Source organism: Camellia sinensis, chromosome 1 (genome assembly GCF_055761805.1).
Source record: "Camellia sinensis isolate YWXY chromosome 1, ASM5576180v1, whole genome shotgun sequence".
Classification (NCBI taxonomy): Eukaryota; Viridiplantae; Streptophyta; class Magnoliopsida; order Ericales; family Theaceae; genus Camellia; species Camellia sinensis.
This window is the reverse complement of record NC_138961.1, coordinates 226,967,993-227,040,081: the sequence shown is the minus strand read 5'-3', so window position 1 is coordinate 227,040,081 and position 72,089 is coordinate 226,967,993. Positions and strand designations below refer to the sequence as shown.

The 72,089-nt window shown below is 36.8% G+C and overlaps 1 long non-coding RNA gene and 1 pseudogene across 3 annotated transcripts; both read right to left on the bottom strand.

Annotated features, from left to right (window-relative positions):
• Positions 1–37,329: 37,329 nt before the first annotated feature.
• LOC114277509 (putative disease resistance protein RGA3 pseudogene) lies at positions 37,330–53,417 on the bottom strand (annotated as a pseudogene). Of its 2 annotated transcripts, XR_014345553.1 has the most exons (3): positions 49,913–53,400; positions 37,703–37,759; positions 37,330–37,595 (listed from the first exon to the last, which is right to left on the bottom strand). The product of XR_014345553.1 is annotated as a putative disease resistance protein RGA3 pseudogene, transcript variant X2 (transcript). The 2 variants fall into 2 exon arrangements; XR_014345552.1 differs by having other exon boundaries at positions 37,330–37,759; positions 49,913–53,417.
• A 10,028-nt stretch (positions 53,418–63,445) lies between these two features.
• Positions 63,446–66,951, bottom strand: LOC114300501 (uncharacterized). Its single transcript, XR_014345555.1, has 2 exons — positions 66,346–66,951; positions 63,446–64,115 (listed from the first exon to the last, which is right to left on the bottom strand). It is a non-coding gene; the product is annotated as an uncharacterized LOC114300501 (long non-coding RNA).
• Between the last annotated feature and the right edge of the window lie 5,138 nt (positions 66,952–72,089).

Here is a 72,089-nt window from a genome sequence, read left to right as displayed (position 1 = left end):
TCAACTTTTTCCGTCGTCTCCCTAACCAACTCCGGACCCAACAAAGGTGCATCACCCACCTCGGCCCAACACACTGGAGACCTACACGGTCGGCCATACAAGGCCTCAAACGGTGCCATACCGATGCTAGACTGAAAACTGTTGTTGTAGGCAAACTCTACCAATGGCAAGTGCCTCTCCCACGTCCCACTGAAGTCCAGGACACAACCCCGAAGCATATCCTCGAGGATCTGAATAGTACGCTCGGACTGCCCGTCAGTCTGAGGATGATAAGCCGTACTAAAGGTCAACTTAGTGCCCAAGGCACTCTGCAAACTCTGCCACAACCTAGCAGTAAAACGAGGATCTCTATCTGAGACGATCGTCACTGGGACCCCGTGCAATCTCACTACGTCCCGAATATACAGGTCGGCAAGATGATCTACCGAATCTCTCACGCGCATAGGAATAAAGTGCGCCGACTTAGTCAACCGGTCTACAACCACCCAAATAGCATCACTACCCCGCTGAGTCCTCGGAAGACCCACAACGAAGTCCATAGTGACATGCTCCCACTTCCACTCGGCAATAGGCAAGGGTTGCAACAAACCCGCTGGCCTCTGATGCTCGGCCTTCACTTGCTGGCAAGTAAGGCACTTCGATACGAAAACAGCCACATCTCTCTTCATACCCCGCCACCAAAACTGGCGACCCAAATCCTGATACATCTTAGTACCTCCCGAATGCACCGCAAGGCGCGAATGATGAAACTCTCAGAGTACTTCCTCTCGGCAAGACTCCTGTACAAACAAACGGTTTCGGTATCTCACACTCAGGTCGGGATACACCGTCAAACCCTTCTCAACTTTCCCACTGGAGATCTTCTCTCGGAGGGATTCTACCTCAAGGTCACCTCTTTGTGCCTCTAACACTCTAATCACAAGTGTAGGCTGCGCAACAACAGAAAACAAGGCCGCAGCCTCGACAGATTCGCCCAGTAGCAAATCAAACTCGCCAAGTGCTCCCAACATCTCCCATTCCCGGATGGCTATACAAGCTACATCACTAATGGTTTTCCTACTAAGGGCATCGGCCACAACATTGGCCTTTCCCGGATGATAATGTAACTCAAAATCATAATCCTCGATGAACTCCATCCATCTCCTCTGCCTCAGATTCAAGTCTCTCTGTGTAAACAGATACTTCAAACTCTTATGATCCGAGAATACCTCGAACTTCTCACCATAAAGGTAGTGCCTCCAGATTTTCAAGGCAAAGATCACAGCTGCTAACTCTAGGTCGTGTGTGGGGTAATTCTTCTCGTGTATTTTCAACTGACGTGAGCCATAAGCTACCACTTTCCCCTCTTGCATCAACACACAACCCAAACCCTCTCGTGAGGCATCACAATAAACCGCATAACCCAACCCTCTCTCCGGAATAATCAACACCGGAGCGGTGGTCAATCTAACTTTCAGCTCTTGGAACGACTTTTCACAAGTCTCACTCCACACAAACTTGACTCCCTTCCGAGTCAGCCTAGTCAACGGTGACGCTAACCTGGAGAAATCTTTCACAAACCGACGGTAATACCCAGCTAATCCCAGAAAACTACGGATCTCAAACACATTCTTAGGCTGTGCCCAATCTTGCACTGCCTCAACCTTGGATGTATCAACAGACACCCCTTCCCCGGATACCACGTGGCCTAAGAATTTGACTTCCCTCAGCCAGAACTCACACTTCCCAAACTTGGCATACAGCCTATGGACTCTAAGTAACTCAAGCACCACTCTCAAGTGTGCCTCGTGCTCCTCCTCAGAAGGCGAATAGATAAGAATGTCGTCCACGAAGACGACCACAAATCGGTCTAAGAACTCCCGGAAAATCCGGTTCATCAAGTCCATAAAGACTGCCGGTGCATTGGTAAGCCCAAATGGCATCACCAGAAACTCATAATGGCCATACCGCGTACGGAATGCCGTCTTAGGAATATCTTCCTCCCTGACCCTCAACTGATGGTAACCCGATCTCAAGTCTATCTTAGAGAAACAACGGGAACCCTTCAACTGGTCAAACAAATCATCTATACGGGGCATAGGATACTTATTCTTAATCGTAGCCCGATTCAACTTCCGGTAGTCTATACACAATCTCAAGGCACCATCTTTCTTTTTAACAAAGAGGGCCGGTGCTCCCCACGGTGAAACACTAGGGCGAACAAAGCCCTTATCTAGCAATTCCTGGAGCTGAACTTTCAACTCAACCAACTCTGCTGGAGCAAAACGGTAAGGTGCCATAGAAATCGGCGCCGTACCAGGCACTAAATCAATAGAGAACTCTATCTCTCGGTGAGGTGGCAAACTAACAAGATCTTCGGGAAAAACATCCGAATACTCACAAACCACCCTCGGCAATACATGCTGGGTCTCACCACTCTCACCACTCTCAAAGCTAGCAAGTAGACTACTAAGCTCACTTCGCCCTCGCGAATCATACCCCGGTGGCAAAACACTACCAACCCGGTCTCCCAAGAAATGGAACCACTCCTCGCTCAAGGTACACAATGTAACCCTCTGGCGGTAGCAATCAATAACAGCCCGGTATGACGATAACCAGTCCATACCCAAAATAACATCAAAACCCTTCATGGGCATGACAACAAACGGAAAAGGAAGCCTATAGTCGGCGACCTCTATATCACATCCTCTAACACCCTGTTTCAGAATCAACTCACCACCCAAAGGCGATACCACACAAATAGGAGATGCTAACTGTGCTAACTCCAATTCCAAAACAGATGCAAATGCAGCAGATACAAAAGAATGAGATGCACCCGTGTCTATCAACACATTAGCAACTGAGTTGCAAAACAGAAAAGTACCTCTCACTACTGATGGAGCCGGTACTAAATCCTACGCGGTAACAGCATACACGCGCCCCGTAGGCCCCTGGTCTACCTGCTCACCTCTCGGAGCAAAAGACTGCTGCACAGACTGGGATGACGAAACTCCCGGATTGGCCCTCGAGGCCTGCACAGACTGAGCTGGCTGAAAACCCTGTGTCTGCCTAGAACCAGACGCTCCCGAAGTGGTACTCAACTGTGGGCAAAACCTCTTCATGTGCCCAGGTTGTCCACACTGATAACAAGTCAAGAGCTGCCCCCTGCCCAAACTCTGACTCTGCGGTCTAGCTGAAGAAGAAGCAGCTTTCTGACCCCCACCCTTCTGCGGGCAAACAGATACCTTGTGACCCAGCTGGCCACACTTGTAACAGGTGAAATCCCCCTGACCACCTCTCCCGGAGCCTGCACTCGGCACTGGGAAGGTCGATCTAGCAACACCACCCTGCGACTGCTGAGGGTTATAACCCTTCTGTCTCCTGCCATCACTCTGACTATCCTGGCTCCTCTTGGAGCCTCTCTGACCCTCATCCTCCTCCTGCATCATAAGCTCCATATGAGCTGCAGCGTCCACTAGGTGTCTATACTCTCGAATATAAGACCCACCTATTCTCAACTTGAGACCCCGCCTCAACTTCCGCTCAAACTCATAGCAACGGCGTTCCTCAGACGCCACCAGTTCAGGTGCAAACCTAGACAGACTGGTAAAAGTAGCCTCAAACTCGGCCACTGACAAGCCCTGCTGATTAAGCCGGCTAAACTGATCCCTCAGCTTCTCCCTAGCTGCTGCTGATAAAAACCCCTCCTAAAAAGCATTTACAAACGCCTCCCAAGTACCACCAACACGAGCTTTCTCGTACTTCCACCATTGACCCGCATCTCCCTTCAGTTGGAAGGATGCCAAGGTCACTTTCAGTGCTCTGTCCTCGATGCCAAGCATCTCAAACGTCTTCGTTGTCTGTTCGAGTCATTCATCAGCCTTAAGCGGCTCTTTAGGATCCCCGATAAACTCGTCCGGATTACACCGGAAGAACTCCCTCTTCAAGAAGGAAGGCCCTGTCTCAGCTGCCTGATTCCCAGCTCTAAGAATACCCGAAGCTCCTGCTATCTCTCTGGCCAAGGCACCCATAGCCTGCTGACCCACTGGCTCGGCCACATTGGCCTGCCCAACTCCCTCCTGCACTGTCGGAATCTCACCCGGTAACGGTACTTCCTGCCTCGCAGGTCTACCACGCCTAGCACCTCCTCCTCGTCCTGACATCCTAATAAAGGCAACACAGAACGTTAGCACATTCATAAATGTGCCGAAACTAAACACTCACGTCCTAATGCATGGACAACTGTAATTCACTCCACATAAGCACATAAACACATAAGCACTTACGAATTTCATTTCCGGATAATAATAGTCCCGAGGCGTTACTAGAGTTCCGGTTAGAAACAGCATTGATCAAGTGCTTTTCCAACAAGACTCACAGAAACTCAAGGATCCAATCAATATCCTAGAAATTAAATCCCATACCCACATAGTCACATAAGCATGTTATCAAATAAACACATAGCATATGGTACTACATCTACGTCTCTATCAAGCGAGACAAACCCATTGTGATCCTAATCACTTCCCACGTACCCAAAGTATTCGAACCCGGTACGCTCTGATACCAAGTTGTAACGCCCTCAAATATTAACATTAAATCCATCAAATAAGACATGCATTTACATTTAAACTAACCGCATACCTTTATTCAATCGAATTCCATTACAAAAGTATTACATGTTAACAGCATAACAAAATGCCCTACAGGCTTACAGCTTTCCAAGTTAACACTTGGTTACAACAAAGAGTTCTAACTCGTTTACACATTAAGTCCTTGGCTTGAAGTTACATGTAATTCATCAAAAGTAAAACGACAAAACTATGCCGCCACTAGCCTCCCAGCTATGTCCTTGGAGGTGGCATGTTTCCTGCACCTGAAAATGATATTCCCATATAGGGTGAGCCACAGCCCAGTAGAAATACACTAAACCAACCATGGACAATGACTAAAACATTAGCAATTGATAGTTGGTCAACACTGATACAATCACATAAATTACATATTTATGTCAACGACTTACAAGTCCCAATTACTTTTCATTTTCCCTTTTTCAACAGATAAGCATGCTAGCTCTATCATCATTTCCACAGTTATGTATAAAAACTATATCTCACATTCAGATAAGCATAAAAGCTATATCCACATTCTCAACAGATATGTATATCAACAATATCCACAGATAAGCATACAAGCTGTATCCACACTCTATATCAGATATGTATATCAACAATATCCACAGATAAGCATACAAGCTGTATCCACACTCTATATCAGATATGTATATCAACAATATCCACAGATAAGCATACAAGCTGTATCCACACTCTATATCAGATATGTATATCAACAATATCCACAGATAAGCATACAAGCTGTATCCACACTTCACAAAGATAAGCATATGAGCTCTATCTTCACTTCTCTAGACAAGCATATGAGCTCTGTCTACGGAGTTCATCCCCTATCTCCTCCCAATACCTATCCGGTTTAGAGGTACATCCCCTATCTTCCCCTAAACCGCGGAGTACATCCCCTATCTCCTCCTCTACACATAACGTATATAAACACATTGGTTCTATATACAATCACACAATACACACAATTAATGTATTCTATCAACCGTCAAGTTCCATGACACATTCCATTGATTAGTTTCCGTTTACCTAATCATCATGCATTGTCTACAACAATCTCGACTATCCTCCACCGATAGCCCGAAGCAGTTATTTCTAAAACAGAAAATAAATGCACAAATGGATATTCAATCAACATTTTATTTCCTCATTTCTCACCAATTAATTATCCCAATTAATTAAACAATGTAATTAGGCCATTTTCCATAATTACTATTTCAACCCTTAGGTCCCATTTTCATCAATGATTCAACAATCATTCCATTTTCTATGCCAAACATGCATCTAGGTTTATTATGAATAAAACCCCAACTTTTGTAAAATTACACAAAAGCCCCAAACTTTCACAAAATTACCAAACCAAGCCCAACATCTCAAAATACCAAAATTTAAAGACAAAACCCATAGAGAGGAGTAGGTTATCCCTACCTCAAGTTCGGAGCTCCAAGGGAGAAGAAGACAAAACTCAACGTGCTCCAAAACCCGAGATTTTCAGATTAAAATGAAGCCCTCGACGATCAACAACTTTTTTGTAAAGGCCAAAGGTGAGCAAATCACTCCTACTAGATCAAAACCTAGAGAGAAGGTAGAGTCTAGAGTGAGAGGCTCAACAATGGTGATTTTGGAAAAGTAAGAGAGAGAAGAGAAAGTGAAAAAGTGATTTAAAGAGTCACAAATTCGGAACTTTAACCCAGGTCTCCGCTCGAGCGTAAAACACCCCGCTCGAGCGGCCACTCACAGACTTCCGCTAGAGCGGCCAACCTCCCGCTCGAGCGCAGAATGCACTCGCCCAGCACTTTTGCAGAACCAGGCCTCCGCTCGAGCTCCCAACCCTACGCTCGAGCGTACAACACTGCACAACAATTACTGAATGGGTGTAATCTACGCTCGAGCGCCAACACCTCCGCTCGAGCTTACAGGCCAAAAATCTGGGCAACTAGTTTTGGTTTCTAAACTCAACCAACCTGAAACAAATCCGCCCAACACATCCTATAACTCGATATACAAGGTACAAAGGATGCAAACACGATAATAAACAACAACCAACATCCACGGACACATGTCCGGATCACTGTACAACAAGGGTAAACCCGAGATCGCTATAATTATTAGTATCAGAGCCAAGTTGGTATCAGAGCCAAATTGTTAGTATATTGAGTTTCTTATTGAGTTATCTTTTCTGTTTATATTTTTCTCATTTCCACTCTATTTAAATTAACTCCAGTTTCCCTATTCTTGTTTACTAGTAGCCACCCACTTTTCGTCCTAATCCAGTGTAAGTCCTTAGGTTTAGGCAGTCGAAGGATATAGGGGTTCCCGGAAAGGGTATGAGCAAATACACTGTACGTGAAAACATGATAAGTTACAAAACGAGTTTTAGAAAATTTGATTTAATTTTATAGAATTAAAATGAGTCGATTATTCAGAAGTAACTCTTCAATTAGCTCTAAATCTACAACTCTAACTCTTATCCGTAGTACGGATATACTAATTAATGAAGAAGAACATGAATATCAAGATGTTAAAATTGATTTAAGCTGGAATATTCCTAAAGTAAAAACTAAGGAAATTTATAAAACTAGTTTTTTACAATCTACCTTTAATGTTGATTTGCAAGTCAAAACAGTTGAACAAGCTTATGCTTTAAGTAAACCACGGGAAACTTGCCAATTATTATTTAAAGAGTCAATCAGAAAACATCTCAAAGCTGGTCATAATTTTATCCATTTGGGATTAATCCAAGTAGGAATAAACCCATTAACTCAACAAGGTAAAAATACTTATGTCTTTTTATGTTTAAGAGATGCTCATTTTAACTATCATGCTAGTGTAATGGGAATGATGAAATCTGGTCTTCATAAAGGTTCAGTACATTTTAATTGTTTTCTTGATTTTACTTTAAGTTTACGGGATCCCCATATATTAAAGGCTTTAACATTAAATATACAATTATCTGGTGAATATACCAATATGTTAGAAAGTGTTTATAATATTGCATTAATTTATCAAATTTATTACAAATGCATAAAAACTAATTTAAATGTTCAAACTTTAACTAAAAGTTCCAAAGATAAAACCTTATTAATCCAAGGTAACACTAATGAACCTAATATTTCAGCTCCAAAAATGATTTGTTGGAAAGATATAAATCTTCTGGATGATTGGGTTACAGTAAATGAAAATTATTCCCAAAATCAACAAGCTTCGACTAGTCATGATATTCAGAATATTCAACAATTTAATGATGGTTCTGTTCATATTAGATTTAATAGACCTTCTAGTCAATCTTCTTGACATAGTACCTCCAGTTTACTTACTGAAGCTGATGAAGATGAAATCTTCAATATCCCATTATTCACTAGAAAAGAAAGAAAACTTCATAGTTGCGAACCTTCCTCGCAAACCCAACATATACATAGTAAATTAAAAGGAATTGATTATTTATCTACTTCTCAAATTAGTAAACCAGTTTATTCCGCTCACACACATCTTCAAGAAGAAGATACTATATCTCAAGATTCACTTACTCAAACTGATTTTGAAGTTATCCCTCCTGTCAATCCACAATTGTTAACTTTAAGTAAACCTTTTACTCCATACCTTAATAAACTTCATGCTGAATTCCAATCTACTGCAAATAAGTCAAAAAGACACACATATCGACATAGTTGTAATACAAAACAACAATCTAAAATTACCAAGAGATGGTATAAATTTATGACAGAAATCAATACTGAAGTTAATTTCTTTGATTATTTAGAAAATTATTATCAAAAAGTAAATGTTATCACCAAAACAAAATGGAAAACTTCCCCTACCACTTCTGTTTCATCTAGTCACCCTCCTTTAGAAACCATTTTGATTGAACATAAAGGCACCATTGTTCATGCTTCTCCTTTTAAACTCCCTAGTGACGAATCTGAAATTAAAAAAGTCATTGAACAAAATAATTATACTAATCAATGTTTAAAAACTATTGGTAAACAACTAGATAAACTCGAAACTACTTTTGAGGATTACTCTACTAGTCATACTTCTACAAGTAAACCTTTAGATAAACCTCTTATTAATCTTCCTAGTACTAGAAAACGATTAAGCTTAGCTACTCAAGATAATACTACAGTTGAAGCCATTGAAAAATTATTTACTAAAATGTCTACAAGCAAAGGAATTACTGTCCTAACACAACAACCTCCTCTAGAATTTCCTAGTCATTCTGATACATCTACCGATAATGAAATCACTCAGTTAGCACAAGAATTTCAACATTCTCATCTTAATAGAATCACACACCCTAAAGTTAATCCTACCACTCTTACCAAAAATTGGTACACTAAACCTACACCTCCCGATCTCCAATTTGAAGAAACCAATATTAGCAAACAATTTTCTATTTCTGCTAAAAAATTATATGAATGGAATATAGATAGTCATAGTGAACATCAAACTTTCCAAAAACTCAATCATTTATCCATGGTTGCGACTAGTTACCTTACTAATTATCCTGATTATACTCAACCTGAAATTGTTATTTTAATTACTACCGGATTTACTGGTATGCTCAAATCTTGGTGGGACAAACATCTCACTTCTGATCAACGAGAATCTATTCAACATGCTATCAAAATGGATGATAATGGTTTTCCTATCTTTGATGAAGAAATAGGTTCTAGTATACCTAATGGTATTAAACCTTAATATATACCATAGTCAAACATTTTACAGGAACACCGACTAATATTCATTCTCGTATCCATGATCAACTCAGTAATTTAACTTGCCCTACTCTAAGTGATTTTAGATGGTATAAAGATGTTTTTACTTCTAGAGTCATGCTTTGAGATGATTGTACTAAGTCATTTTGAAAAGAAAAATTTATTAATGGATTACCCATAAAATTCGCGCTGCTCTTAGTCAATCCACTGGTATTATAGAATATGATCACTTAACCTATGGTGATATAATTAGCACAATTCAAAAGGAAGGACTAAAAATGTGCATCAATCTGAAACTTGTCAAAAAGCTGCTAAAGACAAACATAAAGCTAAATATGAATTAAGTAACTTCTGTGAACAATATGGCTTACCTCCCGTAGCACCTTCTTGAAATAAAAATAATAAAAAGAAATCTTCTTATAAATGCTCCACTAAGTAGAAAAAGAAATATTACCCTTCTAAATCAACTGATAAATATTATACTAAACCAAAAAAAAAAGAAATTATCATAAGAAATCTAATCGATCTCAAAAGTCAAAACCTAAACCGGATGTTACTTGTTATAATTGTGGAAAAAAAGGTCATTATTCCAATAAATGCAAAGTAAAAGAAAAACTTAAAGCTAAACTTAACCAATTACAGATTACTGATGAAAATCAACAACAAATACTTGACATATTTAAATTAGCCACTACTCCAAATCAAACTCCAGTACCGTCTAGTCATTCATCTAGCGATGATATTCCCTCCAGTGATACTTCTTCCTATTATTCTCCCACTGACAGTACTGACAATGAAATTGAATTAGGATGTAATGATACTTGTTAAAAAACAGTCAATGTTCTTAGTAAATCTCAACAAGAAGAAACTGCTCTCATTGAATTAATTAGTAGATTAGAAAATCCTGAATTAAAAATACAATATACTAATAAGTTGAAATCCTTATTGACCAATAAAAATAAAAAAACCTAAACATGATAAACCAATCATTAGTTTAACTAAAACTTTAGACCGATTTAAAAAAGAAAAACATAAAGAAGTCACCTTACAAGATCTACAAAATGGAATTCATCATATTAAACTAACTATTCAAGAATTAAAAGCTAGAGACAAGACCTTAAAAGAAAACATTGCTCTATTAAAAACCAACAAAAGTCTTAATGATTTCCGATAATCTAATAAATCATCATTTGAATTAGAATCTGAATCTAGTTCTGAACCCGATCCAAAAAAAGTCATCTTTGATAATAGAACTACTCCACATAATAGTGATCACGACAGTAATCACCTTAATCTAATTAATCGAATTAATATTCAGAAATGACATTCAAAAGTCAAATTAGTTATTAATGATTTTGAAATAGAAGTCATCGCATTAATTGATACTAGTGCTAATTTAAATTGTTAAGAAGATTAATTCCTACCAAATATTATCATAAGTTTACTGAACAATTAAGTTCTGCTAATGGAAGTCAAATGCATATCAAATATAAATTACCAAAGGTACAAATTTGTCAAAATAATGTTTGTTTCAAAACATCTTTTGTGTTAGTTCGAAACTAACTGATAAGGTCATTTTAGGTACACCAGTTATCTTTTTATTATATCCTTTCACTACTACTCCTAAAGGCATAACTACATAAGTTTTTGGTAATTCGAATCTGTCTTAAAATTATTGGAACAATTTTCTATGTAAATAAAATAAACTGAAACTAAATCAAACAAAATAAAATAAAAACTTATTGAATTTATTTTGCTGAACCAAATGGAAAATAAAAGACCAAGTCAAATGTGTGACACTCTGTCCTTAAGACAGATTCGCCCCGCTACGGTGCTTATGGTTATGTGGCGTCTATCTCCCAGGATACAATTGATATTACAGTTACGATACAACAGGCTCCGGAGGGAATGGGTCGGACTGGTCCACGCTTCTCCAACCGATATCTGAGTGGCCAAGCCCACCTGAGAACCTGCACAGGAGTTCAACGAGGAACGGGGAGTCCCCCAGCAAACCCTCCGACGAGCAAGTTAGAGAGAGAGAAGTGGAATGTAGAGGTATGAATTGGAGATAGAAAACTTAACATTCTTCTTGTCTTCAACGTCTACTTATATCCTTTGGTAATCATTTCGTCGTCCCTTCCGACCTGCCACCTTGGCCGAAAGTCTATGTTGTAGCTTATCTTGTTCAGGGTGAGGGGGTGTTGTTCTGACAGAGAGGTGTTTTCGTAATAAATGTTGTGATGGACTGCATTAATGGCGACGTGCAGTGGCAATAACTTTGCAGATCTTTGTCTGCTGATGTGGCTTGTCCTTTACCTGCCACATGTCTGAATATCATTGGTTCTTCGTGCCATGTTGGCTTCCAGCTGTTCAGGATCTCATCAGTTGGGTTATGTGTTGGGCTCTAAGTGATGGGCTTGGATTGTTCATAGTGGGCTATGACCTTTGTGGGCCTAGCCACATCAGTAGTCCCCCATTCCCAAGTGCAGCTTTAGCCCAACGAAGGGAATACTAATGGAGAAGATGAGGATGACCGACCGCGAAGGGTGGCCGAGTGGGAGGGTCGACCATGAGGAGGACCAACCGTGAAGGTTGAGGTGGGGGGCGCGGAGCTCAAGAGGCGGCGTGTCACGTGATGGCTTGAAGTGGAAAAGACAAGGTAAGGGGAGGTGGCAGTAAATCGTGATCGTACACGTGGCAGCATCTCGTGGGGAGGGAGATTAGGCGTTGGGCCAGAAATGAAACGATAGGTCATGATAGGTGTTGAAAAGACACTTTTGGCGGATGTTTTGAAAAGTTTTCAAACTGGCGAAAATTAATTGTGACCCTTGGAATATGGGCAAGCCTTGGGCTTTTGGTATTATTCGATTTACCTACTTCTTTGCAAAAAATCAAAACATTCCAAGTGTTAACTCCTTTGTTACTGACGATACACCTCTGCAACACTTCTTGAATTTTCTTACACCCGCTTCCGAAGCTATTCGTAGGTACACCATAGAGATGGCTCAAGAAGAAGCTGGAACCGCCAGGGTTGATCCGTTTGGGGATGACGACACACAGTGGGGTTGGCGGAGCAGTACCGGATGGAGAGACAAGTGGAGAGGGTAAGGGATCCGGTGGTACAATTTCATTCTTCTACCATGATAGCGGCTCCAAGGCCAATCAGCCAGGCAGAACCAAATCACTGGCATACGAAGGCTGACAAATCAACGGTTACTGCAGCGGACTTGGAGGTTATGCGTGAAAAATACCAGGTTCCCGCTGAAATAGAGTTACTGTTGTCGTCGTCAACGGAAAGGCCATCCGACGCTCGGCCAGGGGACTTTGCCCTGTACGAGAAAGCATTGAAAGGAGGACTGAGGCTGCCGCTTCCGTAAGTGGTGGTTGTTGTCCTAAACCGGATAGAGGTAGTGCCGGGGCAACTAATGCCCAACGCGTGGAAGATTGTGTTATCCTGTGCAAGCGCGTGGTTGAAGGCGACTGAAGGGGCGGCTATGACGGTAGATGAATTTTTCGCGTGTTATAAGGCCTCAAGACAGCAAGAGACTTGGGTGACGTTGCAGGCGGCGGCAGGGAGGGGTCTGGTGATGGGGCTGCCGTCATCCATTAAGGGTTGGAGGCCGCGGTGGTTTTACGTGTCCGCGAGTGGAGGGGTTGGGGTGCGTACGGTGTGGAGAGTGCCCACCAAATCTGTGGAGCCAAAACTGGGAGCGGCAGCAAATGAGAGGATAAAAAAGGTGAAGGCATAGAGGGAGAATGAGGGAGTCAGGTGGGACGAACTCGTTCAACCTTCAGCCTTGTTTGCAGCAGGATTGGGTCCTCAGCTGAGCGTTGGAGATCTGGGACGGGCTGAATTAGAGGCGAGGAAGAAAGCGCAAGAGGCTGAGGATATGGCCATCCTTGCCAAAGCCAGTAAGTTCAAAGAGTCCCAGGCAGACCGACCACCAAAACCGATTGCGATGGAGAGGATCAGACCTCGCCCCAAACCCCTGGGGGAAAAAGACTTAGGTGGATTTGAGCCACAACCGCCCCCAGTTAATCCTTTGAAGGAGAGGGCCTACAAGGAGATGGAGGTGGAGGGTGTGGTAAAGAAGAAGAGGAGAGTGAGAATGAGTGAAGAAGAGCCTGCCTTGAAGAGGAGGAAGGAGATGACGGCAGAGGAGACCCCCATGGCCAAGGAGGCAGGGGAAGAGGGGGTGGGGGAGATCCCAGGAAGGGTGGTTGCCCCAGAAGTGGTGGAGGTTGCCTTAGAGGTCGTAGAAGTCGTCCCAGTAATGACAGAGATCACCCAAGAAATTCAAGTAGAAGGTGGGGCAACTGGCCCTGAGCCAAGGGGAGAGGAATAGCCCCAGGGGGGGTCCTGTGCCCTAAGGAGGAAGGGGGGTCAGGCTAACAATTGTGATCTACCATGCCCGCGCGGTGTCTGGGCGACTGGAGGGAGAAGAAGGCCCAGCCAGGGCAGCTGCAGGTCGCCTTGTTAGGATCATGGACGAGGCAGCTGTGCACTCGGTAGCCAGGTTCAATGAGGCTGAGCTGCTGAGGGGGTTGTGCTCTGCCCAAATGGAGGTAACCACCTTAGCTGGGGCTCTGCTGAGAAAGGCGACGGCTGTAAAGGTCAAATCGGATGAGGCCAAGGCTCAACTTACAAACTTAAAAAGGGAGAGTGTAGGGTGGAAGAAGGCTGCGCGAAGCGCGTGCTCCAAGGGTTGGCAGGAAGCTGAAAAAGCTAAAAAGATGCAAGTGTTGGCCATTGTTCACCGCAATATTGCCGACTGAGCCCAAGCTGAGCTGATCGCGATTAAGTTGGAGCTAGAAGACGAACGCCGCCAGGTTGTGTCACTCGAGTTACAGCTGGCTGGCGAGCAGAAGAAACTGGGAATGCTCAAAAGGCCTGCACGGTCGCCATTGAGCGGCATGAAGAGGCTATGACCAGCAATGAAGAACTACGCGCCCAGCAAATTAAAGAAAATGATGAAGCAGACGTGAAGATTGCTAGGCTGCAGAAGGAGCTGGAAGACGAGCGTGCTAAGGCAATGGAGGAGAGGGCGAGCCTGCAGAAGGAGTTGGAGGAAGAGAGGGCCAAGACGGCCTCTGAAAAGGAGAGCCTGCAGAAGGAGTTGGAGGAAGAGCGGACCAAGGTAGCCTCTGAAAGGGCAGCATATAGCGATCCCGGTTATCCCTTTACTGTTCTGTTGTATTCCGGACTCGGTTCCGTGAGGTTGGTAGTTGTATCTATCTTGTTGTCTTCCTTTAATTCCACTTGATTGAGTTTTAGGATGTATTGGGCAGAGTTGTTACAGGTTGGTTAGGCTTTGGTTTCAATTCTTTGTTGCCCAGTTTTTAGGAGGTCCGCTCAAGCAGGTCTTCTTGCGCTCGAGCGGAGATTACACGCTCTCAGTATTTTGGTGCTCTGTAGAACTTCTGCAAGCATGTTTTTCACGCTCGAGCGGGTTTCTTTACGCTCGAGCAGTGGCGCTCGAGCGGGTAGTACTTTTTTGTGTAAGTTCTGGGAAGGGAAAATCCACACTAGCGGATGTACTTTATTCTTGTGTCTTGGCGCTCGAGCGGGCCTTCTTGCGCTCAAGCGTACCTAGTTTTTTGTTCTTGACGCTCGAGCGTTGTGTTCTCCGCTCGAGCGGGAATGTCGTATATCAGTTGGCAGCTGGGCGTTTTAAATTCACTTTTTACATTCTCTCTCTCTCTCTTACTTTCTAAAAAGACATTTTGAGAGTTCCTCTCTCTAGAAACTCCCTTCTCTCTAGGGTTTGATCTAGTTAGAGTGTTTCCTTTCCCTTCGGCCTTTGTAAAAGTTGGGTTGATCGTCGAGGGCTACACTTTGATCCGAGAATATTGAGTTTTGGAGCACATTGAGTTTCTTCATCTTCTTCCCTTGAGCTCTGATTTTCGAGGTAGGGATTCTTACTCACTTTTATGGTCTTTGACATGGATTTTTGATTGTTTTGATAAAGTGTTGAAGTTGGGTAAATTTTGGGAGTTAGGGTTTCAAAATGTTAAAAGAGGATTTTGTTATTTTGAGTCTAAAATGTGTATTGTGGGTTCAAAAATAATGATATCGTTGTTGGTTGTTGATATTTAGATCATTGGGTCAATATCGGGAAATCAGGTGAAAACCCTAATTTTTGGAAAATTGTGATTTTATGAAATTGAGATGGAAATGATGAAATTGGTTCATTATATGGTAGAATAGTGGAGCTAGATCTATTAATCGCTCACTTTTGAAAACATTGATATTTTATCTGTTGGAGCTTTTATTATTTGTTTAGAAATAACAAAAAAGAGTGAGACCCCCTTTCCAAGGGACCCCCACGACCCCCTTTGCCTTTTGATTGGTTGAACTTATTTTATTATTTTTTTTTTCTTCTCTCCCACTCACCAACCCCCACGTGTCTGTGGGGGTGGTGGGGGTGGGAATATAAGGGGGTCCTAATCACAGCTCTAGAAATAATTGCTTGGGCTACCGGTGGAGGGTAGTTTTGATTGTTGTAGACAATGCATGATGATTAGGCAAACTAAAACTAATCAATTGGATATGTCATAGAATATGACGGTTGATAGAATACATTAACGTTATGTATTGATTGATTGTGTATATGACTTTTGCGTATATACGTTGTGTGTGTGGGAGGAGATAGGGGATGTACTCCACGGTTTAGGGGAAGATAGAGGATGGACCTCTAAACCAGATGTTGTTTGGGAGAAGATAGGGGATGGACTCCACTAATACAGCTCATATGCTTGTCAGATAATGTGTTGATACAGCTCATATGCTTATTTTTGGAAGTGTTGATATAGCTAAATGCATATCTGTTGAAATGTGGATACAGCTTGTATGCTTATCTGTTGAGATGTTGATACAACTGGTATGTTTATCTATTGTAAAAAGGAGAAACGTTTAATATGAGTCACTGTCTCATATAAGTGGTTGGCCAGGTTCTGAGCCGTTGATGTAAATTGTAAAATTGATAAGAAATGGAAACTGAAATGAAACATGAACATAGTGGTCATGATATGGAAATGGGTTATGAATTGATTTATGGAAATTGAACACTTATCAATTGCTAATGTCTTAGTTATTGCTCATACTGTGTTTAGCATATTTCTACTGGGCTGTGGCTCACCCTTTATGGGACATCATTTTCAGGTACAGGTAGCATGCCACCTCCAAGGACATAGCTTGGGAGGCTAGAGGCATACAGACTGTTTGGTTATTTGCTTCCTTTAGATGTATTACATGTAAATTCAAGCCTAGGGCTTAATATGTATTGAGTTAGCACTCTTCTTTTTGTAACCAAGTGTTAACTTGGAAAGCTGTAAGCCCGTAGGGCATTTGCTTTTGTTGTTAACATGTAATACTTTTGTAAAGAACTACTCTGATGAATAGAAGAATATTTATCTTTTATACCAATGCATGTCTAAGTTTATGGGTTTTAATGTTATTATTTTGAGGGCGTTACAACTTGGTATCAGAGCGTACCGGGTTCGAATACTTTGGGTACGTGGGAAGTGATTAGGATCACAATGGGTTCGTCTCGCTTGATAGAGACTTAGATGTAGTGTCATATGCTATGTGCTTAATTGATAGCATGCTTATGTGACTATGTGGGTATGGAATGTAGTTTCTAGGATGTTGATTGGATCCTTGGGTTTCTAGGAGTCTCATTGGAAAAGCACTTGATCAATGTTGTTTCTAACCGGAACTCTAGTAACGCCTCGGGACTGTCATTATCCGGAAATGAAATTCGTAATTGCTTATGTGATTATGTGCTTACGTGGAGTGAATTACAATTGTCCATGCATTAGGACGTGAGTGTTATAGCTTCGGCACATTTATAAATCTGCTAATGGTCTTGGTTACCTTTATTAGGATGTCAGGGCGAGGACGTGGTACGCGTGGCAGGCGTGGTAGGCAGGAGATGCCTTTACTGGATGATATTCTGGCACAATAGGAGGGAGTTGGTCAGGCCAATGTGGCTGAGCCAGCGGGTCAGCAGGCTATGAGTGCCTTGGCCAGAGAGATAGCAGGAGCTTTGGGTATTCTCAGAGCTGGGAATCAGGAACAGGCCCACGCAGCTGAGGCAGGGCCTTCCTTCTTGAAGAGGGAATTCTTCCGGTCCAATCCGGACGAGTTTGTAGGGGATCTGAAGGAGCAACTTAAGGCTGACGAGTGGTTGGAATAGATGGAGAAAACATTTGAGATGCTTGGCATCGAGGACGGGGCTTTAAAGGTGACCTTGGCATCCTTCCAGCTAAAGGGAGATGCGGGTCAGTGGTGGAAATACGAGAAGGGCAGTGTTGGTGGTGTATGGGAGGCGTTTGTGAATGCTTTCCAGGAGAAGTTTTTATCTTCAGCTGCAAGGGAGAAGCTGAGGGAGCAGTTTTGCCAGCTTAAACAGCAGGGCTTGTTAGTGGCCGAATTTGAGGCTACTTTTACTAGTCTGTCCAGGTTTGCACCTGAACTGGTGGCGTCCGAGGAACGCCGTTGTTTAGAGTTTAAGCGGAAGTTGAGGCGTGGACTCAAGTTGAGGGTTGGAGGGTCCTTTATCCGAGAGTACAGACGTTTGGTTGATGCTGCTGCTCATATGGAGATTATGATGCAGGAAGAGGATGAAGGGCAGAGAGGCTCCAAGAGGAGCCAAGATGGTCAGGGTGACGGCAGGAGACAGAGGGGTTCTAACCCTCAGCAGTCTCAGGGTAGTTTGGCTAGATCGACCTTTCCAGTGCCGAGTGGGGCTCTGGGAGACGCAGTCAGGGAGGCTTGACTTGTTTTGCGTGTGGCCAGCTGGGTCACAAGTCTTCGATTTGCCCGCAGAAGGGAGGGGGTCAGCGAGCTGCTTCTTCTTCAGCTAGACCTCAGGGCCAGAGTCAGGGCAGGGGCCAGTCTTTGTCTTGCTATCAGTGCGGTCAGCCTGGAAACCTGAAGAGGTATTGCCCACAGTTGAGTGCTACTTCAGGAGCGTCTAGTTCTAGGCAGACGCAGAGTTATCAGCCAGCTTAGTCTGTGCAGGCCTCGAGGACCAATCCGGGAGCTTCGTCATCCCAGTCAGTGCAGCAGTCTTTTGCTCTTAGAGGTGAGCAGGTGGATCAGGGGCCTACATGGCGCGTGTATGCTGTTACCGCGCAGGACCTAGTACCGGCTCCGTTAGTAGTGGAGGTACCTTTCTGTTTTGCAACTCGGTTGCTAGTGTATTGATTGATACGGGTACATCTCATTCTTTTGTGTCTGCTGCATTTGCATCTGTTTTGGAATTGGAGTTGGCACAGTTAGCATCTCCTATCTGTGTAGCATCGCCTGTTGGTGGTGAGTTGATCTTGAAACAAGGTGTTAGAGGTTGTGATATAGAGGTCGCCGATCATAGGCTTCCTTTTCCTTTTGTTGTCATGCCCATGAAGGGTTTTGATGTTATTTTGGGTATGGACTGGTTATCGTCATGCCGGACTGTTATTGATTGCTACCGCCAGAGGGTCACAGTTTGTACCTTGGGCGGGGAGTGTTTCCATTTCTTGGGGGATCGGGTTGGTAGTGTGTTGCCGCCGATGTATGATCCGCGAGGGCGGAATAAGCTTAGTGGTTTACTTGCTATGAGCGGTGAGTGTGATGAGACCCAGATTGTATTGCCAATGGTGGTTTGTGAGTATTCGGATGTTTTTCCCGAGGATCTCGTTAGTTTGCCACCTCACCAAGAGATAGAGTTCTCTATTGATTTAGTGTCCGGCACAGCGCCGATTTCTATGGCACCTTATCGTTTTGCCCCAGCCGAGTTGAGTGAGTTGAAGATTCAGCTCCAGGAATTGTTAGATAAGGGTTTTGTTCGCCCTAGTGTTTCGCCGTGGGGAGCACCGGCCCTCTTTTCTAAAAAAAAAGATGGTGCCTTGAGATTGTGTATAGACTACCGGAAGTTGAATCGGGCTACGATCAAGAATAAGTACCCTATGCCCCGTATAGATGATCTGTTTGACCAGTTGAAGGGTTCCCGTTGTTTCTCTAAGATAGACCTGAGATCGGGTTACCACCAGTTGAGGGTCAGGGAGGAGGATATCCCGAAGACAGCATTCCGTACGCGGTATGGCCACTATGAGTTTCTGGTGATGCCATTTGGGCTCACCAATGCACCGGCAGTCTTTATGGACTTGATGAACCGGATCTTCCGGGAATTCTTGGATCGATTTGTAGTCGTTTTCGTGGACGACATTCTGATCTATTCGCCTTCTGAGGAGGAGCACGAGGAACACTTGGGAGTGGTGCTTGAGTTGCTTAGAGCCCATAGGCTGTATGCCAAGTTTGGGAAGTGTGAGTTCTGGCTAGGAGAGGTCAAATTCTTAGGCCATGTGGTATCTGGGAAAGGGGTGTCTGTTGATACATCCAAGGTAGAGGCAATGCAAGATTGGGCACAGCCTAAGAGTGTGTTTGAGATCCGCAGTTTTCTAGGATTAGCTGGGTATTACCAACGGTTTGTGAAAGATTTCTCCAGGCTAGCTTCGCCGTTGACTAGATTGACGCGAAAAGGGGTCAAGTTTGTGTGGAGTGAGACTTGCGAAAAGTCGTTCCAAGAGTTGAAGGATAGATTGACCACCGCTCCAATTTTGATTATTCCGGAGAGGGGGTTGGGTTATGCGGTCTATTGTGATGCCTCATGAGAGGGTTTGGGTTGTGTGTTAATGCAAGAGGGGAAAGTAGTAGCTTATGGCTCACGTCAGTTGAAAATACACGAGAAGAATTACCCTACACACGACCTAGAGTTAGCAGCAGTGATCTTTGCCTTGAAGATTTGGAGGCACTACCTTTATGGTGAGAGGTTCGAGGTGTTCTCAGACCACAAGAGTTTGAAGTATCTGTTTACACAGAGAGACTTGAATTTGAGGCAGAGAAGGTAGATGGAGTTCATTGAGGACTATGATTTTGAGTTGCATTACCACCCGGGAAAGGCCAACGTTGTGGCCGATGCCTTTAGTGGGAAATCCATTAGTGATGTAGCTTGCATAGCCATCCGGGAATGGGAGATGTTGGGTACACTTGGCGAGTTTGATTTACTTCTAGGCAAATCTGTTGAGGTTGCGGCCTTGTTTTCTGTTGTTGCGCAGTTTACACTTGTGACTCGAGTGTTGGAGGCACAGAGAGGTGACCTTGAGGTAGAGTCCTTCCGAGAGAAGATCTCCATTGGGAAAGTTGAGAAGGGTTTGACGGCGTATCCCGACCAGAGTGTGAGATATCGAGACCGTTTGTTTGTACCGGAGTCTTGCCGAGAGGAAGTACTCCGAGAGTTCCATCATTCACGCCTTGCGGTGCATCCGGGAGGCACTAAGATGTATCGGGATTTGGGTCGCCAGTTTTGGTGGCGGGGTATGAAGAGAGATGTGGCTGTTTTCGTATCGAAATGCCTTACTTGTCAACAAGTGAAGGCCGAGCATTAGAGGCCAGCGGGTTTGTTGAAACCCTTGTCTATTGTTGAGTGGAAGTGGGAGCATGTCACTATGGACTTCGTTGTAGGTCTTCCGAGGACTCAGCGGGATAGTGATGCCATTTGGGTGGTTGTAGACCGGTTGACTAAGTCGGCGCATTTCATTCCTATGCGCGTGAGAGATTCGGTAGATCATCTCGCCGACTTGTATATTCGGGACATAGTGAGATTGCACGGGGTCCCAGTGACGATCGTCTCAGATAGAGCTCATCATTTTACTGGTAGGTTGTGGCAGAGTTTGCAGAGTGCCTTGGGCACTAAGTTGACCTTTAGTACAGCTTATCATCCTCAGACTGACGGGCAGTCCGAGCGTACTATTCAGATCCTTGAGGATATGCTTCGAGGTTGTGTCCTTGACTTTAGTGGGACGTGGGAGAGGCACTTGCCCTTGGTGGAGTTTGCCTACAACAACAGTTTTCAGTCTACCATCGGTATGGCACCGTTTGAGGCCTTGTATGGCCGACCGTGTAGGTCTCCAGTGTGTTGGGCCGAGGTGGGTGATGCACCTTTGTTGGGTCCGGAGTTGGTTAGGGAGACGACGGAGAAAGTTGAGCTTATCCGTAGGAGGCTTGTTATAGCCCAAAGTTGCCAAAAGAGCTATGCCGACCGTAGGAGGAGGCCTTTGGCATTTGAGGTAGGTGATCATGTCTTCTTGAAAATATCACCTAGGCGAGGTTTGATAAGGTTTGGGAAGAGTGGGAAGTTATCCCCTCGGTTTATTGGTCCCTTTGAGATCCTTGAGAGGATTGGGGTTATCGTTTAGCTTTACCACCGCAGTTGTCCGGAGTGCATGACGTGTTTCATGTGAGCATGCTTCGGAAGTATGAGCCGGATCCGTCCCATGTGCTAGATTGGACCGACTTGGAGGTAGATGAGGATGCCTCGTATGAGGAGAGACCAGTTCGGGTCTTGGATAGGCGGGATCAAGTCTTGCGAGGCAAGACCATTCCTTTGGTAAAGATTTTGTGGAAACATCATGGAGTGGAGGAAGCCACTTGGGAACGTGAGTTGGAAGTCCGTGAGAAATTTCCGGACTTGTTTGTTGATGTGTAACCATGCATTGGTAATTTTTTAATATCGTTGAACTTTAAGATCATTATATATGTCTTAAGTTGTAAAACATTGTGAATGTTTTGGTTAATGGAAGTTTGTTTTAACATTGCGTATGTTAAGTATATTGTGGAAATGCAAGCATAATATTAATGTTGCATATGTTAAGAAATTGTGGGAAACAGGTTGAAACTGGTAATTTTCAAAGGAATGCCTGTTGATAATGCAGGCTATTGTGTGTAATGTGAAATGCCTCTTGAAAGAGATGGGATGGACCGGTAATGGGCCGGATTGTTTAATATTATGTTGTAATATTATTGAGAATGGAGAAAACCTATTTTTGAAAAGCTTGTGTTTAATTTCGGAGACGAAATTCTTTAAGGGGGGGAGGTTATAGCGATCCCGGTTATCCTTTTACTGTTCTGTTGTACTCCGGACTCGGTTCCGTGAAGTTGGTAGTTGTATCTATCTTGTTGTCGTCCTTTAATTCCGCTTGATTGAGTTTTAGGATGTATTGGACAGAGTTGTTACAGGTTGGTTAGGCTTTGGTTTCAATTCTTTGTTGCCCAGTTTTTAGGAGGTCCGCTCGAGCGGGTCTTCTTGCGCTCGAGCGGAGATTACACGCTCCCAGTATTTTGATGCTCTGCAGAACTTCTGCAAGCATGTTTTTCACGCTCGAGCGAGTACTCTGGCGCTCGAGCGGGTAGTACTTTTTGGTGTAAGTTCTGGGAGGGGGAAATCCACGCTCGAGCGGACTGGTTTTCATGCTCGAGCGGATGTACTTTATTCTTGTGTTTTGGTGCTCAAGCGGGCCTTTTTGCGCTCGAGCGTACCTAGTTTTTTGTTCTTGACGCTCGAGCGTTGTGTTCTCCGCTCGAGCGGGAATGTCGTATATCAGTTGGCAGCGGGGCGTTTTAAATTCACTTTTTACATTCTCTCTCTCTCTTACTTTCTAAAAAGACATTTTGAGAGTTTCTCTTTCTAGAAACTCCCTTCTCTCTAGGGTTTGATCTAGTTAGAGTGTTTCATTTCCCTTCGGCCTTTGTGAAAGTTGGGTTGATCGTCGAGGGCTACACTTTGATCCTAGAATATTGAGTTTTGGAGCACGTTGAGTTTCTTCATCTTCTTCCCTTGAGCTCCAATTTTTGAGGTAGGGATTCCTACTCACTCTGATGGTCTTTGACATAGATTTTTGATTGTTTTGATAAAGTGTTAAAGTTGGGTAAATTTTGGGAGTTAGGGTTTCAAAATGTTAAAAGAGGATTTTGTTATTTTGAGTCTAAAATGTGTATTGTGGGTTCAAAAATAATGATATCGTTGTTGGTTGTTGATATTTAGACCATTGAGTCAATATCGAGAAATCGGGTGGAAAACCCTAATTTTTGGAAAATTGTGATTTTATGAAATTGAGTTGGAAATGATGAAATTGGTTCATTATATGGTAGAATAGTGGAGTTAGATCTATTAATCACTCACTTTTGAAAACATTGATATTTTATCTGTTAGAGCTTTTATTATCTGTTTAGAAATAATTGCTTGGGCTACTGGTGGAGGGTAGTTTTGATTGTTGTAGACAATGGATGATGATTAGGCAAACTAAAACTAATCAATTGGATATGTCATAGAATATGACGGTTGATAGAATACATTAACGTTATGTATTGATTAATTGTGTATATGACCTTTGCGTATATACGTTGTGTATGTGTGAGGAGATAGGGGATGTACTCCACGGTTTAGGGGAAGATAGGGGATGAACCTCTAAACCGGATGTTGTTTGGGAGAAGATAGGGGATGGACTCCACTAATACAGCTCATATGCTTGTTAGATAATGTGTTGATACAGCTCATATGCTTATCTTTGGAAGTGTTGATATAGCTAATATGCATATCTGTTGAAATGTTGATACAGCTTGTATGCTTATCTGTTGAGATGTTGATACAACTGGTATGTTTATCTATTGTAAAAAGGAGAAATGTTTAATATGAGTCACTGTCTCATATAAGTGGTTGGCCAGGTTCTGAGCCGTTGATGTAAATTGTAAAATTGATAAGAAATGGAAACTGAAATGAAACATGAACATAGTGGTCATGATATGGAAATCGGTTATGAATTGATTTATGGAAATTGAACACTTATCAATTGCTAATGTCTTAGTTATTGCTCATACTGTGTTTAGCATATTTCTACTGGGCTGTGGCTCACCCTTTATGGGACATCATTTTCAGGTACAGGTAGCATGCCACCTCCAAGGACATAGCTTGGGAGGCTAGAGGCATACAGACTGTTTGGTTATTTGCTTCCTTTAGATGTATTACATGTAAATTCAAGCTTAGGGCTTAATATGTATTGAATTAGCACTCTTCTTTTTGTAACCAAGTGTTAACTTGGAAAGCTGTAAGCCCGTAAGGCATTTACTTTTGTTGTTAACATGTAATACTTTTGTAAAGAACTACTCTGATGAATAGAAGAATATTTATCTTTTATACCAATGCATGTCTAAGTTGATGGGTTTTAATGTTATTATTTTGAGGGCGTTACACAGCATACTCCGATCTGTATGTCGCAGCAATATAAGAATTCAAGGGGTCTGTTGAATTTCAGATGGCGATCGATGCCACGGTCGCCAGCAGCGTGGCGAGGGAGGTGTCTGGGGGGCGGGCCCGTCTGGAACGACCGTTGGGGGCAGGACCGAGGCAGAAGTGATTGAGAGCTTTCAGCGGTCAGACTTCTATAAACATGAAATGGCTGAGTTCTAGGACAGTGGCTGGAAGATGTTCAAGCGTAAAGCTGAAGAACTGTTCCCAGGCTTAGACCTCAGTAGTGTAAAAATTGACGAAGAGGATGTGGCCCAGACCCCCCTGGATGAGGGGATTGAAGAAGAAGACCTTGTTTCTAGTGAGGAGGAATAATTTTTGTTATTATTATTATTTTTTTTTTTTTTTGGAAATGCTGTATGGAACTTATGTACAAGTTTGTACATAAGTACAAGTTTGAACCTGCACAGGAGTTCAACGGGGAACGGGAAGTCCCCCAGCGAACCCTCCGACGAGCAAGTTAGAGAGAGAGAAGTGGAATATAGAGGTATGAATTGGAGATAGAAAACTTAACATTTTTCTTGTCTTCAACGTCTGCTTATATCCTTTGGTAATCATTTCGTCGTCCCTTCCGACCTGCTACCTTGGCCGAAAGTCTATGCTGTAGCTTACCTTGTTCAGGGTGAGGGGGTGCTGTTCCGACGGAGAGGTGTTGTCGTAATAAATGTTGTGATAGACTGCATTAATGGTGATGTGCAGTGGCAATAACTTTGCAGATCTTTGTCTGCTGATGTGGCTTGTCCTTTACCTGCCACATGTCTGAATATCATTAGTTCTTCGTGCCATGTTGGCTTCCAGCTATTCAGGATCTCATCAGTTGGGTTATGTGTTGGGCTCTTAGTGATGAGCTTGGGTTGTTCATAGTGGGTTATGACCTTTGTGGGCCTAACCACGTCAACAATGATCTTCACAAATTTGTTCGGCGAACTAGAACCTTGTGTTCTATAACTCTCTGAATATTACTCTAAATAACTAATATGAAGAATAATGTAAACAAATAAAATCTAGATAGCAAGAACAATATTTATCTGACTGATTTTTGGATGTGAAGACTGCTGGAACAAGGCTGTATTTATAAGCAAAAAATCTTATCCGAATAAGTGCTAATTTGAAGTGAACAGGTGGGATTTTGAATTGAACAGATGCTGTCTGAAAATCAAACAGATCTGCAAACTGCCTTAACAGATTAACTGCTGCATTTTGTCCAGATTTTGAATCTGTTCGGCAGTTACAGAAGTGTAACTACTGGGCAGTTATAACACTGTTCAAACAGTTTACAATTCGGACAAAAAAGGCATCAAACATGGACAGGAAAAATTTAAACTCAATTTTGGAATTAAATTAAATTTTCCCGCAATAATTTTTCAAAAGATTCAAAATAATTTTATCCAAAAAATTAATATAAGAACCGACCCGACCTACACCCGCGCACGGCATAGCTCGGCTAGGCCGGATGGACGGCGACGACGGCGGGCGCGCGTGTGTGGTGGTTTTAGCTAAGGTTCACTTTGTCCATAACTCCTCCCTTCTACAAACTTGGGGTGCCCCTTGGGGCCCAACCCAAGTGTTGTAGTCTAGAGTTTATATACACAAAAAAGCTCTCTTAAAGTTTCAATGTGGGACAACCCATTTTAAGGAAACCCACATTTAAATCTTTAAATGTCCATTCCACGAACCCGAAAATGACGTCAACTTCCCATTCACTCATAAATGGTTTTGACGAACCATGTTTACCGTGTGACTTGTCACGCGGCAAGGAACACATCACCTTTTTGGACCCATCCCAAAAGACATTTGGCGCCCACTCTATTTTGGGCTCAAAGGTGGCCCAAAATAAGCCTATATTACACCATTTTCCCAACAATCTCCCACGTGAATGGAATTTGACGGAGAGAAAATGCAACAACATGATCTAATTATAGAGAATACAGAAATTGGAAATATTCTACAAAGGATATGTAGCTTTTGGCTTTGAACCTTCCCTTGTGAGACACTATCGAATTTACTAGCTAACCAGTGAACATGATGTCTTGAACTGTTTAGCCGTTTGTGTAAACCAAGACAATAGAACTCACACAGTATATCCCCAAACACAGTTTACTTCTCACTATTGTGTTCATTTTTGCCCTAAACAACCTGGTCTTTCATGAGTGCTCTAAAGACTTGTAACCCTTCACAAATCTCATAGAACTGGCCTAATTCACACTCACATAGGTGATTCTTATGAAGAGTATCCTGCTATACTCCACTAGGTTTATCTAGATGTAAGAATCATTAAAATTTTACTTAACCTAAAACGCTGCAGACATTACTATTTCATCCTAGAAATAGGTAGGAGTTAGACTCCCTAGTGATCCTTCTGAGTTATACACAACTCGGTTGTCCCTTTGAACCTAGATCTTGCGATCTCCAGTCAACTAGGTAGGGCTGCCGTTGTGGTAACTCTTATTTAATACGCTTAAGTCTCATTCCCCCCGATGAATTCTCAACTAACTCTCTTGCTAACCCTTTGGTTAGTGGATCCGCTATGTTGTCTTTAGACTTCACATATTCAATGGAAATAATTCCATTAGAGAGTAGTTGTCTCACGGTGTTATGTCGACAACGAATGTGTCGTGACTTACCGTTATATATATGACTCTGTGCTCTACTAATTGCTGATTGACTATCACAATGTATGCATATAGCAGGTACCGGTTTTGGCCATATTGGAATATCTTCAAGGAAGTGGCGAAGCCATTCTGCCTCTTCCCCAGCTTTATCTAAAGCTATGAATTCTGATTCCATAGTAGACCTAGCAATACAAGTCTGTTTGGAAGATTTCCAAGATATAGTCGCCTCACCAAGAGTAAAAACATACCCACTGGTGAACTTTGAGTTTCTAGTATCCGATATCCAATTTGCATCATCGTATCCTTCAAGTACTGCTGCATATCTAGTGTAATTAAGCCCAATGCTACGAGTAAATTGGAGATATCTTAAAACCCTTATAATTGCTTTCCATTGTTCTACTTCCGGATTACTCGTATATCTACTTAATTTACTTACTGCATATGCTATATCTGGGCGAGTGCCGTTCATCAAGTATATCAAGCTTCCAATAATTTGGGCATACTCTAATTGAGAAATACTTTCCTGTACATTCTTAGATAGAAACAAATTAACATCTACAGGTGTTCTAGCAAGATGATTATCATCTTTGCTGAATTTGTTAAGTATTTTCTCAATGTAATGAGATTGTGACAAAGCATAACCTTCTAATGTTTTGGTAATTTTCATACCAAGAATTACATCAGCTATGCCGATCTCCTTCATGTCAAAATGTTTATTCAACATTTTCTTAGTAATTTTAATCATATCATTATTACTACCTATGATGAGCATATCATCTACATAAAGACATACAATGACATAACATTTGTCTATGTTTTTAATATAAACACATTTGTCACACTCATTAATTTTAAATCCATTTGACATCATTGCCTTGTCAAATTTCTCATGCCGTTGCTTTGGCGCTTGTATTAAACCATATAATGATTTAACTAATTTACACACTTTCTTTTCTTTTCCTGGAACAGAAAAACCTTCTGGTTGTTTCATGTAAATTTCTTCATCTAACTCACCATTTAAGAAAGCAATTTTCACATCCATTTGATGAATTTCTAGATTGTACAAAGATGCACTAGCTATTAGCATTCTAATGGATGTTATTCTTATAACCGGTGAGTATGTGTCAAAGTAATCAAGACCTTCTTTTTGTCTAAAATCTTTGACCACAAGTCTTGCCTTGTATTTGTCAATTGATCCATCTGCTTTCATTTTTCTTTTGAAAATCCACTGGCACCCAAGAGGTTTACAACTTGGTGGCAAATCCACCAATTCCTAAGTGTGATTTTGCAAGATGGATTCAACTTCACTATTGACAACTTCTTTCCATAAAAGAGTTTCAGGACTGGATATAGCCTCTTTAAAAGTTAAAACTCATTTTCTAACAAAAATGTTAGAAAATCTAGACCAAAAGATTTTGAGGTTCTCGCACGTTTACTACACCTAGGTTCCTCTTCCTCATTTTGATCTAACTCTTGCTCTTAATCATGTTCTTGATCATTACTAGTAATAGCATCAAAAGATCTTTTATTAGTACTAGTCCCTTATCCAGTCTTATTTGGAAATATATGTTTAAAGAAAGACGCATTCCGAGATTCAATAATAGTATTTACATGCATTTCGGAATGTTCTAATTTATGAATCAAAAATCGATATGCACTATTATTTTTGGCATAACCAATAAAAATGCAATCAATGGTCTTAGGACCTATCTTAGTCTTTTTAGGACTAGGAATAGCCACTTTAGCCAAACACTCCCACACTTTTAAGTATTTGTAGGATGGTACTCTCCCATGCCACATTTCATAAGGTGTTTGATTCACTTTCTTTCGGGGTACTTTATTAAGTATATAATTAGCAGAAAGTATTGCTTTCCCCCACAAGTTCTGAGGTAATTCAGAACTTATTAACATGGCATTCACCATTTCTTTAAAGTCCTATTTTTCCTTTCAGCAATTCCATTTTGCTGAGGTGAGTAAGGAGTGGTGGTTTGATGAATTATTCCATGTTCTTTACAAAACTCACAAAAAAGTGATTCATATTCACCACCTCTATCACTTCTTAATTTTTTTATCTTCTTACCAAGTTGATTTTCAACTTCATTTTTATATTGAATGAAAGTTTTCAAAGTTTCATCATTGGTTCGAATTAAATAAACATAATTATATCTAGTATAGTCATCTATAAAAGTGATAAAATATTTTTTTCCACCTTTGGTTTGAATTGATTTAAAATCACAAATGTCATTATGAATTAATTCAAGTGGTTATGTACTTCTTTCAATTGAATGAGAATGAGTTTTAGATAATTTTGCCTCGACACAAATTTCACATTTATGATTTAAATCAATGTCAAATTTAGGTAAACATTCCATATTAATTAATCTACGTAAAGATCCATAATTAACATGTCCTAGTCTACCATGCCATAAATTTGAAGACTCAAGCAAGTAAGAAAAAGATGTATTTTTATTAATAACTGAGGGTACAACGGTCATTACATTCATCTTGAAAAGGCCATCAGACATGTAACGTTTTCCTACATACATCCCATTCTTAGTAAGTACAAATTTATCACTCTCAAATACTAGCCTAAATCCATTTTTACTCAACAAAGATCTGGAAATAAGATTCTTGCGAATGTCTGGTACATGCAGCACATTGTTGGTTTTAGTTCCTTTCCAGATGTCTTCTTCAAAACAATCTTCCCTTGTCCTTCAACTTTGGAAGTTGAGGAGTTCCATAAAAAATTGTTCACCATTGTCCACTGTAGAATAAGATGTGAACATCTTTTTGTCGGCACAAATGTGGCGAGTAGCACCAGTGTCCACCCACCATTCTTTAAGATTTCCGACAAGATTTGCTTCGGAAACAACGATGTCATCTACACCATTGAAAATATTGTCCACTTCGGTCATATGGGCTTGAGCAAGCTTCTTGCTGGTTCTCTTTTTGCTTTTTGCCTTTGCTATGGCAATCTTTGGCCCGATGTCCCTCTTTGTCACAGATGTAACATTTGCCATTAAACTTGTACTTTTATTCCCCCTCCCCCTTTAGAGCCTTGTAATGAACTTTCTCCAGAAGACTTTCATTTCTTGGTTTTTGAAGTATGTTCCACCACATTTGCCTTAGACTCCATAAGATACTTACCAACCCGCTTTTTAGAATTGCGGTTGTCCTCCTCAATCCTCAAACAGATAATTAATTCTTCCAAAGACATTTCTTTGCGCTTGTGTTTGAGGTAGTTCTTAAATTCCTTCCAGCATTGTGGAAATTTCTCAATTAAGGCTGCAACTTGAAAAGATTCACTGAGAGACATGCCTTCTGCGTGAATGTCATGCAGAATGAGTTGGAGATCTTGAACTTGGCTGATCACAGTCTTAGAATCAACCATCACAAAGTCCAGGAATTTGCCAACCACAAATTTCTTTGAGTCGGCATCTTCCGTTTTGTACTTTTTCTCCAAAGACTCCCAAAGTTCCTTTTCTGTCTTGATAAGACTATAGACGTTGTATAATGTGTTGTCAAGTTCGTTCAAGATGTAGTTCCGGCAAAAGGAAATCAGCATGTTTCCAAGCATCAACCGTAGCAACCACTTGCCGGTCGGTCTCATCCTCTTTCAAAATAGGAGCATCCTCACGAAGGAAACAAGCCAGGTTCAGAGTTGTAAGATAGAATAACATTTTCTGTTGCCATCTTTTAAAATCAATTCCAGAGAACTTCTCTGGCTTCTCACTGTGATTTACCAGTACTGTCACAACAAGAGAGGGGGTTGGCGCAATTGCAGCCACCACACTAGTACTTGTTTGGGCATTAGTTTCAGTAGGCATCAATTCTAAATTATAAAATAAAATTATAATTAGAATTTATACTACACAAAAAATTAATCCAAATTCACAAAATTAAATTATGTAAAAATAAAAGAAACAAGAATGTAACTTTTATTTTTCAATTAATTTGGAAATAAAATAAAATTTTATTTAACCAAATTAATTTCACACAGAAAATTAAATTTCTGTAATACTCCAATAATTAAAAAACTGAAACAGAATTTTAATTAATGAACACTTAAAAAATAATTTCTAAAAACCAAAATTAATTTCTGACAAAATTCCACAAATAAATATTCTGAATTGTTAATGACACCAGTATATTACTACTAGTTGTCAAAGAAAATAGACAGTATATTATTACTATCTGTCAAATAACATATAATCACTATTTGCTTTTCCAACCAGAATATTATTTTGTAAATTCACAGAAAATAATTTTTTGTAAAAGAAGAAAGAGAAAGGGAAACAAACGAAAAATTCTGTAAACACAATAATTCGAATCTGCCTTAAGATTGTTGGAACAATCTTCTGTTGGAACAATTTTCTGTGTAAATAAAATAAACTGAAACTAAATCAAACAAAATAAAATAAAAACTTACTGAATTTATTTTGCCAAACCAAATGGAAAATAAAAGACCAAGTCGAGTGTGTGACACTCTGTGCTTAAGATAGATTCGCCTCGCTATGGTGCTTACGGTTATGTGGCGTCTATCTCCTAGGATACAATGATCTTTACAAATTTGTAGTAGCACTACAAACAAATTTGTTCGGCGAACCCTTGTGTTCTATAACTCTCTGAATATTACTCTAAATAACTAATATGAAGAATAATGTAAACAAATAAAATCTGGACAGCAAGAACAACATTTATCTGACTGATTTTCGGATGTGAAGACTGCTGGAACAAGGCTGTATTTACACGCAAAAAATCTGACCCGAATAGGTGCTAATTTGAAGTGAACATGTGGGATTTTGGATTGAACAGGTGCTGTCTGAAAATCAAACAGATTTGCAAACTGCCTTAACAGATTAACTGTTGCAATTTGTACAGATTTTGAATCTATTCAGCAGTTACAAAAGTGTAACTGCTGGGCAGCTATAACACTATTCAAACAGTTTAGAATTCGGACAGAAAAGGCATCAAACATGGACAGGAAAAATTTTAATTCAATTTTAGAATTAAATTAAATTTTCTCACTTGAATTTTATCCAAAAAATTAATACAAGAACCGACCTGACCCATACCTGCGCACGGCAAGGTCAGACGGCAACGCGTACGCGTGTGGTGGTTTGGGCTAAAGTTCACTTTGTCCATAACTCCTCCCTTCTACAAACTTAGGGTGCTTCTTGGGGCCCAACCCAAGTGTTGTAGTCTAGAGCTTATATACACAAAAAAGCTCTCTTAAAGTTTCAATGTGGAACAACCCATTTTAAGAAAACCTACATTTAAATCTTTAACTGTCCATTCCACGAACTTGAAAACGACGTCAACTTCCCATTCACTCATAAATGGTTTTGACGAACCGTTTTCACCTTGTGACTTGCCACGCGACAAGGAACGCGTCACCTTTTCGGACCCACCCCAAAAAACGTTTGGGGCCCACTCTATTTTGGGCTCAAAGATGACCCAAAATAAGCCTATATTACACTATTTTTCCAACAAGCTATTGTTGGATCTTCAAAAATGTAGTGATAAATTTAAAAGCATGGAAAGAAGATTTTCCTGTAATCGAGGATAAGTGACATGAAAAATAGCAAAAAGAAGAAGAAGAAAAAAAGATTATATGTTGTATAGTACCAGAGTTCATGAATTTAATATGCAGCCAAACTAGGCCTAGCTGAAGTTCAGTTAACAATTTTTTTATCTTGTTTTTTATCTTATCAACTTGTTTTGAAGCAGTTTGACTATATCAAATTAAGAATCAATCTGTGTTCTTTGATTACTTCATTGAACTCAGAAATTAGAGGTGAGAAGCACATGACTCCATCATAAATGTTGAAAGTAAACTTATCATATTTTATGCTTTACTCATAATACAATTCATAAAAAAGTTTCGACACATGCAAATGAAAGTGAATCAAATACCACCAAGCAATAAAAAACAATCAGTGATCTGTTCAGAACTTCTATCCAAAAACTAAAGTCAACATCTAAAACTAGACATCTTTCGTATATATAATATACCGAGATATGTATAAATTGTCTCACATCTATAATTGTTAATCAGAAATGGGATTACTAGAAAAAGCAAGAAAATTTCACAAGCTAGCATGAAGAAAGTTCATTGTCACAAAAGCTACTTCTATAGAAAATAAAATTATATTAAAAACAGAAATTTCAAATTCAAAACTGTTTGTGATTCCTTTCCTATAATATCATGTCCTCACAATTCCTTAGAACCTAATACAAAGTTACAAACCATGAAACCATTTGGGAAATAAGCAGCCACATATACAGCAATCAGAAACGTCATATATCCAATATAGACCAAAAAATCAATGGAAATAAAAAAAAATGAAAAAAAAAAAGGGGAAGAAAACATAACCTTGTGAAAAGGGAATTAAAAACACAAAAATACTAAATTCTAAAAAATTATTTTTAAAAAAAATATTTCTATCATAATTACCAATCTAGCTTTTGAAATTTTCTACTCAACTAAACATGGGACAAAAATGAAAGTACTGCTATTAGCGATTGTTTGGGGTGTCTTAAATAAATGTACTTTTTATCTTTTTGAACTAAAAAATTGAGAAAAAAAAAGATGGATATTTGGATTAACTTTTTGTCTTTTTACGAAAAAATATGTAATAAAAAATTATATAAATAGAGTGTATAGTGAAAGAAAGTTGAGTGGTTGTACGGCTGCCCTGCTGCCCTATCATGTCTTACTTAGAAAATAATTGCTTCCTTCGGGACAAAGTGTTTGGAGAGTGATGGTCGGTCCGTAGGGGCCACCATGGGTCCCATTTTAATAATCTGAACCGTTTAATATGTACAACTCGTCGAGTATTATATGCTTGTAAAAAATCACGTTGATTGAATATCGATAGCTATATGGTCGGATTAGTTTTTTTCAATAGTTAACTATCACACCGTCCGTTTTGTTTATACAAAACTGATTTGATCATATAGTTAACGATATCCGACCAACGTGATTTTTTACAGCCATATATTACTCGATGAGTTCTACATATTAAACTGTTCGGATTATCAAAACGGAACCCTTAGTGGGTCCAACATTACCATCAAACTTTGTGACTTTACATATTTATTTATTTTTTTACCCAAAAAGTGTATAATAGTCTTCTTGTTTCACAAGTAGGGCTGACAGCATCCATCAAACTTTTGTATTATATAAAAAAATTTTAATATTTTTTATTTGTAAATAATAATGACTTTTTTAGTTTTTGTGTAATTTTTTGACTTTCTAAATTATTTTGGACTTATCAAACCAGCCCTAAAGATTAGGGTTGGTTCCTCTAAACTTCATAGCAAACATTCAAAAAAAATATATAATAATAATAAGGGTATGGCTTCTGTCCAGTCCGGGATCAGATTGGACCGTGCTATTGGGCCCGTGGGGCCCACCATGGATCCCGTTTTGATAATTTGAACCGTTCAATGTGTAGAAATCGTTAAGTACTATATGCCTGTAAAAAATCACGTTGATCGGATATCGATAGCTATGTGATCAAAACAGTTTTTTGTCAACCGTTAATTTGTTCACTGTCCAATTTTTTTAATACGAAACTGATTTGATCATATAACTATCGATATCTGATCAACGTGATTTTTTATAAACATATAATACTCAACGAGTTTTACACATTGAACGGTTCAAATTATCAAAACGGAACCCCCGGTAAACCCCCACATGTCTAACAGCACGGTAGACCGGAATCGGATTGGACAGAAGCCACACCCTAATAATAATAGTAATAATAAACACTGAATTGAAATACTGGCCACAGATAGATCGATAGATCGATAGATAGAGAAGAAGATCGTACAATTACACAGAGAGAGAATGAGGCGTTGGTATTGTTTGTCGTTACGATGATTGGAAATCACTGCCAAAACACAACAATGTCGTTTAGTACCGACGAACCAAAAATATAATTATGAACTTGTATCAGAAGTTAGGTCATGTTATTTTAATAATTTTTAAACTTTTTATAAAAAGTTATATAAAAAAGTAAAAAAGATAATATGATAAGTTTGGGAAGTCCCAAATAAGTCAAAAAGTCAAAAAGTTACTCAAAAAGTTAAAAAGTTAACACTATTCACCAAAAGTCAACAATTACGGCTGCACAACTCCCAATTCAAATTTTCCTCTACAAACCAATTTTTACAATTTTTTATTACACATTTTTCCATAAAAAGTCAAAAAGTTAACCCAAACATCCATATTTTCAATCTCAATTTTTTAGTCCAAAAAGACAAAAAATACACTTATTTAATCTTCCCAAACTTGGCCTTATAATAACATTTTAATTTTTTAATTAAAATGTAAAGTTAATAAATGAGACATTACCATAATAAAAATCAGAACTTATAATCTCCGTCACGTAAATCGATGTGTTAGTTTGGTGCCAATTGAATTGTACCACCAATTCCTGAACTTTTCTCAACACAATTGGCAAAACTTGCATTTAGGTATTAGCTAAGGACCTTGCTACATCTCATTAATTTTTGACCCCCTAATCCCCCTAAATTTTAAACTAAGGCAAAAAAATAAAAAAAATAAATAAATAAATTTACCCAAAACGACGTCGTTTTGAAATTTAAGAAGATTAGGAAAGACTTTTTTAGGAGGACAAATCATTTTCCATTAGCTAAATGAATGAATGGATTGAATTCTACATGACTCATCGTCCTAATAACCACGAACCGACACCCCATAACAATATTACGGGACCATAATCTAGATAACACACAATTATGATTATTTAATTTAAATATAATAAGATATCATTTGTCAATTGAGTAAAATAATTAAAAAGTCACCACGAGTTATTATATTATTCTTTTTCTCTTTTTCGTTTTTTGAAAACCTATTGATAAAAGATCAAAAAGTCAACTAAAATTATCAATTATCAAATGAGCAAAATAACTTTCATTTTTATAAATTTATATTAGAGGAATTAATAAGTGTAAATTTATATGTTCTTTTTATAACTTTTATCATTAAATCTTAAATTATTTTATTTAAAGTTATAATTTATATAGTCTAATGATAAAATATAATAATAATAACAATACTAGATTTTGTTTTATTGATTTGATTCATATAAGATATTACAATGAATCGTAATGAATTATAATAATAATGCAGATTAAACATAATATATATATATATATATATAATCAATACAAAGAAGTTCTCAAAGTGAGGGAGAAAATCCCAATAAATACATAAGAAATAAGACACGCTAGAGAATAATAACAATCACCAATCAATACAAAGAAGTTCTCAAAGTGAGGGAGAAAATCCCAATAAATATATAAGAAATAAGACACACTAGAGAATAATAACAATCACCATGTTGCATTTTAGAAAAATTGAGTTCACTTTTTAAAAATTAAATTTTTTATTTTTCTTTATTTTTTTATTTTTAGTAATTTTTTAATATTTTAAGTAATTTTTTTATTTTTTAAATACACTTAATCTAAATATGCTTAAAAATATAATATTTGTAAAAAAAAAAAAAAAATTCATCAGATACACACACAAAAAAAAAAAAAAAAAATACATTTTTGTATTTTGTTATATTCAATGAATTTTTTTTTTTTAAATTTTGTACACATATTTTACTTTTAAAATATACTTGTTTTTTTTAAGTTAACTTCATATGTGAAAATACACAGTTGCATTCCTAATTATACAGTTGCTAATATTATTCTGCATATCAAGGTGTTCAAAGCATTGAATCTGTCAATTAATCAAGTTTATATATAGCAACTATTAAAGGTATTGTTCCTCTTAAAAAATAATCTAATCTTTTCATACGATACATTATGTCAATTATAGTATTCTTATTTCATCTATTTATATATGTGCTTTTAAAATTTTAGTTTCTAAAAATATAGGCAAATGATGTAATATGATTAAAAATGTCATATTGGGACAATTTTTTTAAAAATGTCATCTAATAATTTAAATTTTCAAAATTCAATTAGAGAATATCTTAATATGTTCAAAAGTAATAATAATAATCAATTGTACTTTGAAAGATTATAGTATATAGACCATTTTTATTTTCAATTAAAAAGCAAGTACGAAAATGAAGAAAAATCATATAGAACATGAAATATGCAATCAAATATTGGATAGCGTTATCAGTAATGTTACTTCTAAGTGCGGATATGACATGAGTGAAAAAAGTTGTCACAAACCGCATAGAATACATGTTTAAAAAAATCAAGGGAATAAAATTAATAAGAAAATATTATCATAAGGGAAAAATGAAAAAATACATTATGGAATAAAAATTTGGTAGGATCCAACTCCTAAGTAGTTTTTGGTTCAATAAAATACAATTGAAATAAAATGATCATTCTATTCTCAAGTTTAATTTACTATTACTATAATAACTTTGCTTTGTTCGGAAATAGTAAATGTGTTTTTTGGATAATTTTATCACATAGCTGGCACATTATCCATGATTTATCAAAAGCAGAACACTGCAAAAACACTACAAAAACAAAAGAAAAAAAAAAACACATTAACTTTCAATTCAAATCAGAATACATAAAATCAAATAGAAAGCAATTTAAAATTTTTAGCAAGCCAAAGGCTCATCGAAATTTTTTTTTGTTGAGTGAGAAGTGGATTTGTAGCTTCCTCTCATGTTAACCACCTGGAGGGACAATGGGAAAACACATTAGGCACTCCCAAATAGAGTAAGCGAAAAACAATCATATAACTGTTGCAATAAAAGGTCAATAAGAGCTCTGTTTGGGAAGTTTAATTGTGATGTAAATAGTTAATTTTGTAAGAGTTGTTACATCATTAATAAAAAAATGAAATTAATTGAGCATTCATAGTCACATGATTAGATGATATTGATTTTTTTAAAATTAAATAATCAGTATAAATTTGATAATAGACTCTTTTTTTTCACATAATTAATACTCAATTATATAATTATCAATATCCAATTAATTGAACTTTTTAATGATTTTATTGATGAATTCTACCAGTTTTTTGATAATCACAATAAAAAACAACTTCTTCCACCACATCATGGATTGTGAGCTGCAATATCTTTTTCTAGCACATGTATGTATTTATTTGAACTTTTCTTCAAATAGTGTGCAAGAAACGGTGCAATGGAGATTGTTTTGGTTCAAATGACATTATAACGATCCCGATTTTTTCCCATTACTTATAGTGTTCCGGACTCGAGTTCTGTCGTTGTATGTTGTTGTCTGTATCTCGTTTCCAACCTTTAATTTTTTGTATTTGAGTTTTGGGATGTGTTGGATGAGTTTGGAACAGGTTGGTTGTGAGTTAGAACAAAAGGTTGCTACCCAGGTTTTGGCCTCTTTGCTCGAGCGAGGCTTTTTGTGCTCAAGCGAGCCTTGGGTGTTTGCATCTTCGCTTGAGCGAGGGTTTGTGCGCTCGAGCAAGTGTTGTGGGTCTTCAAGTTTCTTTTTCAGACGCAGCTTCCGCTCGAGCGAGCTTTCTTGCGCTCGAGTGAGCCGTGTGTCTTGTGTCTCTTCGCTCGAGTGAGAAGTATTGCGCTCGAGCGTGCGTCTGCATCTCTTTTAGACCTGAATGTTGTTATTCTTCGCTCGAGCGAGCTTTTTTGCACTCACGCGAGCATTCTTACGCTTACGCGAGCAAGCTCTATATTTTGTGTTTCTTCGCTCGAGCGAGAACTCTTGCGCTCGAGCGTGCTTCTGCGTTGCAGACCTGAAGCTTTGCATTGTTCGCTCGAGTGGCGCTTCTTGCGCTCGAGCGAGGTTCTTTTGTGTCTGGTCGCTCGAGCGACCACTATTTTGCTCGAGCGAGCCCTGTATATATCAGTTCACAGCAGCGAGTTTACATTTCACCTTTTCATCCCCTTTTTCACTCTAAACCCTAAAATCGACAGCCTCTCTCTCTACACACCCTCTCTCTCTACGAATACTACATGTTCTAGGAGTTTTCTACCCTAATCCCTTTGTAAGAAAGTTGGAGCTTGGCTTGGGCTTCCCTTTGATCCAAAAATTTGTGGATTTGGAGCATCTTAGGTTTCACTCTTCTTCTCCTTTGAGCTTCTCCATTTGAGGTAGGGATAAACTACTCAGCTTATGAGCTTCGACATAAATTTTAGTCATTTTGATTAAATGGTGAAACTATGGAAATTTGGAAAGCTAGGGTTTTAAATTTGAAATGTATAAAAGAGGGATTTTCAATTGTTGAGCTCCATGTGTATGTGAGACCTTGGAAAATGGGGTTATTAGTGTAAAATTGATGACATTGAATCTTAGGGTTGAAGTTTGAGAAAAGAGGAAAAATGCCCTAATTGAGTTAAAATAATTAATTTGTATAATTAATTTGGTAAATTGTGAGAATATGAAATTGGGTTGAAAACCTTGAAATTTGGGAAAATTGTGATTGAATGGTGTAGTTGGGTTGACGAACCACTCACCGATGGAAAATGTAATAAATTATCTGTTTGATAGATTTATTTATCTGTTTAGAAATAACTGTTTTGGGCTATCGGTGGAAGATAGTCTTGATTGTTGTAGACACTGCATGATGATTAGGGAAATTGAAACTAATCAATTGGTTTATGTCATTGAATGTGACGGTGGGATTAATACATTGAATATGTGAATTGTTAGGTCATTGTATATGACTATGTGTTTAAATACATTGTATATGTATATTACTTGGGAGGAGATAGGGGATGTACTCTATTGTTTGGGAGGAGATAGGAGATGGACTCCATGGATAATTAAGTTGGCCAGAGTATCCAGGGTGCAAGTCCCGAAATCTTTTATATATTTGGGTGCCGATTCCCTCAGACATAGTTCCATAAAATGGCATGTGAATGGAAGTGTTGAATAATGTTTGCTATTGAAGTATTGATATATGAGTTGTAGTCTCGTTTTGTTTAAACGGTTTGGATAACATTGGACTATTGTCAATGAATTGATTTGAATACATAATGAAAAGAGAATTGTATGTAGTGTAACGTTGATTTGTTACAAAGATGATGTATATGGTTTATTAAGTGTTAAACATTTGTCAGATGCTATTGTTTTAGTTAATTCTCATATTCTGTTTAGCATATCTCTACTGGGCTTTGGCTCATCTTTCTTGGGATACCATTTTCAGGTACATGTGATATGCCGCCTCCAAGGACGTAGCTTGGGAGGTTTAGAGGTTGAAGGCTTATTTTTGTTGTTACCTTTTTGTGTTACATGTAATTCAAGCCAAGGGCTTAATATGTAAAAGTGTTAGGACTCTTCTTTTTGTTGTAACCAAGTAGTTATTTGGAAAGGTTTACGCCTGTAGGGCATCTATCTTGTCGTTTACATATAACATCTTTTATAATGAACACTCTGACGAATGTATATATAATGTTTCTTTTATCGTTTATCGATCTTATGAATGATTGTTCTAAGTCTTATTTTGAGGACGTTACAACTTGGTATTAGAGCGTACCGGGTTTGAATACTTTGGATACGTGAGAAATGATTAGTGCCACAATGAGTTTGTCTCGCTTGTTAGAGACTTAAGTGTAATGTTATGTCCTTATGTGATAACATGTTTATTTGACTAAATGGGCATGAGATTTAGTTTCTAGGATGTTAATCGAGTCCTTGGGTTTCTGGGAGTCCTGTTAGAAAGGCACTTGATTACTGTCGTTTCTAGCTGGAACTCTAGCAACGCCACGGGACGGTCATTATCCGGAAATGAAATTCATAAGTACTTATGTGATTATGTGCTTATGTGGAGTGAATTACGGTTGTCTATCGTATTAGGACGCGAGTAAAATAGCTTCAGCACATTTATGAATGTGCTAATGTCTTTGTTACATTTATGAAGATGTCAGAACGAGGACGTGGTGGTAGGCGTGGTAGGCCTAAGAGGCAGGAAGTTCTTATACCAGATGAGATTTCGGCACAGGAGAAGGGAGTTGGTCAAGCCAACATGGCTGAGCCAGTAGGTCAGCAGGCCATGGGTGCCTTAGCCCGTGAAATGGCCGGAGCATTGAGGGAGTCTATGGACATTCTCTAAGCTGAGAATCAAGTCCAGGCCTAAGTAGCTGAGGCAAGGCCGTCTTTTCTGAAGCGGGAGTTCTTCCGATCAAATCTGGATGAGTTTTTGGGGGATCCTAAAGAGCCACTGAAGGCTGATGAGTGGCTAAAGCAGATGATGAAGACGTTTGAGATGCTTGACATCGAAGACGGGGGTTTGCGAGTGACCTTGGCGTCCTTCCAGCTGAAGGGAAACGCAGGTCAGTGGTGGAAGTTTGTCCGAGGGCGAATTGGAGGGACTTGGGAGGCCTTTGTTGATGCCTTTCAGGAAAAGTTCTTGCCTCCCACTGTTAGGAAGAAGTTGAAAGGCCAGTTTTGTCAGCTCAAGCAACTGAACACGCCTATGGCAGAGTTTGAAACCACTTTTACTAGCTTATTGAGGTTTGCACCAGAGTTAGTGGTAACTGAGGAGCGTTGGTGTCTGGAGTTCGAGAAGAAGTTGAGGACCGGACTCATGTTTCGAGTGGTCGGGTCCATGATTAGGGAGTATGGGCGTCTAGTGGAGGCTGCTGCCCATCTTGAGACTATTATGCATGCTGAGGAAGAGAGGATGAGGGGCTCTAGGAGGAGTCAGGATGGCCAAGGGGACGACAAGAGGTAGAGGGGTTCTAACCCTCAACAGTCCCAGGGAGCACATTCTAGATCTACATTTCCAGTACCGAGTTCGAGTTCTGGGAGAGGCGGTCAAGGAGACATTACCTGTTTTAAATGTGGTTAGCTGGGCCACAAGTCTCCAGCTTGCCCGCAGAGAGGAGGAGAGCAGCAAGCAGCATCATCTTCGGCCCATTCACAGGGCCAGAGTCAGGACAGAGGCCAGCCTCTCGCTTGTTATCAGTGTGGGCAGGCAGGGCACCTGAAGAGGTTTTGCCCACAGCTAGGTGGCACGCCTGGTGCATCTGGTTCGAGGCAGACACAGAGTCACCAGCCAGCACAGTCAGTTCAGGCCTCGAGGGCCAATCAGGGAGCCTCTTCAGCTTAGTCTGTGCAGCAGTCTTATGCTTTGAGAGGTGAGCAGGTGGATCAAAGGCCTACACGGCGCATATATGCTATTACAGCACCGGATTTTGTACCTACTCCATCAGTAGTGAGAGGTACCTTCTTATTTTGCAACTCGGTTGCTAATGTGTTAATTGATACGGGTACATCCCATTCGTTTATATCTTCTGCATTTGTATCTGTTTTGGGATTGGAGTTGGCACAGTTAGCATCTCCTATTTGTGTTGTGTCACCTGTTGGGGGTGAGTTGATTTTGAAACAGGGGTGTCGGGTTTGTGATATAGAGGTCGCTGATCGTTGGCTTCCCTTTTCTTTTGTGTTGATGGATATGTCTGGGTTTGATGTGATTTTGGGTATGGACTGGTTATTGTCATACCGGGCTATTGTAGATTGCTACTATTAGAGGGTTACTGTATGTACCTTGAGTGGAAATTGTTTTCATTTCTTGGGAGATCGGGTTGGTAGGGTTTTACCACCGGTGTATGATCCGCGAGGGCAGAGTGAGCTTAGTTGTCTTCTCATTAGCTATATGAGTAGTGACTGCGATGAGACCCGGACTGAGTTGCCAAGAGTGGTTTGTGAGTACTCGGACGTCTTTTCCGAGGATCTTGTTAGTTTACCACCCCATCGAGAGATCGAATTCTCTATTGACTTAGTGTCTACCACGATACCGATCTCCATGGCACCATATCGTTTTGCTCCAGCCGAGCTGAGTGAGTTGAAGATTCAACTCCAGGAGTTGCTAGATAAGGGCTTTATTCGCCCTAGTACTTCACTGTGGGGAACACCGACCCTTTTTGCTAAAAAGAAAGATGGGGCTTTGAGACTTTACATCGATTACCGAAAACTTAATCGAGCTACGGTTAAGAATAAATACCCTATGCCTCGTATAGATGATTTGTTTGATCAGTTGAAAGGACCACGTTGTTTCTCTAAGACAGACTTGAGATCGGGTTACCACTAGTTGAGGGTCAGGGAAGAGGATATCTCGAAGACGGCATTCCATACACGGTATGGCCATTATGAGTTTCTGGTGATGTCTTTTGGGCTCACTAATGCACCGGCTGTGTTTATGGACTTGATGAACCAGATCTTCCGGAAGTTTTTAGATCGCTTTGTGGTCGTTTTTGTGGACGACATTCTGATTTATTCACCTTCCAAGGAGGAGCACAAGAAATACTTGCGAGTGGTGCTTGAATTGCTTAGAGCCCATAAGTTGTATGCTAAGTTTGGAAAGTGTAGGCTCTGGCTAAGAGAGGTTAAGTTCTTAGGCTACGTGGTATCCGGGGAAAGGCTATCTATTGATTCATCCAAGATATAGGCAGTGCAGGATTGGGCACAGCTTAAGAGTGTCTTTGAGATCCGTAGTTTCTTGGGGTTGGCCGGGTATTACCGTTGGTTTGTGAAGGATTTCTCCAGGCTAGCTTCGCCTTTGACTAGATTGACGCGAAAAGGGGTCAAATTTGTGTAGAGACTTGTGAAAAGTCGTTCCAAGAGCTTAAAGTTAGACTTACCACCGCTTCAGTTCTGATTATTCCGGAAAGGGATTTGGGATATGCAGTGTATTGTGATGCCTCATGAGAGGGTTTGGGTTGTGTGTTAATTCAAGGGAGGAAAGTAGTAGCCTATGGCTCACTTCAGTTGAAAACACATGAAAGGAACTACCCTACTCATGACCTAGAGTTAGCAATTGTGATTTTTGCCTTGAAGATTTGGAGGCACTATCTGTACGGTGAGAAATTCGAGGTGTTCTCGAATCATAAGAGTCTGAAGTATTTGTTTATGCAGAAGGACTTGAACTTGAGGCAGAGGAGATGGATGGAGTTTATAGAGGATTATGACTTCGAGTTGCATTATCATCCGGGAAAGGCCAATGTTGTGGCTGATGCCCTAAGTAGGAAGTCTATCGGTGATGTAGCTTGTATTGCTATCCGAAAGTGGGAGATGTTGGGTGCTCTTGGTGAGTTTGACTTGCGTCTGGGTGAGTCTGTTGAGTCTGCGGCGTCATTTTCTGTAGTTGCACAGCCTACGCTTGTGAATCGAGTGTTGGAGGCACAGCGGGGAGACTTTGAGGTAGAATCCCTCCGAGAGAAGATCTCTAGTGGGAAGGTAGAGAAGGGTTTAACTGTGTATCCCGACCTGAGTGTAGGGTACCGAGACCGCTTGTTTGTGCCGGAGTCTTGCCGAGATGAAGTACTCCGAGAGTTTCACTATTCACGCCTTGCAATGCATCCGGGAGGCACTAAGATGTATTATGATCTGAGTCGCCAATTTTGGTAGAGGGGTATGAAGAAGGATGTGGCGGTGTTTGTGTCAAAGTGCCTTACTTGTCAACAAGTGAAGGCCGAGTATCAGAGGCCAACGGGTTTGTTATAGCCCTTGCCTATAGCCGAGTGGAAATGGGAGCACGTCACGATGGATTTTGTCGTGGGTCTCCCGAGGACTCAACGGGGTAATGACGCCATTTGGGTGGTAGTTGACCGATTGACTAAGTCAGTCCACTTTATTCCTATGTGCGTGAGGGATTCAGTGAATCATCTTGCCGACTTGTATATTCGGGAGATAGTGAGGTTGCACGGGGTCCCAGTGTCGATTGTCTCAGATAGAGATTCGCATTTTACTGTTAGATTGTGGCAGAGTTTGCAAAGTGCCTTGGGCACTAGATTGACTTTTAGCATGGTTTACCATCCTCAAACTGACGGGTAGTCCGAGCGTACTATTCAGATCCTTGAAGACATGCTTCGAGGCTGTGTCCTTGACTTTAAGGGGTCGTGAGAGAGACACGTACCCTTAGTAGAGTTTGCCTACAACAACAGTTTCTAATCGAGTATTGGTATGGCACCATTTGAGGCCTTATATAGCTGACCGCGTAGATCCCCTGTATGTTGGGCCGAGGTTGGTGATGCACCTTTGTTGGGCCCAGAGTTGGTGCGGGAAACGACGAAAAAAGTTGAACTTATCCGTAAGAGGTTGGTTACAGCCCAAAGTCGCCAAAAGAGTTATGCCGACAGTTGGAGGAGGCCTTTGGCATTTGAGGTGGGTGACCAAATCTTTCTAAAAGTATCACCTAGGCGGGTTTGATGAGGTTTGGGAAGTGTGGGAAGTTGTCCCATCGATTTGTTGGCCCTTTCGAGATCCTTGAGAGAATTGGTGAGGTTGCTTACCGTTTAGCTTTGCCGCCGCAACTGTCCAGAGTGCATGACGTGTTTCATGTTAATATGCTTCGAAAATATGAGCCGGATCCATCACATGTATTAGATTGGACAGACTTAGAGGTTGATGAGGATGCCTCGTATGAGAAGAGACCAGTACGAGTCTTGGATAGACGGGACCAAGTCTTGCGAGGCAAGACGATTCCCTTAGTCAAGGTATTGTGGAAACATCACGGAGTTGAAGAAGCTGCTTGAGAACGTGCATTGGAGGTCCGAGAGAAATATCCAGACCTATTTGTGGGTATTTGAGTTTATGTGGAAAATTATGTTTTGTTAATGAACTATAAAAACATTGTATATGTTTTGGGTTGTAAAACATTGTATGTGTTTTGAGATTATGAAAGTAGCATGAATGTTGAGTATGTTTCGGAAACATGAGTTGGATTTGAACATTGCATATGTTATTTGAGTTTCGAAAATATAAACTTGTTGAAAACATTGAATATGTTTTGGGAAGCACAAGATATATGTGTTGAGCTTAATGAAATTTTGAAAGAATACATGTTGATAATGCATAATAACCTACATTTTGTAAGGTGGTTCTCTCCATGAGAGATGGAATGATCGGTAATGGATCATGTCGGTAAGTGGTATATTGTAATCATATTGAAAATTGAGGTAAGCTTGATTTTGTAACTTGAATTGAATTTTGGGGACGAAATTCTTTAAGGAGGGGAGGTTATAGCGATCCTGGTTTTTCCCCATTACTTATAGTGTTCCGGACTCGAGTTCTGTCGTTGTATGTTGTTGTCTGTATCTCGTTCCCATCCTTTAATTCTTTGTATTTGAATTTTGGGATGTGTTGGGTGAGTTTGGAACAGGTTGGTTGTGAGTTACAACAAAAAGGTGCTGCCTAGGTTTTGGCCTCTTCGCTCGAGCGAGCCTTTTTGCGCTCGAGCGAGCCTTGGGTGTTTGCATCTTTGCTCGAGCAAGGGTTTGTGCGCTCCAGCGAGTATTGTGGGTCTTTAAGTTTCTTTTTCAGATGCAGCTTCCGCTCGAGCGAGCTTTCTTGCGCTCGAGCGAGCCGTGTGTCTTGTGTCTCTTCGCTCGATTGAGAAGTATTGCGCTCGAGCGAGTGTCTGCATCTCTTTTAGACCTGAATATTGGTATTCTTCGCTCGAGCGAGCTTTCTTGCGCTCGAGCGAGCTCGCTCTATGTTTTGTATTTCTTCGCTCGAGCAAGAACTCTTGCGCTCGAGCGTGCTTCTACGTTGCAGACCTGAAGCTTTGCACTGTTCACTTGAGCGACGCTTCTTGCGCTCGAGCGAGGTTCTTTTGTGTCTGGTCGCTCGAGCGACCACTCCTTCGCTCGAGCAAGCCCTGTATATATCAGTTCACAGCAGCGAGTTTACACTTCATCTTTTCATCTCATTTTTCACTCTAAACCCTAAAATCAGCAGCCTCTGTTTGTACACACCCTCTCTCTCTACGAATACTACATGTTCTAGGAGTTTTCTACCCTAGTCCTTTTGTAAGAAAGTTAAAGCTTGGCTTGGGCTTACCTTTGATCCAAAAATTTGTGGATTTGGAGCATCTTGGGTTTCACTCTTCTTCTCCTTTGAGCTTCTCCATTTGAGGTAGGGATAAACTACTCATCTTATGAGCTTCGACATAAATTTTAGTCATTTTGATTACATAGTGAAATTATGGAAATTTGGAAAGGTAGGGTTTTAAATTTGAAATGCATAAAAGAGGGGTTTTCAATTGTTGAGCTCCATGTGTATGTGAGACCTTGAAAAATGGGATTATTGGTGTAAAATTGATGAAATTGAGCCTTAGGGTTGAAGTTTGAGAAAAGAGGGAAAATGCCCTAATTGAGTTAAAATAATTAATTTGGTAAATTGTGAGAATATGAAATTGGGTTGAAAACCTTGAAATTAGGGGAAATTGTGATTGAATGGTGTAGTTAGGTTGACGAACCATTCACCGATGGAAAATGTAATAAATTATCTGTTTGATAGATTTATTTATCTGTTTAGAAATAACTATTTTGGACTATTGGTGGAGGATAGTCTTAATTGTTGTAGACACTGTATGATGATTAGGGAAATTGAAGCTAATCAATTGGTTTATGTCATTGAATGTGACAGTGAGATTAACACATTGAAAATGTGAATTGTTGGGTCATTGTATATGACTATGTGTTTAAATACATTGTATATGTATATTGTTTGGGAGGAGATAGGGGATGTACTCTATTGTTTGGGAGAAGATAGGAGTTGGACTCCATGGATAATTAAGTTGGCCAAAGTGTCCAAGGTGCAAGTCCCGAAATCTTTTATATATTTGGGTGCCGGTTCCCTCGGACGTAGTTCCGTAAACTGGTAGGTGAATAGAAGTGTTGAATAATGTTTGTTATTGAAGTGTTGATGTATGAGTTGTAGTCTCATTCTGTTTAAACGGTTTGGATAACATTGGACTATGTCAATGAATTGATTTTGATACATAATGGAAAGAGAATTGTATGTAGTGTAACGTTGATTTGTTACAAAGATGATGTATATGGTTTATTAAGTGTTAAACATTTGTCAGATACTATTGTTTTAGTTAATTCTCATATTCTGTTTAGCATATCTCTACTGGGCTTTGGCTCATCTTTCTTAGGACACCATTTTCAGGTACAGGTGATATGTCGTCTCCAATGACGTAACTTGGGAGGTTTAGAGGCTGAAGGCTTATTTTTGTTGTTACCTTTTTGTGTTACATGTAATTGAAGCCAATGGCTTAATATGTAAAAGAGTTAGGACTTTTCTTTTTATTGTAACCAAGTAGTTATTTGGAAAGGTGTAAGCCTGTAGAACATCTATCTTGTTGTTCACATATAACATCTTTTGTAACGAACACTCTGACGAATGTATATATAATGTTTCTTTTATTGTTTATGAATCTTATGAATGATTGTTCTAAGTCTTATTTTGAGAGCGTTACAGACATTGTATTAGCACAATAAGGATCAATTAGATTACACAACGTTAGATTCATTTCACCTGCTAACTTACATTCTTTTATACAATAGTTATAGAATTAATACAATCAAAGTATGTGTATAAGAAATACTGAATTAATTTGAGTACATTAATAATTGAATATAATTTCTTTTATAATATTGTGAAAAAATTATTTTACGGAATAACAAATTAATCTACTAAATATTTTTGAATTTTTCAAAAAATATATATAATATTGAATTTTTCAAATTAAAAAAAAATGACACGTACCTCTTGTGTTAATAAAATACTCAATAAAATTGATGATATTGACTGAAATATGAAATAATTGGATAAGTGGTGTTACATTTTTCTAATTTTACCCTCATAATTCCACCCTCAATGACATGGCCCACCCCCTATGTGAAGCGATTCCACACCCTTCTCTCTCTTTCTTATATTTAGCATTCCTAATTCCATATCATTGAGAGTGAAATTTGATGAGCAAAATTAGGAGATTATTATAATTAGAAATCATCTTATACATGGTGAAGTACTCATAAAAGCTAAAATTAGTAAAATTAATTTTTATAAAATTAATGATCAAAAAAGAATGGCAAAACCAAACAGAAAACTGAAATGGGATAGTCACTGCTATAAGAGATTCAATTATTTGGTCATTAATGAACACAAAGGAAAAGGATAAAAAGTAAGGGCCGATTGACAAAAAAGAAAAAATTTATAAGATAATGATCTATTTGAACCTAAAGGATTAATTTCAACAAATAATGGATTTGACAATAAGTCTGGAAACTTAGATTTTTTTGAATGGGTGGTTGTGTAGTGAAAATTAAATTTGTGTAGTGTGGAATTCATATATAGAATATATAATAATTCTAGGTAATTTCTGGATTCGTAGTATTACTATTAACTTAAATCATAGTATGTTTATTTGCTAAATATTAAGTTTTTTTTAATGTTAAACAATGTTTGTTTAATATTATGTTTTTGCTTAATTATTGAATATTATAACAGTAGTTTGTGTGATGGGCATATTATTATTTGTCAAATTTATGATAAGTTAAATTTTTTTAATAATGTTATATGATTTTTTTTAGTAATAGATTATCTAAAAACGTAGTTCCAAATCGAACTGAATTGTGTTCAAATAATTTGGGTCCGATTGGTTCAATAATTTTAATGATTTAATTTGATTACAATTTTTTTAACCGTAGACAATAAATTAATTTTGATTTTATCCAAATTAAAAAATAAAGAAATAATCATGCTAACAAATGCCCCGACACACTTGATAAGATGCAATAAATATATGTTTTAATACAGTTTATAGTATATTATTAAACAAAATACAAAATGGAGGGCAATTTTGTAATTGAACATTATTTTGGCATTTAGTGTTAGATTCAAGCAGCTTTCATTCTTTTATATATGCTATAAATTAAAATTAAATTGATCTACAAATTTTTAAAAAAAAATTAATTAAAATATTTTTAAAAATTATTAAAAATATAAAAATACGAATTGAAAACGCAAAAAATTATTTTTAAAAACTCCAAAATCATCAGGTTAAGACAATAAGTGAAAGCTACTAAAATGCATACCTTCAAAATAGCTCATTAACAATCCAAGGACTGTACTAGTTCACCATTGATCTCAATAATGGGAATGTGAACTATCTTCAACCAATCTTCACCAGTCTCTTTCTTGCACCGGCGCTCCAAATGTGGACATCCTCCAATTTTGATCCTTTTCAGAGTCTTTAGACCCCGCAGCTCACATGGCAAACACTTCAGATTATGGCAATTCTCAATCTCCAAGTATGATAATGACCAGAGGCTTCCTAGCCAGTTTGGTAGATAAAGTAGTCCTTGACAATTCCATATCTCCAAGTCTCGGAGAGCACTCAAATGTTGCATATCCATCGGAAAATCATGTATCTCTGGACATCCATTGATAAGCAAGTCCCGGAGTACAGTCAGATATCGCATTCCGTCAGATAAATACAGTTTCTTACAATTTTGAATACTTAAGGATCTAAGTGAAGTTAAGCCTTGCAATCCTTGCACTGGAAGAGAAGTAAGACTGTCACATTCACTTATATACAGCGTCTCCAAATGGTTTAAGTTTTTGAGTCCTGACAAATTTTCAAGTTGAGGACAATAATCAAGGTTTAACAGCTTTAGAGAAGATAGACAATCCAGCTGATTTGGCAGAGTCTTGAGATTGTACAGAGAAATTAGCCGTAGTGACTCCAAGTCCTTGTGACTCTGAAACAGTTCATCTGGAAGAATCTTCAACTCAGAGCCAAGTATCTCAAGATCGGAAAGCGAAGTGACATTTATCACTGACCTAATTAACCTTTCATTGCTTCCTTCCCAAATTGTTAATATCTCGAGTGTTCGAAGGAAAGGAAATTCAGTCAACTTGGGACATGCCTCTATATGTAAATTTCGTAGGCAAGGAAAAATTTCTTTTCTATCCACAATTGTCCATTTCTCCAAACTTGGCATTACATTCAAGCTGAGAATCTCCAATGCAGGAAATGAATCTTCCCCATCTCCATAACTCTCATGATTAAAGTACTTGAGAGAATCCATGGAACAGATCTTGAGAATTTTTAGGGAGGTTAGTTTCCCAAGAGGCGGAAGACGTTCACATCTACAAGATTCTAGAGAGATCTCAACCACATTTTTAAGAACCAAACCTGACATCCAGTTTGGAAACCTTGAACCTTGGTAGAAACTTATGCTCAACTTCTTCAGGTTCGAATTAGGTCGGAGATTCTCAAGAATTTCTTCAACATTCTTTGGTATGCTTTCTTTGTTGCTATCGCTCCAACATAAATTCAAAGAAATGAGATCAAGTTTTCTCTTCAAATTGGCCCTTTTTGCATCTTCTGAATTTCTTACATTTTCAAGCTCCTTTATGCTCAACTCTCCCCCAAGATTTAATTCCTTCAGCTCGCTAATTTGGTAACCCTCATCTTGGCCCACAATGAATATGCTTAGTCTTTGCAGACAAGTTAATTGTCCCATATTAGCAGGCATAGAAGTCAGGGAGTCACACCCTTTGATGTCTAGGCATGTGAGATTTCTCATATACTTCAAGCGTTTGGGCAACTTACAAAGCTCTTCACAATAATTTAGTTTCAATGTTTGCAGGTGTTGGAGACCACTAATTGATTCTGGTAGGATTTTTATGTAAGAGTATGACATGTTGAGGAACCTAAGATGCTTGAAATTGGAAATTGACACTGCTACCTTCTCATCAATTTTGCCACTCAAATCTAACAACCTAAGATACTTCTGTTTTGAAATCCAAGAAAAATCATTGTCCTTGTAAGAATATTGGTTTGAAAGTAAAATGCAAGATCGCAAAGATGGAACTTTAAACATAACCTCATTACAATGAATCATCGGTGTTGAACTTACATTAAAAGACAAGTGACGAACCTTTTTTGGTAGTTTCAGCCCCTTACGAGAGTCCATGATAAAACATTCGTGTCTCATAATAGATTCCGCAAGATCATGCATAAGATCATGCATTTTACATGTTGTTTCACCTTGCTCTTCCGTCACATCTTGTAAGAAAGACCTCCAAACTAATTGATCAAAAATCTGATGGCCCATATCATACAAAGTTGTTTGTCCTCTAGATGGAATAAAACCATTCGCCATCCACATCTCTATCAACACGTCTTTCTTCATTGTATAGTCTTTGGGGAATATGCAACAATAAGCAAAACATTGCCTCAAATGTGGAGGTAAAGCTTCATAACTCAATCTCAAAGCAGGTAAGATAGCATTTCCACCATCTGATAAATCCAAAATTTTACTCTCCTTCACAGATAACCACTCACTTTCACTGCGTTTAAATTGCATAAGGCTTCCTAAAGCCTTTATTGCTAAGGGTAATCCTCCACATTTTTTCACAATATCCTTCCCAATCAATTCCAATTCCAATTCCCTTCCTCTGTTGCCAAAAGCACGTAGCTTAAATAAGGACCAAGAATGATCCTCCGACAAATAAGCCAAGTGGTGTATAGGAAGTATTGTAGCCATAATAAGAGCAACTTTCTGAATCCTTGTAGTTACTATAATAATACTGCCTTTAGCTCCACACCTCAGAGCCTGTTTTAGCCCATCCCATTTCTCATGGCACTCATTCCAAACATCGTCCAAGACAAGTAAAAATCTCCTACCGCCCAATTTTTCCTGGAGGCGAAGCAAAAGTGGATCCAAGTTTGAGATATTACATCCATGGCCTTGTACGGACTCTAGGATTGCTCTTATTAGTCTCTCCACATTGAAATCATCAGAGACGCAAACCCAAATACGCAACTCAAAGTGCCTCTTTACCCTTCCATCATTGTAGACCAATTGAGCAAGTGTAGTCTTTCCAAGTCCCCCCATACCACAAATAGCATAAACAGAAACATCATCATCGCAACTTAAATTGCCGATCAAAAGTTCAATTATCTCTTCTTTCTCATGATTTCTCCCATAAATTTCCGATTCATTAACGAGTGAACAAGTTTGTCCTCTCTCCACCTCATGAACTTCAGTTTCCACAACAATCTCCCTCAAATGAAACTTACTTCTCTCGCTTGCAATAGCATCTAACTTATTCTTCATATCCATGATCTTATGCCCCATTTTTAAGCGAAATAAAAGACAATTAGTCATCCTACTTACTTTGGATTTGCAACCTCGTTGAGAATCCAACTTTCTTCTCAGACCTTCAGTCACGATCTCATCGATTAAATTGTCGGCATCATAAGCTGCATCCTTGAGCTTTCTCAGCCAATTATTGACAGCCAAGCTCTTCCTCTGCTTTGCCTCAGCATCTTGGAGGACTGATTGAATGGTACTGAGCGTGCTCTCGAGGTTATCCAGCTCAGATTTCAGGCCCCGTGCTATCCCAAGCTCTCGCAGGGCTAAAGAGTTCAAGTTACTCAAGATTGTGTTCACTAGGGCAGAAAGAAGTATATGAGCCATAACTCTCTCTCTATCGAAAATGCAAGGAGACAACAATTGAAACTCGCACCTTTGACAATCAAATGGAAACCCTCGATTCAACAGATCTCATATCACCTCACATTACATTAGTAAAGGCAATGCTGTTATTTCCTTTTTATTTTATTTTATTTTATCTTTTATTATTATTATATTTTTTTTTTGGCTAAAAAATAACCAATAAATTTTACTTTGCACTTAAAGATTATTATTGAATCCTATACAATTTATTTAGTTTTAATTTTCTAAATTCAATTTTTTAGAAATTGATATTTTTGTCATTCATACTTTTCATTTTTAGTTAATGTTTTTAAAATTTTAAGTAATTTTTTTATTTTTTAAGATACGCCTTACCTAGATGTATCTAAATAGAAAAATATTTATGAAAAAATATTTTAAAAATTAATAAATACACAAAAATATAAAAAAAAAATGTATTGAATTTTCATTTTTTTGTATTTTTGGTATTTAGTGAGTTTTTTTTAAAAAAAAAAATTACAAATATTATATTTTTTAACTGTATTTATATTAGGTGTGTCCTAAAATTTTTTAAAAAAATTGCTTAAAATATTAAACAAATTCAGTGAAAACCAAAAAAATTATGGAAAATGAAAGAATAGAATTTTTTAAAAAATGAATTCTGAAAATTGAAACCAAATAGAGTGATAAGTTTTTATCTGAACAACTAAATCCTAATTTTCACAAAATATTTTTAAAAAGTTCATTGTTTGATAATGGTATTTGTTATTTCAATTTTATCTCTTATTTAATATGAATAATAATTTTATAAATATTTTTAATCTAAGTAAAATTATATTTTTTAATTTTAAAATTTATGATATTAATTTTAAAAAATCATAAACTACAATGCAAAAATTATCAATAAGTTATTTTTTGTTTTAAATATTACTATTGAGTTATATCAAATTTTAATATTAACAAATAAGGGGCATTTGATAGTATGATTCAGCAATTAATACTGAATTAATTAAGTGATAATCAATTAAGTTTATTTATTAAAAATTTAACTATCTCATAAAATATAAGTTCAAACTTATGTAAATTTTAAGTCATATCAAACTTATTTAATTCTGATTGAATTTATAAAAATGAAACATAAACATTGATATATATTATTATAAATTCACTACCACCACCATTACAATTACCACCACCATCCATCACTATACCACTTCTACCATGCCACTGCCACTACCCCCACCATCATGTCGCCGCCGCCGCCGCCACCACCACCACCACCACTACCACTATTATCATGTCATCACCACACTACAGCTACCGTTACCACTATCACTACCAACACCGCCTCCACTACTACCACCACCATCATATTATCACCTCCACCACTATCACAATATAAAAATTAAAATATATAATTTGAAGAGAATAAATTTCAAATTTTATTTTATGCATATCAAACAATTTATTTTTAACTCATCACTTAAATTTTTATTAAATAGCTTTTTAGTTTAAAAAATTCAACTTTTAGTTTTTAATACTTAATTTTCGGTCTTCAATTTTCAATTTTCAACTTTATCAAACACCACCTAAGTCTCTCTCTCTCTCTCTCTCTCTCTCTTAATTGTTATAAAAAAAGTTCAATTACTCATAATAATATATTTTATTTTATTTTTATCTTTCTCATTAAAATATTAACCAAAAATTTTGTAAATAATTTTAATTTGTTTAAAATTTTATAATAAAAATATTTGTAATTGTTGAAATTAAATAATTTTTTTATAAATAAAACATAAGTATAAGATTCATCAATTATCTCATGCATTGAGAAATATATAAAATTTTCATAGTATTATTTTTCATAACTCTTTATAATTTTAATAGAATTTAGCCTTTTTAGATTATTTATACTAAAAAAATTAATAAATTTAAAATAACATAAAATGATGCATTTTATACAACACTTGTTTCGATCTAATTATTATTTGTGATTTTTTAATATAATATTAATAAATTTTCAATTAAAAATTTTAATTGTAATTAAGTTAAAATTATTTATAAAATTGTTATTTATATTAAATGAGAAGGATACAACTGGGATAAGATACACCATTATAGAATAATGAATCTCTTGGAAACATTTTATTACAAATATGACTTTTATATAATATTTGATAAGACTCAATAGTAATCTTGAGAGCAAAATAAGACTTATTGGTTAATTTTATTTTTTTGGGTCAAATTATTTATAAAATTTTTTTAGAAAAAAATAACTATATTTTTACCATGATAGTCAAACTCAACCACCAAGTCAAAATTAATAATAATAATAATAATAATATGAATAAATTATACATTTTTAGATTTGAAGAAAATAAATTAATTTTTAGAAATTTGACATAATTATACCGAATTCTCTTAATATTTTAATTCATATAATACGTGGCCATCTTTTTATCAGAAAAAATTATTAGTCGTGTAAAAAAAAATGATATTATCATCTTTTTTATATTAAAATAAAATTTTTATAGTGTATCTTTGTATCTTTATACTATATGTATTAATTTTAATTTATTTAATCTCACTAGTACATAAACAAATACAATCATTTAATATCTCAAATTTAATGTCACCATATTAGTAATTCACTCACCCAATTACGTCATATTTATAATCTTATACAACCTAATCCGATTAATAAACGGAGCATTTGTCGGTACAAGTTAGGTTTCGTTTGGAAAGTGAATTAACTTTTTAGATTTTTAGATTTTTTAGTATGGGACTAAAATGTCTCGTTGGGATTGAGTTTTTTTTTTTTACTTTTTTGACTTTTATGAGAGAAAAAATGAAATGATTATAATTTGAATGTGACATTTTGTCTTATTAACTTTTTATCTATTTTATTTTTTGTGACTATTTTAGCTTGATAGCCCCATGCCAAATGAGGGCTTAATATATTTTCTAAAACAATAAAAACTTGCATCCTAATTTTTTGTAAACATTTTGTGTCTTTTATTTCAAATGTTATTCCCTTAAATAAAATTATAGAAAAACAAATAAACAAACCAACAAAACTCTCCATTTTTAATTATTACAAATCATCAAATTGTTCACTTTATTCTTTTAGAAGTATTTTTGTAAAAAAATTAAAAAATTATTTATATGCAAATAAAATACCACTCATTTGATTCCTTTGACCAATTATAATCCAACTTGGCTTATTTTATAAAGTAGATTAAAAAGTTGATTTTCAGATTTATTTTTTTTAACCTTTCTGAAAAAATATAAAAAAAAATTAAAAATAATGTAATTTAAAAAATTAAAAAGTTAAAAAATTATCTTTTAGCTGAATTTTCAAAATAACTCCTAGTCCTCATTAAGATAAATGCAGAAATTTGTTACGTAAAGCAACTTAAAAAGTGATGTTGAGGTTGTGTTTGGTAGAGTTTTAGAATTATGATTTAAGAATAGAGTTGTATTTTAAATTTGTAAGTTTTGAAATTATGATTTGTGTGTGAAAAATTTGTTTGATTATGAGTTTTGAATTGAGTTTGTAATTTTTGATGTGACATATGATGCTTGATTTAAAAACTTACAACTCATAATTAAATACACAACCCAAAATTTTATTCAAAACTCATAAAAAAAATTTAAAAAATTTCGAAAATATTTTTTATTTAAAATATAAAAATAACAAGTGTCAAAAAAAAAAAGCACTGTTCGGGTCAACAGACCGGACGTTTGGAGGACATCTAGGAGGATGATCGGGTAGACATGTTTTCAAAAATGGGTGTGAAATTAATTTTTAAAAATTCTAACCAAACACAGCCCTCAAACCAAGGTATGAAATTATGTTTCTAAAACTCCATCAAACACAATCTTATTTTCTTTCTTAGCACAAAAACCATTTTTTCTCTCTACTCTATCCCTCTCTGACATCTCTCTCTCTACGAAAATAAAAATTTAAAAATAAAAGCGGTTTGAGCTCTTCGGAGAGTTTTGGAAAGATAGTTAAAAGTTAGTTTTTGACTTTTAACTAAGTTTTTGGTTTTTTTGGAAAAGTAAGTTGAAAAGTTGATGCCTCCGTTTGGGAAGTGGGTTGGCTTTTTGGCTTTTTGGCTTTTTTGGCTATTTTAGCCTGGGCTTAAAAGCTTGGTTTGGGAAGGGCTTTTTGGCTTTTTGGCTTTTTTGAGTTTTTTTGTGAGAGAAGAATGTAATGATTATGGGTTGGATGTGATGTTTTGTTTGTTATGGCTAAAATAGCCTATTTTGTTTTTTATGGCTAAAATAGCCAAAAAAGCTCCAACTATGGCTTCCCAAACGAAGCCAAAGAGTTACATTTGATTTTTTTGATTAATATTTATTTATAATGTCACATCACAATTAAATGACTAAATTATACTCGCCCAATGTAAAAAATTTATATTTTCACCCATATACATATAAAAAAAAATATAAAAATATAATTATAATTTTATATGTCACTTTTTTAAATTTGTCAAATGATTCCTTACTAAAAAAAAACCAACCGTGCTTTTTTAACAAAAAGATACAAACATAACTTTTCACTAAAGTCGCCAAAAGAGCACTTCCCACAAACAAATCAAAACGGAAAGATAGAGGGATGGGAAATTGGGTGACAGTCTACGCAATAAAATAAAGAGTGTGTTTGATTGGGAGATTAGGGGGAATTATTTACTAGTTGAATTGCTTATTCGAAGGAAAAAAATATTCATCGTTTGTTTTTTTTAGTCTATCAGACATGGAGTCTGACTGGACTTCATATCCCTCATATGAGAGGTTATTGTACCCTAGAGGAGGGGGTGAGATTATCTTCATAGGATTATTTACTGTTGGGATTATGTGATGAAATGACCATTTTAACTCTCTAATATTTAATTATGTATTATATTTGTAACAACTTAGATTTTTAATTATTCTGAAAAATTTATACTAATATTATTTAATCTCAATTTGAAAAATATATAATTTATTTAATATTATTATACGTAATTTTATAAAATAATATAATTATTAAGAATTTAGGAGTTAATAAATAAATAACAATAATAATAATAATAATAATAATAATAATAATGGACAAAAGTGAAATATTGTGAAAGGTGGCCAAACACCTATTAAGTCTAAGTCTTAGATGTGGTGAATTATCACCTAGGAAATTAATTATAGGATGAGTCACCTGTTAAGCTCAGGTATAAAAGGAGGAGGTGATTCGGCTGGGTGAAGAAAAAGAAAAAGAATAGAAAGAGAGAAGAATAGAAAGAGAGAAAGAAAGAAAAGAAAGGGAGAAAGAAAAGAAAACGGAAGCTGAAAATGTCTTTAATAGTAAAAAAAAGGGTGAGATATTAAAGTTAAGGTGAGTTATATTATATCTTGAGTTATCAAAATATATTTTACGTATGTTTTGACTTATCAAAATCTGTTTCATACAAGTTATGTTTTATTAGTATATTAAGCCTCCGTTTGGCAAGTTGGGTTAGGAGTTTTTTTGGCTATTTTAGCCATAAAAGACAAAATATGCTATTTTAGCCACAAAAAACAAAACATCACATCCAACCCATAATCATTACACTCTTCTCTCACAAAAAAAGCTAAAAAAGTCAAAAAGCTAAAAAGTCCTTCCCAAACCAAGCTTTTTACCCCAGGCTAAAATAACCAAAAAAAGTCAAAAAGCCAACCCACTTCCCAAACCAACCCTAATAAAAGTTATGTTTTATAAAATTTTTAGTTACGTGGTTTTATTTCTGAATCCTATTTCTGAAAAGGAAATCCATGGATATATTTGTTTATATTTAAAAGAATATTTGACTATAACTTTATAAACAATTTTATTTTGTAAATACCACCATGGGAGTCCTATGCTTTGGGGGACTTAAATAACCATTGGTCTCTATTTGACCACTTTGTAGTCCTCTGTTTGTCATGGATCCATTGACCTCTGTTGTGTGCGGAGCAAAGTGCTATGCGGAACTAAGTGCTACACTATTGCGGGAGCCACCTCTAGAATCCGTACAAGCTACCTTTTAAATCCGTACCTCTGTTCTGACTGTCACTTCTGTAACTTCTGTTCTATTCTGTACCGTGGTTATGGTTATATATTTACATAATTTCTGTATTTCAGTTCTGCTACTTAAATGAGCAGTTTCTGCCACTTACATTATTTGTTTACCAAATTACCACGATTATGATTATTTATTTACATAATCTCAGTTTTGCTACTTAAAGGATTATTTGTTCCGACTAAGTTATCTTAAATGTTTTGGCCTAATTAACTATCCATGGTTATTTCGTGTCCCTTATGCTCTTAGTATAATATTTTTCACTCCTTATACTCTTGGTATAATATTTTTCACTTTATCATGTGCTTATAGTTGTTTGCCAATTTTCAGGAAACATGCAATTCAGAAATAATTTTTGAAAAATCTTAGATGCGGGGCTACGGAATAGACGCACACAACACTTTTATAATATTTTTCTATGTAAATATCGGCCTTTTTGGTCAATACATTTTGTAATAAAAATGAAGCTCCAATGATTATTTTAGTACCCTCATTTAAATTTTACTTCCGCTCGCGTTTATTGATTTGTTTAAGAATTGGCCGGAGGTAACCTCAGTTACTGACCATCACGATACTTAACCCTTGGGTACGGGGAGCGGATCGTGACAATATTTAGTAAAATTCAAAAAAATTTAAATGTCTCAATTTAAAAATAAAATAATTTTATTTAAATTTTTATTGATGTTTTATTTATTTAATTTTTTAAAATGATTTTTATAAATATTTTATTGATGTTTTATTTTAAAATTTTGTTTATATTTTATCTGATTTCATTATTTAAATTTTAATAGATGTTTTCTTTAATTTCATTATTTAATTGTTATTATTTTTTAAAATAAATTTATTTAAAATTTTAATTAAAAAATAACATATATTTATATTGATATTTTATTTAATTTTTAAAAAATAAATTTATTTAATTGTGTAAAAAATAAAATCAATAAATAAATTTTTATTTAATCGAGGTAAAAATAATTAAAATATCAAAAATATGTTTAATATTACTATTACTTAGTAAACAATTGGAAAAAAGGTAAAATAGTTTTTTGTTCATTTATCCAGTCTGTCCAACCAAATATTGGATTCATTAAAAATAGTCCTTTCTAGACATCTAATTCCATGAGAAAACAAATACATGATACATATCAAATCCAATTAAATAGTCTGGGGGATTCACAATTCGAGGATTCAAATCCGATGGATTTTAATCCCCTTTATCTAGTCCGTCCAATCAAACACATCCTAAATGTTTAAAGATGAGAGAAATTTATGTGTAAGTCTTAATAGACGGATTTATTATTCAATAAGTGTTATGATAATTAATGATATTTTTTATCAAACGCCAATAAAAAACGCTACTAATTATTAATTATCAATGACAGCTTAAAAAATTTATTAAAAAAAAGTCATTAATTACAAAATTTAGCGACAATTTAAAAAAAGTTACAAAAAGTCACTAATTTTCAACTTTCAACAACAGTTTAAAAAATTCGTCACAGAAAAAACCACTAATTATAAGTTTTAGCAACAATTTATAAAAATCGTGACCAAAAAAAAAATTATTAATTGTTAATTTTCAGCGACATGTAAAAAATCGTCACGAAAAATTATTTTTAAAGACAATTTTACAGAGACTTATTTTCAATAGGACTTTATAGGAATTAAAACTAACTATTAGGATCTATTAATAGATTATCCTAAAGAAAAGGGACTTACGCATAAGTTTTTATAAGTGAACTTATTATTCAATAAGTTCTATGAAAATTAATGGTATTTTTCATCAAATACTATTAAAAAATATCATTAATTGTTAATTTCAGCTATAGATTAAAAATTTTATCACAAAATATGTTACTAATTATAAATTTTAACGATAGTTTTAAAAAATCATCACAAAAAACGTTATTAATTTTTAACTTTTAGCAGCAGTTTAAAAAATTTGTCACAAAAAAAATTACTAATTATAAATTTTAACAACAATTTCTAAAAATCGTGACAAAAAAAATCACTAATTGTCAATTTTTAACGACATATATAAAAAATATTATGAAAGTTTATTTTTAACAACAATTTTATTATGATTTATTTTTAATAAAATTTGATTGAAATTAAATCTAACTATTAAGACCTATTAATAGTTTCCTTTCAAGAGATAAATAGCCTTGACACTCAAATCTGTTGTATTCTAACAATTCAACAATAAATCAGGTTGTTCTCCCCAATACACATGAACCAAATTGTACATTAATATCAATCCTGAAAATATCATATTGTTCATGACAAAAAAGAAAGATTAATTTTGTGGAAGAGAGAGAACGACAGAAGAACAGGAAGGAAATGAAAGTGAATAATAAAATCAATAATGATTCATCCCCCTTTTCCTCCCACCCCCTTTGACCCCCTCTCTCTCTTATTGGTTATATTTTCTTTTTCTTTTTTTTTTTTTTCATGCTCCTCCAATCACCACCCGTCACGTGACAAAGGGGGTGAGAGGGTGACCCCCAAGAGGGAGTCCCAAGCATTATTCTAATAAAATATATTTTCTAGGCAAGAGAGAGAAGGTTGGGTTTACGCTTATCCAGCAAAAGTAAATTTTTACTTTTTTACACCTTTTTTTTTTTTTTTTAATTATTAACTTTTACGTAACTTCCTAAAACACCCTTTTATAGTGTGATTAAAGAAGCAATGGTTAGTCCTCTAAAAAAAAAAAAAAAAAAAAAAAAAAAAGAGAAAAAAGAAAAAAAGAAAAAGAAGGCACGGTATTCAAAACATATAGGATGAAATAAAACTTTCAAATTTCAACCTATACAAGAGACAAACATGAAAACAATCAAAATTCATAAATTTTCAAATTTCATAGGTTAATGAAATTCAATACTAACTGTTGTCATCCAAAAAATAAAAATAAATTCAGTGTTTTGTCAATTGAGGTATTCTTGAACCTTACTATAGCACTCCAGCAGTTCATTCATGCATAAAAATTTGACAGTCACTTTTCAAACATGTTCAGATGCTGAAACCAATGTCCCAATACACAAACTCATTTACACACTCATACAAGTGGCGTCAGGATCCTCTGAAGTGAAAACCCTGAAGTCATCTCCTAGAGCGATCCATCCAGCGGCGTCGTTTTGGTGAGTAATTTGAAAAGAAAAAAAAAAAAAATCAACTTTGGTTCAAAACATCAAGGTTCTGAAAATATGAAGCATTAGAGATAGAGAGAGAGAGAGAGAGGCTGAGAGGAGGGAGGAACCCTTCCCACCCCCGAAGCGCCACGGCCGCCGCCGCTTAATTTTTGAAGCAGCTCCTTTTCTCCTCAATAGCATCATCTTCCAAGAATTTTCCCAATTTCTCAACAATCTCACCTACTTCAGTCAGCCACCTCTCAACATCTGATTCAATGAGTTCCCCATTTCTTTTGGCTACATACCCTCCTTCAACCCTAGATCTCTTATCTTGCAATTTCTCAAGTAATTCTCTGATGTTTTTCACATTTTTATTGTAGTGAAACAGATAACCAAATCGATTGGTGATGGGAGGGAATATGAAATCCAATAGTTTCGAAGCAACTGGAGCAATCATGGAAATATAACTCATTTTTCTCTCTTATTTTCACTTTTCTTCATATCATCAAAATGACAATATAAAAAGCAAAATCAAAGAGTATGTGACAGGAGCTTTTAAAGCTTACCTATCTCTCTTGCTTTGCTTTTGCTTGCCTTCCCAAATGAAAGCTGATTTCAACTGTTGACGCGTCGGGGGTGGGAGGGGCTCCTCCTCTCAGCCCTTCTCTCTCTCTCTCTAATGCTTCATATTTGCAGAACCCTTAATGTTTTGAACCAAAGCTGATTTTTTTTTTTCTTTATTTTTTTTTCTTCAAATTACTCACCAAAACAACGTCGTTTTGGTGAGGTTAATTTCAACCGTTCGATGGATCACTCTAGGAGATGACTTCAGGGTTTTCACTTCAGAGGATCCTGACTCCATACAAGTGCATGAGTAAGTACACACAACCCAACCCTAGCAAGATAAAAGCAAATACGAGTGACCAAAAGCACACTGAACCTGTCAAATTCTACATAATTAACTTGTGAAAATAGAAAACATACAATTTTTTTTTTTTTTTTTTTGATTCAATACAAATTTTGCGACGAGGTACCATCTGATCTCAATATTATAGAGCAAGACACCTAACAACCCAATCTGAAGAACAATTATAAAATCTTTTGGAACCAAAAATGAAATTTTACATGCCAGTGAGGATAAATTTAATAGTTAGGAGGACCTTTACTTGGCTCAATTGCGGCTTCTCTGCAAATTCTCATGGCTTTTTGTGTGTGGGTCATGAAGAAGGAAAAAAAAGGAATCATACCATCCACTCTAAAAGGAGGCTGGCGAGTGTTCTTGTTGAAAAAGATCAGGACTTCAACCTATAAACACTAATAAAAGAACCATGTACCAGAGACTAATATGCTCGCTTGCTGACCAAGTTACTGGGCGACTTTGCACCATTGGTTGCGGAGGTTCACATGGACAAAGGTAATGACAATCTTCTATCCTTCTTCTTTGCCAGTGTCTGCCTAGCAATTCTCAGGCGTATGGGAAGAAGGATACCAATACATACGACAACAAAAGAAAGCCAAAAATGTCTGTAGTAAAGGGTCACATAAGACGACACTAGAAGCACGCAAAACAGAAATGCCCACAAGGATGCCACAGCAACATCGGCCCTGAAAAAGTTTAACACAACCTTTACATTTAATCAATAGCATATAGGGCACTTCAATGCTCTGAAATATAAAGAATATTATGATTCTGTGATATATCAAAATGTATACTGTGAAGACAGGAAAGTTTGGCTGATAATGTAAATCCAATAGGGGCACGACAAGGTGAAACATGTTTACAGCTTGAACTAATCATTTAGACATAATTACAAACACAGATTGTGTAACTGAACTGATATACAACACGCTCAAAACACTGCATCTAAAAATTTCAATTTTTAATATGTCACTTATTAACAAATGGATGCACATCCACAGAAAGTTGACAACCCACTAGTTGCCTTAGTCTAAGTAGCACAGACATGAATATGTGACACAACACAGACACACCAACACGGCGATTTAAAAAAAAAAAAATATGATACGAAATGAAGCATTACTATGAAGAGATTCATCATATAGGTCACGTTCAGAAGGTTCATGAAGTGTTTTAAGAAATGTCTATGAAGTGTCCAATATTTTGAATTTAATTTTTTAATTAAGACACATTAAAGGAATGCCGGACCCAATTTTAGGACTCATATCCCACATGACAAGCCTCCTCCAGAGAAGTGTTTGTTCTTCTGAAGCATTGGTAGTTCCATATAAGGTATAGTTACAACTGTTTTATTGCTATTTCTAGCACTTGCCTTTATTCCAAGTGCAAGTGGTTGTCTTATCAAGTGTTGTTGATACAGCACTCTTTTCTCCCCTTTTTGTTAAATTGCCACGTGAGATACCCCTCCCTCTCTTGTAAGTACACTTTGTATGTTTATGGGGTACATCCTGTTTAATTCAGATATTTATTAGGGACTTCTCAGATAAACAGATATTTGTATCTCTCTCTCAGACCAAATACAACAATCAAACCATCAAAAGCAGCACCCTGAAATCCAGTCAAGCTATATTACAAACACCAAGCCATCATCTAAGGAATAGTTCATTTTTTCCCAAATTTTGCTTGTTACTCTCCTTGGACAGGGACAAATGTGAAACACCCAGAATACATCTCAAAACTTGCTTGTCTTCTTTACTCCAAGACTTAAAGTGACACATAAAAGGGCCTCTTTCACATAAGAGAAAGAAGCTGGCTAACCAAAACAAATTGCCCTAGTCGTAAAAGCACACAGACAATGAACCAGCACCCAATTCACTCATTTCAAGTCTGAGTTATGCTTATCACACTTATTTGTCAAAAGACACAAATTCAAACTTTTAAAGCAATATACTTAACTTAAAAAAATAAATAAATAAATAAGCAATATACTCAATCTTTGAAGTTCTGCAAAATACTAAGATCAAAGGAGAAACTTCAGAAGAACCTTCACCGCCTAGCTTAAAACTATGGGGAAATCACAATCCTTCTCAAAAAAAAAAAATAATTCAATTCAATGGTAAATCTTATACACTTAAATAATTAAATTCATAAACTTTTTCATTAATCTGTAATTTTTGTTAATAAATACTACTGAAGTGTAATTTCCCCTAAAACAATCAACTGCCAGACTAGAAACCAGCAAAAAAATTACAGAACTGAAAAAGTAGCAGATTTGATTCCACTTAACTCTACTGGCCTAATACTAAACTCAAACAGCAAGGTAACAACTGTTTGATTATATCTAGCTCCCATTCCTGAAAACGCCTACAAAATATTAAACCTGCTCTTTCAGTTCAAAAACCATGGCAGCAAACTATTAATCTCAACATTTGTAACCCAAAACTCAAAATTTTATCTCATAAATGTTTTCCACGTGCTTTAATGAGTGGATATGCATGAATGTTCACATAATCAAATCATCGAAGTAATCCCCAGTGAAAAATGACAGTCTTCTGCACTGAACATGTCCCACTAGACAACTGTAGAAAAACTAAGAACTTGCATCATCAAATTTGAAGAATTTATCAGAAAAAGTAAATCAAATACCCAAAACTTGTCAGATTGTCCTCCCTAATAATACCAATGACAACATATTCGTAAAGGCATATTTGATTATCACATTATAAATGCTTCTCTTGGTTTTTTCAAATCAATTTTTTTCAATAACACAAAGCAATTACCAGATTCCAAAAGGAGGAACACATTTAAGAAGATCAAAATCTAGAAATTCAAGCCAAAAGAGACCATAAGATACATAGCAAACAAACATCTTCAAACAGATTACACAAAAATGTAGAGAGAGAGAGAGAAATATACCAGGATGTGATATGGGGTTTGGGAGAGAAGAAAATGAGACCAGGACACTTGTGCTGAGATCGGATCTGGTAATCTCTGAGTTGTTCGACGAGTTTGGAACGAGTTATCATATCTTCGGAGACCAACGACCTAGAAACAGAAACTCGAATGACTCCAAATTTTTTCCCAATTCTATGGAATTTGACTTGAATTCGAACAAAGAGTTTGAATTTCCAGTGATAGATCGGAATTCAAATTGCATACGCAATGAATCAAGAATTGAAGTTTGGGGTTGGGTTGTTTGGTGGCTACTGATATTGAAACACCACGAAGAGTGATAACCCAGAGCCTAACAGTGACTAATTTTGAGAGCTAGGTCATCTTCAACTCGAATGGTGTTTTTCCATCTGTTCGTGATTAGGGCTGAGGAAAGTATCAGTAGTAAGTTGTCGGCGTGGTTTTGAAAATCGGATCGGACCGGTCGGTTCGACCGGTTATCGATCGGAATTTTAATTCAAATATATTTTTTAAATTGTTCGAATTTAAAAACTTATTTATTTAGGAAGAATCGAAAAACCGACGGTTGAACGGTCGGTGAAATTGAATTTTTTTTTTGTGATTCCTTCTAACTTTTTTTTAATCTTTCTTTCATATTATATATATATATATATACATATATATAAAAGAATATAAAAAAATTTTAATTGGTAACTCTCTTTTAAGGATATCCTCTTATGAATTCTATTAAGAGTTTAAAATTATTGTGAAAATCTTTACCTATTTATAAGAAAAAAAATTCTTTCAAAAAAATTAAAAAAATTCATGTGGGATTCAATCAAATGTATTGGAGGAAATACTAAAATTTTGATATCTCTCTAAAATTTTTACTCTCTTTTTAATCAAATTATTTGAATTAAAATTATATGGAAAGAATATTGAATATTTGATTTCTTCTTCTAAAATTAAAATTAATATTATTTTAAAATATATTATTATATTTTTCAGTAAAAAAATATTAGGAGAAATATTTAAGATAATTTCATATTTAATTTTTTTTAATTGATAGTTTTATTACTTATATTTTTATTTGAATATATTTATTATGTCATGGTTTGATTTCAGTTTAACTCGACAATTGAATTGATGACCCGTCCACTCGATCCCTTTTTCGATTTGCTAACTGATCCGATTATTAAAACATTTGTCGAATTATCCTAGTCATACGTCACAGAGAACCCCCATTAAAATATGAAAATTATTTAATAAGTGTTTACCATGTTGTTGTTAAGGATTTAAAATTAATGAAATGTAACATTACTCCTTTTTAAATATAATTCGAATTATTTTAAGAGTATTGTTATTCTAAGATCAAAAAATAAATTCAATTTTTAAAGTCAATCATGCGACAATCAATCACGTAAAGGCAACGTACTGTCTCATATTTTTTTTAATTATCAACTAATTATATAATTTATACACATCATTAAATCTAAAAAATGAGTTAATAAAGTGAACTTGTATACTATTATTTTTCTTAGGTCAAGATTACAATTGGCCTTAAAAAGTTTCACATCCATTTTATAATTTTTATTTTTATTTTTTATAAATTTATATATCACAAAACCTTCATTTGATTAAATATTTTATCTTTGTCATTTTGCATATATCAAATTTTTAGTCAATTAAATTCTATAGATCTTTTATTTAGATGGTGTTTCATGCCATGAATTTTGAAGAAATATCAAATTGTGAAACTACAAGTACATTTTATTTGATTTAAAAAACATATAACAAATATCTTGGTAAAATACCAAATGAAGGTTACGTCTTGTCGGATCCACTCATAAAATGGTATCCAAATGCCGATAAAAATAATTCAAATTCCCCTGTGAACTAAATTTAATTGTATTTTTTGATGAGTCAGGTTAAAAATATTTAAATTTCCTTATATAACAAGTTTGGCCTAAACGCGATTAACGAGTTAGCACATAAACTAAGCCCAATGGTCCAAAATTAAGCCTACCTTTGAAGTATTTTTTGGTATAATTTTTAAAAAATTTAAAACTTGTTACTTGTTACTTGTTACTTGTTTGTTTTGTATTTTTACTTTAATTTTAAAACTTAGACTTGGGATTATTTGAATGTAATTAATTTAGTGACTTTTTAATTAAAATATAAGTTGAAAGTATAAAAAATATTTGAGAATGACGTGAAAAAAGGTAGAGATAATGATTTTTTTTTTTTTGACATTTTTATATGATTTTTTTAAATAATTTTTTAATTTTTTAATCAATTGCTAACCATCCTATTAATCCAACTGAGCCAGTCGGGCCAGAGTTTGGGCTTCGATCGAGGGCCGGGCCGGGCCGGGCGGCGTACGGTTGAGCGAGATAAAGACCCTTTTAGAACCCAAAAAATGTACAAACTGAAAGGTGAATGGGAGATGAATATAGTATAAATAAATGATATATAAATTTATTTTTTAAATTTAATAATATATAAGTGATATAATTAATTAATAATTTCAAATATATATATAAATAATATTTTTAATTTATTAATTGATTATCATCGCTGTGGGGATATATTTTCTGAGTACCAATACGTGGCCAAGGTGATGCCGACGTGTCAGCCGAGGTGCCACGTGTCCTAATTGTTATGCTGAGGTCATCTCAGATAGGCCGAGGTTACCTCCGAAGATATCGGAATTCGAGATAAGCGGATGAAGGGCAAGAGTCCTAGAATGAGAGAAGACTTCAGTTTGTATTAAGATAAGACTTTTAGAAAGTTTATCCTAATCTTACCGGGAGTCTAAGATTAGCAGTAATCCTAAGTCCATCGAAGTTAGGCTTCTATGGGGACTAGGTTTATGTTGGCTATAAAAGAGATGTACCCCCATGGGTCTAAGGTACGCTTTTGATACTCAAGCTTGTGAATTTAACACTTGATTTATTTTTTAGAGATATACTGACTTGATCGTCGGAGTGCCCCCGGGTGGACGAACCACCGCCGGAATCTTCTCTTTCTGTTGCAGGTCAGCCAGGTGCCATCTATTCTGCCGGTGCTTTCCAGCTGGTTACTAAGCGGGTAGTGTGGTCAGAAAATCACTCATACAATTTGGCGCCGTCTGTGGAAAAAAAAAAAGAATAGATGGCTAATGACGGACAGAAGGATCAGATTGGAGACAACGCTCCTGCTAGGAGTGGGAGACCTATCAACCTCGACGTTGAAGGGGACAACCACAACACAGAAACTCGTGACCAGAGTCACAGAGTGAAAGACGCTGGCCAGAAAGGTGACGCACCAAAGACAACAGATCGAAACAGATACTACAACAAAGATGACCTCCAGATATGGAAGGATAGATACCTGCGGAGGAACGAAGACCCTTCCAGAAGGGATGCAAAGACAGGGGGCATGAGCGCTCCCAAGGAGATAACATTCAAGTATAGAAGAACTCATTCTAAGTGAGCAGATCTCGGATTCCAGATCTTGGATCCTGGATCCTAGAAGACATGATCTTGGCCTAGATGAGTAGGTCCGAGAAGAGAAGAGCTCAACCTGAGTGAGCAGGTCCAAGATTCTAGCAGACAAGATCTCGGCACTTAAGACCGAGAAGAGAAGAGCTCAGTGAGCAGATCTCAGATCCCAAAAAATAAAAAAAGAAAACACATAAGGTTGGATTGTAGTTAGCCAGGTTGAAGACCTTTTATAAAGTTCGCAAAGGAGTATGTGGAAGCTATGCAAGGGGCAGAGAGAAGAAGAATATGTTTACCACTTGTTGAAATTTGTAGCAATTTACAAGTTGGTTAAACCGATATGATATTTACCATTTGTTGAAATTCTGTGTGAATTTACAAGTTGGTTAAATCGATATGATGTTTACTACTTGTTGAAATTTGTAGCAATTTACAAGTTGGTTAAATCGATATGATGTTTACCACTTGTTGAAATTTGTAGCAATTTACAAATTTAAGTTAAACCAAAATCATTGTTTAAACACTTGTTGAAATTTGTGGACAATTTACAAGTTGAAGTTAAACCGAGAGCATTGTTTAACACTTGTTGAAATTTGTGGACAATTTCAAGTTGAAGTTAAACCGAGAGCATTGTTTACCACTTGTTGAAATTTGTAGCAATTTACAAGTTGAAGTTAAACCGAAATCATTGTTTAAACACTTGTTGAAATTTGTGGACAATTTACAAGTTGAAGTTAAACCGAGAGCATTGTTTAACACTTGTTGAAATTTGTGGACAATTTACAAGTTGAAGTTAAACCGAAATTCATTGTTTAACACTTGTTGAAATTTGTGGACAATTTACAAGTTGAAGTTAAACCAAGAGCATTGTTTAACACTTGTTGAAATTTGTGGACAATTTACAAGTTGAAGTTAAACCAAAATCATTGTTTAAACACTTGTTGAAATTCTGTGTGAATTTACAAGTTGAAGTTAAACCAAGATGATGTTTAACACTTGTTGAAATTCTGTGTGAATTTACAAGTTGAAGTTAAACCGAGGTCATATTTAACACTTGTTGAAATCTTGTGTGAATTTACAAGTTGAAGTTAAACCGATGTGATATTTAACACTTGTTGAAATTCTGTGTGAATTTACAAGTTGAAGTTAAACCGAGATGATGTTTAACACTTGTTGAAATTCTGTGTGAATTTACAAGTTAAAGTTAAACTGAGGTCGTATCGGAAGAAGATTGATTTGAACACTTGTTGAAATTATGTGTGAATTTACAAGTTATAGTTAAACCGTGGTCATATCGAAAGGAAGATGGTTTAACACTTGTTAAAATTTTGAGAAAAATTTACAAGCTGAAGTTAAACCGAGATTATGATAAAGGATGATGATTAAAACACTTGTTGAAATTTTTGAAAAATTTACAAGTTAGAGTCAAGCTCAAGCAATATTTGCGTACTTGCCGAGACTACCAGGTTGTCAAAACTTGAAATATGAAAAACTGAAGTCTTGATAGAAGACATTGAGAAAGTGACAAGTCTTAAACAACACTTGTAAAAATATTTGTTACAATATTTTCAAGTGTTAAGACAAGGCCGAGATGAGCAAGATTAAAAGTTGTGACAGAGGTATTTTACCCGAAGAGATTGCACAGTCAAGGTGTACTTTGAAGACATGCAAATTATTCTAAGTGTAGAATCATACAAGAGCAAAAAAAAGAAGACATTCATTCAAAGAAGAAATTAGAGAAATACATTTAAAGAAGAAAGAAGGCACTTCAGCCTGAATATTAAAAAATAAATTATTCAGACTACAAAAATGGCACGTCGGCCGGATTAAAAGCATACAAAGAAGGACAAAGTACAAGGTACAAGGTACAAGGAGTAAAAGAAGGAAACAAAACTACTCGGCATCAATGGCAGGATATAGAAGACAGTTGGGAAGACTTCTCAGCAGCCTTCTCGGCCTCGAGCTCAGCATCGATCGCCCGAAGAGTTTGATTAAAGCTCTTCTTGGCGATTGGCACCTCGAAGTTTGAAGGCAAGGATTGAAAGCAAGAATTTGGAAAAAGACACAGAAAACAGAAACAAGAATGTAATTCGTAATCAAGAATGGTGATGAAGCTATCAGGAAATCAAGACAAAAAGATTGCACAGACGTGTCAAGCCAAGAACAGTGACAGAAATCAACAGATGTGTGAACAGTGTGTATTCAAGAAGATGAGTTGGAAACAACTGGTTAAACAACAATGGTGATTAACAATGAAGCAGAGCTTCTTGGAAAGCAACAAGAAAT